Source organism: Bos indicus x Bos taurus, chromosome 19 (assembly GCF_003369695.1).
Source record: "Bos indicus x Bos taurus breed Angus x Brahman F1 hybrid chromosome 19, Bos_hybrid_MaternalHap_v2.0, whole genome shotgun sequence".
NCBI classification, from domain to species: Eukaryota; Metazoa; Chordata; class Mammalia; order Artiodactyla; family Bovidae; genus Bos; species Bos indicus x Bos taurus.
Window position 1 is genome coordinate 7429567 of NC_040094.1, and position 72089 is coordinate 7501655.

The 72089-nt window shown below is 39.8% G+C and overlaps 1 protein-coding gene across 1 annotated transcript; it reads left to right on the top strand.

The window, feature by feature from the left end:
• The first annotated feature begins 7070 nt into the window (after nucleotides 1-7070).
• Nucleotides 7071-50055, top strand: LOC113878493 (phosphatidylcholine transfer protein-like). Its single transcript, XM_027519638.1, has 6 exons — nucleotides 7071-7226; nucleotides 42152-42266; nucleotides 45835-45914; nucleotides 47331-47502; nucleotides 48483-48550; nucleotides 49674-50055. Exons 1-6 carry the CDS (start codon nucleotides 7095-7097, stop codon nucleotides 49737-49739), a joined length of 633 nt encoding a protein of 210 aa, XP_027375439.1. The 5' UTR covers nucleotides 7071-7094; the 3' UTR covers nucleotides 49740-50055.
• Nucleotides 50056-72089: the final 22034 nt, after the last annotated feature.

Here is a 72089-nt window from a genome sequence, read left to right on the forward strand (position 1 = left end):
AAAGAGTTGGACATGACTTAGCGATTGAATAACAATATATATGTATGTGTGTGTGAATGTGTGTATATATATATATATATATATATATATATATATGTTTATGAGTCCTTATTAAAGATTTTTCTATCAATTCCTAAAAGTAGGATTTCTTCTGTCACAGGTTATATGCCTTTTAAACTGTGAACAAAACGGACAAAAATACAGAGAATGTGAAAAGTTTTAATGGAAGGGCAAAAAGCATTCCCGGTTGAGGAAAGCCACATAAATAAGAGTACCAAGAAACATAATTTGTACTCTTTTATTTCTTCCAAGAAGTCAGCATCTTGACCCTTTGAGTGAGCTTGAACAACAAATTCTAGCTCCTGCCAAGTGACCTCAAGCTGTTTGTCAGTCTCTCTTTATCTTCCTCCTGTTCTGTGATTAAGTCCCCAGAAGTTAAACAACCCTCTAGGAATCTCACCCCTAGAGCCCTGAAAACCAGAGTTTGCTGCCCTTTGGTTTTTAATCTCAATAATTCCTCACCATACACAGATTCCTCATTGTGCTATTCACACTTTCCAGATGAAACCCAAGGTGTGATTCAACTGTAGTCAAAGAAAAGGAATTCTGCACAATTTCACACACAGACATACACTAACAATCCACTTCCCATCAGCAACTGAAACTTAAAATTGAGTGATCATGACATGAGATCTTTAAAGAGCTGTCCTTTGCCTTCAGTTTTATTAAAGACACAGATGTGTAGTCACACTTAATGGTGTTTACTTGGAAGCATGTGATGTTTACCCTTGCAAATGTATTATTCATCCCTCAAGTTAGAGTGAACAAAAGGGCATTGTAACTTCATGTAGTCCGACTGCTTGCTTAATTTAGGTTTGCACTCAAATGAGAAAAATCTCTGAGTGTCAGTCATCTTGGACTTCACAGATGTTGGGCTCTATTCACAAATGATTTATGTCTTTGCATAAAAGGGAGTGGGGACTTTGTATGTGATTCTCAGAGAACCATCAACTGCCTCTTCTGAGGAATTTATATAAGATCGATATTTATCAATGTGAGCCAAGAATTGTGCCATACTCCTCGAGAGCCAAATACTTCATTTTCTGTCCATCCATCCCAGGAAGGAGCATGGCAGACTGAAATGTTGGCACGAAGGCCACTTAAAGTGGTTCTCGCTCGGTTTCTGCTGCTTTAGATACAGTGTGAGGTTTTGGCTGAAACTGCAGATTTCTGTCATGGATGCTGCTCATGACTAACACATTATATATATATATATATATTTATATATATATATATACACACACACACACACACACACACACACATATAATGTATTTGTAAAGTAAATGAGTAAAGAGAAATAAGCAAATATCTTTGTCACTCTTCACAAAGAAAAAAGAGGATAGCCTACTGAATGTATTATTTTAAGATATATTAACTGGACACCTGCCAGACATTCTTACATTGAATGAGGACACAGTTGTTACTTGGAATGATTTTCTAGCCATGTATATAAATAATTAAAAACATAATAATGAAAAGCCCCATATTCTATATTAAAAATTTTAAAAAATTTTCTTGGAGATTTAGAGCAAGAATCAACATTCTGTTTAGAGAAATTTCATAAAGATTTAGAATCTATAGAAGTTCAACAAGCTTGTGATGAATGAGGAAGGGAATTTTAGAAAAAGTAAGGACATAAACAAAATAAAAATAAAAGATCTTCAGATTGTAGAAATAGGATGTGTTGCTATGAACAATTAGAGGACTTGTGTCAGTAAGAACAAGTTAGTCTGAACTTTTCCATTAGAATTGGATTGTATAAGGCCTTATATACTCAACTAGTGAGCTGTCACCTTTTTTTGTAAGCAAGAGATCCTCATAGACTTCAAACATGGAAGGATAGGATCAGATTTCCTGTAGTGATGCATCTTTGGGGCAAAGGGGCAAGCACATTCTTGTGAGTAGGGTATAGATGAAGCATGGACTCTCAAGCAGGGCATGTACAAAGAGCAAGAGAACAGCCATCTTGAGTGAACTGGGCATGCACATTACCACTACATACCCTGCAGGAATTTTATAATCAATGTCCAACCCTCTTTCTTGACATCTCTGGAGTCAGCTGTGTTGAGGTGCACTGTAAGAAAACATCACAAATGCAATACAGACTCCTGCAGCTAAGACTATCAAGAATAAGCCAGGTATTCACTTATGTCAATTTTTCATGAAAGTCCAGAGGAGAACAACAACAGCATCTTGCTGTAGACTCAGCAATCGGACTCATGTCACAGTGAGGCCACCACTGTGACCTAAACTGCAAAGAGGTTTCCCTCCACTCAGACAGGGAGTGAAATGCAAGATGCTTAACAGGTACAATACAGGGGGAGACCATGAGCTTTAAGCAAATACAAGCAGTAACAGCATTCTGAGGAAACAGCACCCCTGCCTCTGGTTTCTCTCTTGGCCTGCTGAACCATACTGCCATCTACCCTCAGTCCCCGCAGCCAGGGCCAGATGCTGGGACAGTCTATACTGTCTACACACCATCTGGTGGAGAAGGAAAAAGAGGAGAGGACAAATGGGATTCCACTTGTTTATCAATTCTAGTACTGTCTCTATGGAATGCTGCTTTGAGAAGGACTTCAGAATTGCATCTGGACTCATCAGGAAAGTCTCCAGTAATAAGGAAACAAACTTGTCTTTAGTGTAAGAAGGGAAAGTAGGGAAAGTGACAGAAGGCATAAGCTGAGCATTTGCTATCCTTGAGCTAGTAAGATTTTGGCAAGGTCTAGGTGAGAAATCATAAAAACTAAATAACAGCAATCTTAGTTTGTAAGTGAGAGGTGAAAGGAGCATATTTAAATATTTTATATTATACATAAAATCTTTAATAGTAATTTAATGTATTTAGTATATATAATATAAAATATTTAAATATATGTATATATACTCATGAATTTAGAGAACTTCATAAATAATATGAGTTTTAAAATAAAGGAATAAAGGATGACTGGGAAAGACTGAGGGCAGGAGGAAAAGGGGACGACAGAGGATGAGATGGTTAGATGGCATCATTGACTCAATGGACATGGGTTTGGGTGGACTCCGGGAGTTGGCGATGGACAGGGAGGCCTGGTGTGCTGCAGGGCATGGGGTTGCAAAGAGTCGGACATGACTGAGCAACTGAACTGAACTGAATAAAGTTTAAGATAGGAACCTGGGGAAAGCAATGGCCATTAATTAACACATTTTTGACTGGATATTTTTTTTTTTTCAGAAATGAACACCTGTGGCATTAATAAGTCTTTTGTCAATAATGTGTTAAGAAATGGTATACAATCAGTTGAGACTGGTAAGGAGGTGAAATGGAAGATGATATCAGTATTGGGCATAAGTTCTAGAAGCAAAGAGGGTATTCAGAGAGGGTTGCCATTTCCTTCTCCAGAGGATCTTCCTGACCCAGAGACCAAACTCAAGTCTCCTGTATCTCCTGCATTGTAGTCGGATTCTTTACCAGCTGAATTATCAGCAGTAAATAAAATATGAAATTCCTTGCACTCCTGGAGTTCACATTCCAGTGAATAAAGAAAACAGAAAAACATAGTCATTTGGGAAATATAATATTAAATTATTTGTAAAAGTCTGTTGCTGAGTTGGTCTCCTATATGCAGCTTAATTCCCCATCAGACTTTTAACTCTAGTACTACAAATATTTATTCTATTTTGCTGATAAATTTTAACATCGACCTCCACTGTTACCTTGGATAGAATACATTATCTTTCAGTTCAGTTCAGTCGCTCAGTCATGTCTGAGTCTTTGAGACCCCATGAATCACAGCACACCAGGCCTCCATGTCCATCACCAACTCCCGGAGTTCATTCAGACTCACGTCCATTGAGTCAGTGATGCCATCCAGCCATCTCATCCTCTGTCGTCCCCTTCTCCTCCTGCCCCCAGTCCCTCCCAGCATCAAGGTCTTTTCCAATGAGTCAACTCTTCGCATGAGGTGGCCAAAGTATTGGAGTTTCAGCTTTAGCATCATTCCTTCCAATGAACACCCAAGACTGATCTCCTTTAGGATGGACTGGTTGGATCTCCTTGCAGTCCAAAGGACTCTCAAGAGTCTTCTCCAACACAACAGTTCAAAAGCATCAAGTCTTCGGCGCTCAGCTTTCTTCACAGTCAACTCTCACATCCATACATGACCACAGGAAAAACCATAGCCTTGATTAGACGAACTTAGTTGGCAAAGTAATGTCTCTGCTTTTGAATATGCTGTCTAAGGTGGTCATAACTTTCCTTCCAAGGAGTAAGCGTCTTTTAATTTCATGGCTGGAGTCACCATCTGCAGTGATTTTGGAGCCCCCCAAAATAAAGTCTGAAACTGTTTCCACTGTTTCTCCATCTATTTCCCATGAAGTGATGGGACCAGATGCCATGATCTTCGTTTTCTGAATGTTGAGCTTTAAGCCAACTTTTTCACTCTCCTCTTTCACTTTCATCAGGAGGCTTTCTAGTTCCTCTTCACTTTCTGCCATAAGGGTGGTGTCATCTGCATATCTGAGGTTATTGATATTTCTCCCAGAAATCTTGATTCCAGCTTGTGTTTCTTCCAGCCCAGCATTTCTCATGATGTACTCTGCATAGAAGTTAAATAAGCAGGGTGACAATATACAGCCTTGACATACTCCTTTTCCAATTTGGAACCAGTCTGTTGTTCCATGTCCAGTTCTAACTGTTGCTTCCTGACCTGCATACAGGTTTCTCAGGAGGCAGGTCAGGTGGTCTGGTATTCCCATCTTTTTCAGAATTTTCCACAGTTTATTGTGATCCACACAGTCAAAGGCTTTGGCGTAGTCAATAAAGCAGAAATAGATGTTTTTCTGGAACTCTCTTGCTTTTTTGATGATCCAGCGGATGCTTGCAATTTGATCTCTGGTTCCTCTGCCTTTTCTAAAACCAGCTTGAACATCTGGAAATTTATGGTTCACATACTGCTGAACATTGTCTTTACCATTAAAATAATATGTTGTGCTCAAAGTTGAATCTTCTGAGAAGTAAAAGCAAGTAGATGCATCTTTTAAAATTTTTTTCCCCCAAATAACTGAAAAATAGAGCTTGGGAAATGCTTACATTAATATGGAGCTAAAATTTTCTCCATGATCATTTCTTTCCTTATTATTATATTCTCATTATCAGATTTTTTTTTTATGCATGAGAAAGCAAAATTTGAAAATTAAGATATAAAATAGAATCTCATGAAAGAAATAACCCAGAACCTTGCATTTTTGCTTCAAGGCAAAAAGCTATTTCCCAGTCTCCTCTTCCTTCTATTTATGCATATCAATGTAATATACAAATTCATTATGGTAGGAAGAATCATTTTTAGTGGGTTCTAGTCTAGGCAGTTATTGATAGAGCACCTTATGGTACTCACTGTGGACATGTTAACAGGTATTATAACTTTTTCAGTGCTACCTTAGCTCCAGCCTTGCTTTCACTTCTTCTGAGTTCCCAGCTGGTCACAGCTGCTTCTGCTGATGCTCCCCAGGTACAGGCTCAGATCCCTTATCTTTTCCTGATGAAGATGAATAATGCATCATGACTCCCATTCCAGGTTGGTATTATGTTACCCTTGACCCCAAATTCATGACCCTAGGTGACTGAGGGACTCCCACACTGCTTGCTGCTAATTAGTTCTGAGGTATACTAGCAAGATTGGTTACTAGGAGGACTTGTGTACATTTGTGCTGCAGTTCACTTCTTCTACATTTTTCCCCTACATGCACCCAGTCTGCAATCTAGAACTGCAGTCCTGATACCTTCTCCTTTTCCAAACGAGATTATACCTCTAGCTTACTAGTCAAGATTCTGCTGCTGCTGCTAAGTCACTTCAGTCGTGTCCGACTCTGTGTGACCCCAGAGACGTTAGCCCATGAGGCTCCCCCGTCCCTGGGATTCTCCAGGCAAGAACACTGGAGTGGGTTGCCATTTCCTTCTCCAATGCAGGAAAGTGAAAAGTGAGAGTGAAGTTACTCAGTCGTGTCCGACTTTTAGCGACCCCATGGACTGCAACCCACCAGGCTCCTTCGTCCATGGGATTTTCCAGGCAAGAGTACTGGAGTGGGTTGCCATTGCCTAGCTGTAGTTATCTAGTTACTACTCTGGATATTCTTGCTGTGGACAAGACCTTGGAGATTGTGTCCACCTGGCTTGTTAGATTGGTCAGTTTCCACCAGTCTAATTCTTGTTCAACTCACCAGATGCAATGCACTGGGAAAGCCATTTTGAAATTAAAGATGGAGACAGGTACAGCCCCAGCAACACTGGGCATGACCTGACTTCTAACGCCTCTGGGTTGTCTCTTGTCTCAAGTCGGTGTTCATTTCAAGCTAACAACTGCTCCATCCCCAGCTGATAATACTGTACATATCAGTAAAAAGTGTCCAAGGTCCGAATCTCAAGTGGGGATAATCTATAATAGGAGTTGCCTCATGGTAGTGACAGATGCTTTTGGTGTCAACATTTATTAGCTGTTAAACATTCGGTAGATCACTTTGTCCCTGATAGAAATAGACAGATCTGGGTTTTATATTTATCCCAGTTTCCTGCAGAAGGTCAAGGCTTTGAAAGCAGGAGTGGCCTTCTCTGGGGCTAATTCAAGACCCATTAGTCTTCCTTTGGGAACTTCCTGGGAATCACAACTCTAGATTCTTTGGTGCACCCATAATATGGGATAGTTTTCATATAATCACCAGTTCTTTTAATGTTTCCAGTTTTTTCTTTCATCCCTGTTTTAATGGTTTCTTGAAAAAAAAAAAAAAACTTTGGGTGCACAAATTTGTGAGTGGGAAGAAGGAATCTGGGAGAAAAGTGAAAGTGAAGTTAAGAAGCTTGTTTATAGAACCAGATGGCTCTTAACTTAGGAAAGTGGGCTACATTGCCAGCAAGTGCATAGATAAGTTCCGTCTTCTACCCTATCTCTTCTTTGGTTCCTGCCAATCACGCTTGGCCATGCTCTTGTCCTGATCCTTAACACATACTAAGGCTGTGTGTGGCCTCCCTTGCAGGCAGAAGACTTGTGGCTGGAAGAATGGCCTCTGCTAGGAGTTTTTCTGAGGAGCAATTTCAGGAGGCTTGTGCAGAACTTCAGAGTCCCTGGCTATTAGGCTGGAATTGGCAGGTGGAATCCAGGGGCCTTACCATCTACCGGAAGCTACACAGGGTAGGAGTTGGCCTGCTGCAGGCTGCCAGGGTGGCAGCACACAGGGGACACTGGGAAGCTGCAGCCTGTCTGGACCCCAGACATCTTCTGGAGCCAGGAGGGGCAAGCACTTGGGTGGTGCCTCCAGCTGACTTTGTCACTTTTGGGTTGTAGTGGGTGGAGAGGACAATTGAATTTATTCTCATATCTGAGGCCTGCCTGGCAGGGCAAGTGGTATGTAAGAGAGGTTAATGGTAGACTTAACATGTGGGTGTGCCTGATTCTCAGCCCCATGCAATTGCCTGCAAAAGATATGGAACCCCTCTCTTTGGCTGATGCCCATGGTGTTTGTGTGGCATGGAGTATCTTAGGTTTGAATACAAGTAGAGAAGAGAGTGGACTTTTCAGAAAATGGGTGTGCAGGGCAATCTGTGTGAAGAAATCCAATGACTTTCTAACTAGCTGTTTGGCCTTCCACCACTCTATCCCTTCCATCCTACATAGTAGAGCTCAGTCAAGCACCTGAGAGAGAGGCTATGATCTATCAATCCCCTTCCTGTGGCACTGTTGTTTATAGAATTATTCATACTAATAGTGACTATAATAGCTAATGCTTTCTTAGGCTCCAGGCATTGTTCAAATGCTTTGCAGACATTGACTTATTCAATCCTCAAATCAATCCTAATATAAGGTACTAGGATTGTCACCTTTATAGTTATATGGAAATGAATATGTGAAACAGTTAAATTGATTTCTCATGATTGATTTGGCTGTCTAACTCCAGACTTGTGCCATAAAAGTTCTCTTTCACTGATTCTGAAAGAGGGCAATTGCTGTCAGGTGGGCTATGCATGTGGAACTAGGTACTATATCTCCCATGACTAATCCACCTCCCTCTGCCCTCTAGTCAACACTGACCATTCCTCCCACCTCTCCCAAAAGCCTTTTTGCTCCTTTTTCTTTGTGTGTGTGTGTGTGTGTGTGTGTGTGTGTGTGTGTGTGTGTGTGTGTGGCTTTCATCCCCTGAACTGAGACAGAGTGTCTGGCTTTGTATTGTGTATTGTTTCCATTGTATATTGATATGTAGCAAGGCCCACCTCTCTCTTGGGGGGAGGATAGGTATTCAGAATGGTTCCTATCCCCATCGACTATAATATGTCGTATTTCCACCTGTTCTGGGCATGAGAGCAGTCACGGTACATTGTCATAAGCTACAAGTCTTTCCAGAGAACTTCCAGATGTCAGAGGCCATATGGTCCTATAGGTGTGCCCTTGAGCTTCAGCAGCTAGGTTGGAGGGCCACTCTCCCATGCCACCTTGATTTCCCTTTGTGTTAAATAGCAAGAGGCCCTGTTGTATCAGGTGCAAGCCCTTTCCTACAACCTTAGTCCACATCCAGTATTATATGCTGCCTGACCCATTTTGCTAGAACCTCATTTTCTTTCCAAGTTGATTTCTATCCTTTACTTTCCTCCTGGAAGAGAATTCCCTCTAATCTCCAGTTAGTAAATCTTGTCTTCCAAATACCACTCACTCCAAACCAAAAGTGAATTCAGCTTGTCCCATACTCTCTCTAGGCCTGCACTTACCTCGTCTAAAGGCCTTTGCCCTTTTCTGTCTTATAGGTCTGTGTGGTTTCACCTACCATGCATGTTGTTAACATTATGTCATTTTTCCACAGCCATGCACTTCCCTGCTTGCAGCCATTTTACCTATGCATATAGGTATGTCTTTTGGTCTCCAAGTCCTTGATTGGAGGTCAAACAGAAGAGCCTGGCCTCTCTGGCAATCTTTACCTTGATTAACATACCAGACTATTATCTATAAAATTCCAAATCAGGTTTTTGCAATCTTTGCCTTCTTTATAAATTCCTCAGAGTAGCATACACAGAGTAGACTTGTTTAAGGTTTACTAATATTGGGGGACAAGCAGAGGGTCACAATGATCCACCCAACTTTTTTAAAAAATTATTTTTTTTTTACTGATGGATAATTGCTTTGCAGAATTTTATTGTTTTCTGTCAAACCTCAACCTGAATCAGCCATAGGTATACATATATATTCACTCCCTTATGAAACTCTCTCCCATCTCCCTCACCATCCCACCCCTCTGGGTTGATATAGAGCCCCTGTTTGTTTCCTGAGCCTTATAGCAAATTCCCATTGGCTATCTACTTTGTATATGGCAATGTAAGTTTCCATGTTATTCTTTGCATACATCTTACCCTCTCCTCCCCTCTCCCCAGGTCCATAAGTCTATTCTCTATGTATGTTTCTCCACTGTTGCCCTGTAAATAAATTATTCGGTACTGTTATTCTAGATTCCGTATATATGCATTAGAATATGGTATTTATCTTTCTCTTTCTGACTCACTTCACTCTGTATAAGAGGTTCTAGGCTCACCCATCTCATTAGAACTGATTCAAATGTGTTCCTTTTTATGGCTGAGTAGTATTCCATTGTGTGTATGTACCACATCTTCTTTGTCCATTCATCTGTCGATGGACATCTAGATTGCTACCATGTTCTAGCTACTGTAAATAGCACTGCAATGAACAATGGGATACATGTGTCTCTTTCAATTTTGGTTTCCTTGGGGTATATGCCTAGGAGTCGGATTGCTGGGTCATATGGTACTTTCATTCCTAGTTTCTTAAGGAATCTCCATACTGTCTGCCATAGTGGCTGTATCACTTTGCATTCCCACAGTGCAAGAGTGTTCCCTTTTCTCCACAACCTCTCCAGTATTTGTTGTTTGTACTTTTTGATGATGGCCATTCTAACTTTTCATGTGTTTGTTATCCATCTGTATGTCTTCTTTGGAGAAATGTCTGTTTAGGTCTTTTTCTCACTTTTTGATTGGGTTGTTTGTTTTTCTGGTATTGAGTTGTATGAGCTGCTTGTATATTTTGGAAATTAATCCTTTGTCAGTTGTTTCATTTGCTATTATTTACTTTCATCCTGGGGGTTGTCTTTTCACCTTGCTTATAATTTCCTTTGCTGTGCAAAAGCTTTTAAGCTTAATCAGGTTCCACTTGTTTTCTTTTGTTCTTATTTCCATTATTCTAGGAGGTGTGTCATAGAGGATCTTGCTTTGATTGAGTGTCCTGCCTATATTTTCCTCTAAGAGTTTTATAGTTTCTGGCCTTACATTTAGATCTTTAATCCATTTTGAGTTTATGTATGGTATTAAGAAGTGCTCTAATTTCATTCTTTTACATGTAGCTGTCCAGTTTTCCCAGCACCATTTATTGAAGAGGTTATCTTTGCCCCATTGTATATTCTTGCCTCCTTTGTCAAAAATAAGGTACCCATAGGCACATGGGTTTATTTCTGGGCTTTCTATTTTGTTCCATTGGTCTATATTTCTGTTTTTGTGTCAGTACCATACTGTCTTGATGACCATAGCTTTGTAGAATAATCTGAAGTCAGGAAGGTTGATTCCTCCAGTTCCATTCTTCTTTCTCCAGACTGCCTTGGCTATTCGGGGTATTTTGTGTTTCCATATGAATTGTGAAATTTTTTGTTCTAGTTCTGTGAAAAATGCTATTGGTAATTTGATAGGGATCATATTGAAAACACAGCAACCTAAATCCTATGGGATGCAGCAAAAGCAGTCCTAAGAAGGAAGTTTATAGCAATATAATCCTACTTCAAGAAATAAGAAAAACATCAAATAGACAACCTAAATTTACACCTAAAACAACTGGAAGAAAAACAAACAAACAAAAAAACCCAAAATAAGTAGAAGGAAAGAAATCATAAGGATCCAAGCAGAAAAAAAATGAAAAAGAAATGAGAGAAACAATAGTAAAGATTAATAAAAGTAAAAGCTGGTTCTTTGAGAAGATAAACAAAATTGACAAAACTTTAGCCAGACTCATCAAGAAAAAGAGAGACGAATCAAATCAACAAAATTAGAAATGAAAAGGAGAGATGACAAGAGACAATGCAAAAATACAAAGGATTATAAGAGACTATTATGAACAACTACATGGCAATAAAATAGATAATCTGAAAGAAATGGACAGATTCTTAGAAAAGTTCAGTCTTCCAAGACTGAACCAGGAAGAAATAGAAATTATGAACACCCCAATTACAAGCACTGAAATTGAAGTGGTGATCAAAAATCTCCCCAAAAACAAAAGCCCAGGATGGCTTCACAGGAGAATTCTATCAAACATTTAGAGAAGAGCTAGTGCCTATCCTTCTAAAACTCTTTCAAAAAATTGCAGAGGAAGGAACACTTCCAAACTCATTCTACAAGATCGCCATCACCCTGATACCAAAACCAAAGGCAACACAGAAAAAGATAACTACAGGCCAATATCACTGATGAACATAGATGCAAAAATCCTCTACAAAATTTTAGCAAACAGAATTCAGCAACACATCAAAAAGTTCATATACCATGATCAAATTTGGTTTATTCCAGCAAGGCAAAGATTCTTCAATATATGCAAATCAATGTGATACACCATATTAATAAGTTGAAAGATTAAAAGCCATATGATCATCTCAATAGATGCAGAAAAAGCCTTTGACAAAATTCAGCACCCATTTATGATTAAAACTTCAAAAACTGGGCATGGAAGGAACCTACCTCAACATAGTAAAGGCCATGTATGTTAAGCCTATGGCAAACATTATTCTCAATGGTGAAAAACGGAAAGCATTCCCCCTAAGATCAGGAACAAGACAAGCGTGTTCACTTTTGCCACTATTATTCAGCATACTTCTGGAAGTCCTAGCTAAAACAAGCAGAGAAGAAAAAGAAATAAAAGGAATCTAGACTGGAAAAGAAGAAATAAAGCTCGCAATGTTTGCAGATGACATGATGCTGCATGTAGAAAACCCTAAAGATAGTATCAGAAAATTGCTAGAGCTAATCAGTGAATTTAGCAAAATTTCAAGATACCAAATAAATACACAGAAATCACTTGCATTTCTATATACTAACAATGAAAAATCAGAAAGAAAAATAAAGGAATCAGTTCCATTCACCATTGCAACAAAAAGAATTAAATATCTAGGAATAAGCTTACCTAAGGAGACAAAAGAAATATACACAGAAAATGATAAGACACTGATGAAATAAATCAAAGATGATGTAAAAAGATGGAGAGATAGTCCACGTTCCTGGGTAGGAAGAATCAATATTGTGAAAACGACTATACCACCTGACTTTTGAAAGTCTATATTAAGACGTTTACTTCAAACCATCAATAGCCATATCAATCATCTTATTTCTTAATAATCATCAAAAGATTTCCACCCTGCTGTAATGAGTCCCTTGATTTTACTGTCTCTCCCCATTTTTGTTTATGTAAGACCTATAAGGGGAAGCTGAGACAGGTAATCAAATAAGCATTGTTGGATTGCTGGAGTTTGCTGCAGTAGGTTACCCTTGTCGTCAAAGTTCTTGCCAAATGTTTGCTGAGTAAGGCGATGTTCAATGGATGAATGTCCTGATCATGATAAAGGCAGTTCATCATGGCTTACATACAAATCATATCAGCCGCTTCATCAGGGGTTTATTATTTGGAATTTGTAGATTGAGAAGAATCAGAGAGTCCCCCTTCTCAGACTTTTCAGTGGCCTTTATCCAGTAGAACCAAGCTGGGTATTATTCCCTAGGGAATAATCTGCTATGAGTTTGGATCATGTATTGCTATGTACAATTGGCTAAGAAGCCACAGTGAGATGTGATCATGATCTAAATGATGCTGTAAGAAAGCTACTTTTACATGAATTAAAAAGACTAAAATAAGTGTAGAGGCATTTGAAAGAGTTTGCAATGTAACAAAAAATATATATTTTTTAAAGTAAAACAGATTGTGGTTTTAGTAGATACAAATACTACTGAATCTTATTATTGGACAAATTGCTACTTTGATAGACAATATTTTGATATTTTTATTTTCTTTTTCTATTGAATCAGAGAATTTTAGGCTTAGAAAATCTTAGAAACCATTCTGTCGAACACCATCACATTTTCTTTTTACTTTTCTTTTACTTTCTTTTCTTTTTTCAGCTTCCCTGTTCTCACCTTTCCTTTTTTTCTCTCCATGTTGTAATGGTAATAATTTATCTTTACATGGTGTTTTAATATACAAAATGCTATTGCATATAAGTTTTCATGTATCCCTCTTAAGAATTCTAGAAGATATACAGATATAGGCTTCTTTTCCTACTTTACAAATGGTATTAGACCCAGGGTTGTTAAGTGAGCCATATAAGACCTCATAACTAGTAACCAGATATGAACCAGCCTACTTTGATAAACTCAGTGCCAAAATATAAAGTTTGCTTCAATTCAGACGTATCTTCTTTTCCCCAAATGAAGCAAAACTAATGTAAAACTGGTATGTGCTATTCCGAGTGGTATTGTGGGAAGAATATGGGTTAGACTCAGATAGTCATTTCTGCTACACCACGCTTTCATGCTCTCATTAATTTACTCAGGATGTGGTGGTGTTTTAGCTGTTGTGTCCGACTCTTGAGACCCCATGGACTGTAGCCTGCCAGGATTCTCTGTGCATGGGATTTTCCAGGCAAGAATACTGGAGTGGGTTGCCATTTACTCAGGAGATACTCATCAAATGCTTCCTATGTAGTCTGCCCTGGCAGGCACTGCCTCAGAGCAGGAGGTCAGAGCTGCTGCTTCAATGAATGAACAATAAACCATATTTGATAATGAGAATAAACTCATAGTAATGACAGACTCAATTTCTAGATAGGTTGATAAGAAGTCTTGGGTCCCCAAGGAGGAGAGAAGGGTATGGGGCTCTCGAAGAGGAGACAGGGGTCTGGAATTCTCAAGGAGGACAAAAGGGCAAACTTTTTCTTCTTCTTCTTCTTCTTCTTCTTCTTCTTCTGCATTCCTTAGTCTTAGTCACATAAAACATTTTTCTTTAAGCCCAGAGGTGATGATACACAACAAAACAACTCAGCTTAACTCTGTACTAAGGATTATATAACAACAAAGTATCCTGTTTGAGGACAATTTCTCCTTCTTGAAAACCTTATGACTAATCCTGTTAAAATTTATATTATGGGAGTGAGTCTGGTAGTTCAGTTCTGTTCAGTTCAGTCACTTAGTCGTGTCTGACTCTTTGTGACCCTGTGGACTGCTGCACACCAGGCCTCCCTGTCTGTCATCAACTCCCGGAGTTTGCACAAACTCATGTCCATTGAGTCGGTGATGCAATCCAACCATCTCATCCTCTGTCGTCCCCTTCTCCTCCTGCCTTCAATCTCTCCCAGCATCAGGGTCTTTTCAAATGAGTCAGTTCGTCGCATCAGGTGGCCAAAGTATTGTAGTTTCAACTTCAACATCAGTTTGCTTAAGGATGGACTGGTTGGATCTCTTGCAGTCCAAGAGATTCTCAAGAGTCTTCTTCAACACCACAGTTCAAAAGTATCAGTTCTTCGGCATTCAACTCTAACATCCATACATGAATACTGGAAAAACCGTAGCGTTGACTAGACGGACCTTTGTTGGCAAAGTAATGTCTCTGCTTTTCAATATGCTGTCTAGATTGGTCCTAACTTTTCTTTCAAGGAGTAAGCATCTTTCAATTTGATGGCTGCAGTCACCATCTGCAATGATTTTGGAACAGAAAAAAATAAAAGACTGCAACAGTTCCACTATTTCCCCAAATACATGACATGAAGTGATGGAACTGGATGCCATGATATTAGTTTTCTGAATGTTGAGGTGTTTTTTTTTAATTTTTTTAAATTTTATTTTATTTTAGTTTTAAACTTTACATAATTGGATTAGTTTTGCCGAATGTTGAGTTTTAAGCCAACTTTTTCATTCTCCTCTTTCACTTTCATCAAGAGGCTTTTTAGTTCTTCATTTTCTGCCATAAGAGTGATGTCATCTGCATATCTGAGGTTATTGATATTTCTTCCGGCAATCTTGATACCAGCTTGTGCTTCATCCAGCCCAGCGTTTCTCATGATGTACTCTGCATAAAAGTTAAATAAGCAGGGTGACAATATACAGCCTTGACATACTCCTTTTCCTATTTGGAACCAGTATGTTTTTCCATGTCCAGTTCTAACTGTTGCTTCCTGACCTGCATACAGATTTCTCAAGAGGCAGGTCAGGTGGTCTGGTATTCCCATCTCTTTCAGAATTTTCCAGTTTGTTGTGATCCACATGGTCGAAGGCTTTGCCATAGTCAATAAAGCAGAAATAGATGTTTTCCTGGAAATCTCTTGCTTTTTCAATGATCCAACAGATTTTGGCAATTTGATCTCTGGTTCCTCTGCCTTTTCTAAATCCAGCTTGAACATCTGGCAGTCCATGGTTCATGTATTGCTGAAGCCTGGCTTGGAGAATTTTGAGCATTACTTTACTAGTGTGTGAGATTTAGTGCAATTGTGCGGTAGTTTGAGCATTCTCTGGGCTTGCCTTTCTTTGGGATTGGAATGAAAACTGATTTTTTCCAGTCCTGTGGCCACTGCTGAGTTTTCCAAATTTGCTGGCATATTGAGTGCAGCACTTTCACAGCATCATCTTTTAGGATTTGAAATAGCTCACCGGAATTCCATCACCTCCACTAGCTTTGTAGTAATGCTTCCTAAGGCCCACTTGGTGTCACATTTCAGGATATCTGGCTCTAGGTGAGTGATCACACCATCGTGATTATCTGGGTCATGTAAATCTTTTTTGAATAGTTCTTTTGTGTATTCTTGCCACCTCTTCTTAATATCTTCTGCTTCTGTTAGGTCCATACCATTTCTGTCTTTATTGAGACCATCTTTGCATGAAATGTTCCCTTGGTATCTCTAATTTTCTTGGAGAGATCTTTAGTCTTTTCCATTCCATTGTTTTCCTCTATGTATTTGTACTGATCACTGAGGAAGGCTTTCTTATCTCTCCTTGCTATTCTTAGGAACTCTGCATTCAAATGGGTATATCTTTCCATTTCTCCTTTGCTTTTCACTTTTATTCTTTTCACAGCTCTTTGTAAGGCCTCCTCAGACAGCCATTTTGTTTTTTTGCATTTGTTTTTCTTGGGGGTGGTCTCAATCCCTATCTCCTGTACAGTGTTATGGAACTCCTTCCATAGTTCATCAGGCATTCTGTCTATCAGATCTAGTCTCTTGGATCTATTTCTCACTTCTGCTGTATAATCGTAAGGGATTTGATTTAGGTCATACCTGAATGGTCTAGTGGTTTTCCCTACTTTCTTCAATTTCAGTCTGAATTTGGCAATAAGGAGTTCATGATCTGAGCCACAGTCAGCTCCTGGTCTTGTTTTTATTGACTGTATAGAGCTTCTCCATCTTTGGCTGCAAAGAATATAATCAATCTGATTTTGGTGTTGACCATCTGGTGATGTCCATGTGCAGAGTTGTCTCTTGTGTTGTTGGAAGAGGGTGTTTGCTATGACCAGTGCATTCTCTTGGCAAAGCTCTATTGGCCTTTGCCATGCTTCATTCTGTACTCCAAGGCCAAATTTGCCTGTTACTCCAGGTGTTTCTTGACTTCCTACTTTTGCACTCCAGTCCCCTGTAATGAAAAGGGCATCTTTTTTGGTTATTAGTTCTAGAAACTCCTGTAGGTCTTCATGGAACCTTCAACTTCAGCTTCCTCAGCATTACTGGTTGGGGGCATAAACTTGGATTACTGTGATATTGAATGGTTTGCCTTGGAAACAAACAGAGATCATTCTGTCGTTTTTGAGATTGCATCCAAGTACTGCATTTTGGACTCTTTTCTTGACTGTGATGGCCACTCCATGTCTTCTAAGGGATTCTTGCCCGCAGTAGTAGATATAATGGTCATCTGAGGTACATTCACCCATTACAGTCCTTTTTAGTTCACTGATTCCTAAAATGTTAATGCTCACTCTTACCATCTCCTGTTTGACCACTTTCAATTTGCCTTGTTTCATTGATCTAACATTCCAGGTTCCTATGTAATATTGCTCTTTATAGAATCGGACCTTGATTCCATCACCAGTCACATCTGTAATTGGGTTTTGTTTTTGCTTTGGCTCCATCCTTTCATTCTTTCTGGAGTTATTTCTCCACTGATCTCCATTAGCATATTGGGCACCTACCGACCTGGGGAGTTCATCTTTCAGTTTCCTATCTTTTTGCCTTTTCATACTTTCATGGAGTGAGTCTGGTAAGATCTTTCTATTTTTAGTTCTAATCCTATCATCTTAAAATGTAAATTGTGGGAGTGGGTCTAGAAAGATATTTGCAAACTTGAGAAATTCTTTTAATTCATTATAATAACCAATTTAAAAAGTTTATAGCTCCCTTGCTAAGACTAGTGAGGGGGCACTCTTTGCCCTCTTCTGATGTCTACGTCAGAAACTTCCTCTGTTACTTTTCACTGTAATAAATCTTCTTCCTCACAAGATTCCAGAGTGGCCAAGCCTGGTTTCTCATTCCAAAGCTAAATCTTCTTTGGAGATCACAAATCCTACATCGTTCACTGTAAGCTATCAGTATATAATGAAATGGCAGTTGAAAAATGCTACAAAGAAAGAAAAGTGGGATGAAGAGATACAGAGATATTATGGTGGGGGATGGGGGTATCCAGGTGTGATGTGATGTGCTCTAGATGAAGGGAATCTGGAAAGCTCCTTTTCCAAAGGTAACAACTGAGTGGAAATAGAAGTAAAATGAGATATTGTGTCATGCAAATATGTGGAGGAGAAATGGACTAGAGACAGTTTCTCAAAGCTCAAGCACATTAGAATTGTCTAAGGAGATCTAAGGACATCACCAAACTTTACTTAGAATCCAGATTTAATTGAGATGCAGCTGAGTTTAGGTGGGGATGGTCCATTTGAAAAGCTTCCCTTTCACATAGAGGTTGATTATTCTGTCCTCCCTGCTTTTGTGTACATTGAAATGCGAGTGCACCAGAATCACCTGCAGGCCCTGTTAAAATTCACAGTAGAGCTAAACTCCCAATTTTAATTCAGTAAGTATGGATAAGGAGTTCACATTTTGCTTTTTTTCTCCTCTCCTTCTCCTCCTTCATGTTTTCCATTTTGCATTCTATTTTTAGCCAGTTGTCAACTTATATTAAAAATAGAATGGAAAAGCCCAGATCATCAGTTTCTCATAGAAAAATTCAGGTTTAAGCTAAAGGATGTGGGGTAAAACCACTAGGCCAGCTGGGCACAACTTAAATCAAGTCCCCTATGAATATGCAGTGGAGGTAACAAATAGATTCAAGGGGTTAGAACTTATAAACTGTGTGCTTGAAGAACTATGGGCAGAAGTCCATAATATTATACAGGAGGCAATGAACAAAACCATCCCAAAGAAAAAGTAAGAAGGCAAAATGATTATCTGAGGAAGCCTTACAAATAACTAAAAAAAAAAAAAAAAAAAAGAAGAAGAAGAGATGTGCAAAGCAAGGGAGAAAGGGAAAGGCATATTAAACTAAACACAGAAGGTATGTTAAACTAAACACATGCCAACAGCATGGAGAGAAAAGAAGTTCTTCTTCAATGAACAGTGTATAAAACTGGAAGAAAACGGCAGAAGGGGAAAGATTAGAGATCTGTTAAGTAAAATTGAAGATATCAGGGGAATGTTTTGTCCAAAGATGGGCACGATAAAGGACAAAAAAAGTAGAGACCTAGTAGACGCTGAAGAGATCAAGAAGAGATGGAAAGAATACATGGAAGAACTGTATAATAAAGATCCAGATGAAGTACACCCTAATCCTGATGACTACCAGGGTGTGGTCAGCTACCCAGAGCCAGACATTCTGGAGAGTGTAGTAAAGTGGGCCTTAGAAAGCACCTCTGTTAATAAAGTTAGTGGATGTGACAGAATTCAAGTAGAACTATTCAAAACCCTAAAGGATGATTCTATCAAGGTGTTGCATTCAATGTGTCAGCAAATCTGGAAGACCTAGCAGTGGCCACAGGACTGGAAAACGTCAATCCTTATCCCAGTTCCCAAGAAGGGTAGTACTAAAGAATGCACTAACAATCAGACGATTGCACTCATTTCCCATGCTGTGTGGATCACAACAAACTGGAAAGTTCTTAAAGAGATGGGAATGCCGGACCACCTTACTTGCCTCCTGTGAAACCTGTATGCAGGTCAAGAAGCAAAAGTTAGAACCAGACACGAAATAATGGACTGGTTCCAAATTGGGAAAGGAGAATGTCAGGGCTGTATATTGTCATCCTGTTTATTTAATTTCAATGCAAAATGTTGGGTTGTATGAAGCACAAGCTGGAATCAAGATTGCCAGAAGTATCAGTAGCCTCAGATATGCAGATGACTCCACCCTTATGGCAGAAAGTGAAGAGGAACTAAAGAGCCTCTTGATGAAGGTGAAAGAGGAGAGTGAAAAAGCTGGCTTAAAACTCAACATTCTAAAAATGAAGATCATGGTATCCAGTCCCATCACTTCATGGTAAATAGATGAAGAAGCAATGGAAACAGTGATAGATTTTATTTTCCTGGGCTCCAAAATCACTGCACATTGTGACTGCAGCCATGAAATTAAAAGACGCTTGCTCCTTAGAAAGCAAACCTAGACAGAATATTAAAAAGCAAAGACGTTACTTTGCCAACAAAGGTCCATACAGTTAAAGCTATGGTTTTTCCAGTAGTCATGTACAGATGTGAGAGTTGGACCATAAAGAAGGCTGAGTGCCAAAGAATTGATGTTTTTGAACCGTGATGTTGGAGAAGACTCTTGAGAGTCCTTTGGACTGCAAGGAGATCAAACCAGTCAATTGTAAAGGAAATATGCCCTGACTATTTATTGGGAAGACTGATACTGACTCTGAAGCTCCAATACTTTGGCTACCTGATGCAAAGAGCCGACTCATTAGAAAATACCCTGATACTGGGGAAAATTGAAGGCAGGAGGAGAAGGGGAAGGCAGAGGATGAGATGATTGGTTGGCATCACCAACTCAATGGACATGAGTTTGAGTGTGCTCCAGGAGATGGTGAAGGACAGGGAAACCTGCTGTGCTATAGTTCATAGGGTCACAAATAGCTGGACATGACCGAGCAACTGAACAACAACAACTTATGCTGAAACTCCTGGTCCAGGGACCAGATTTGAGGACAACTGATGTATGAGGAGCATCTTGCATGGTACTCAAGAGGGTTCTGAGTTTGGAGGCAGGAGTTGATAAACAGTGGGAACTGAAAGATAAGAGCGAAAGTAAAAGAGTGTCTTAAGACAAAGGCAACATCCACTTTAAGACTCACTCTCTCTGATATTTAAAATAGTCGTCAATTAGTGCAAGAGGTTCCCTGAACAATGTTGAGAAGTTCTCCTGGCAGAATAGGACCATGTGTCACTTACAAAAGTTTTCCCAGGGATCTGCAGCCAGTTCTCCCTGGAGCTTTAGGCTGGTTCCCATGCCAGTAAAAATGGTGACATGACAGCAGATCATGTGAAATCAGCATGCAGATCATGTGCAGCATGCACATCATTGATTTAGGCCAGGGAAATGTTGGTATAAAAAGATCTGGGGAATTTCCTGGTGATCCAGGGGATAGGACTCGGTGCTTTCACTGCTGAGGTTGCAGGTTTGATCTCTGATAACAGAACTAACATCCCAAAAGACCTTCAGTGCAGCAGAACACAAAGATCTGGCTGATGGTTTGACTTCTTAAGTTTTTTAGATGTCTTTTACTGTGAGATGCTGGGAGGGATTGGGGGCAAGAGGAGAAGGGGACGACAGAGGATGAGATGGCTGGATGGCATCACTGACTCGATGAACGTGAGTCTCAGTGAACTTCAGGAGTTGGTGATGGACAGGGAGGCCTGGCGTGCTGCGATTCATGGGGTCGCAAACAGTCAGACACGACTGAGTAACTGATCTGATCTGATCTGACTGTGAGATAAAGCTGCTTTTATCCTTTCATAGATCTTCTAATCAGTAAGTTTGGTGAGTAGAAGATCACACTTTCCCAGGGACTGTTCTTTCCTATGCTGTTAACCTACTAAACTATTAGGAGCCTGGCCTCTCTGGGAAAACTCTGTGGTTCGCTAGACTGGGCTGAGAGGAAGTTTGGCCTTTCAGAGGGAAGCAGATATTTAATTGCCATTTACCTCCATGAAAGAGAAGCTTCCACTCTCATTCTCCAGGTAGAATCATAATCTGATAGAATCATTGTCTTCTTTAGTTCTGGATAACGGGACTATTCTTCTCCCTTCTCCCATCCTTCTATGTACTGGCATGATTCATGGAACAATTTTTTTTTTGCATGCAGGACACTATGGACCCTATTTACTCATAAGTAGGGTCACCAAGGCTTAAAACTGAAAATCATATGCAGCCTCCTCCTACTTCGTGCTACTGATTGAGGCCACCTCCCTCTGCGTGTCTCTTTCTGTCCTATTGCACCATCCCTGAGCATACAACTGGATAGACATGTCAGAGCTTCGGTTCTCTCTCAGGAGGAGGGTGTGGTATGAGGCAGTATGAAGATGCTGGTCCCAAGATGTAGCTTTGAGGGAATGAAGTGAGAGAGTTGAGAGGATTCCCCACATTTGTCTGCAGGTATAACTTTGTGCTGCCACTCTGTTCACTACATCCTTGCATGAAGATCACACCAGGTAGCTATTAATCAACCAGAACTTTTATTATCACTGGGCCTTGGGAAACCTGGACAGGTATGGTGACTTATAGGAAGGAATTAGACATTCTGGATCTTTAGATCTATATTACACCAATACCTGGGCTAATCAGGGCTGAAACCAGGGCAATATCACATAGAAAATGATTCTTGTTTGATCTTCCAACCTGCCTTTAGCATCAAAATCATCACCTGTGAGCAGAAGGAAAATTCTAGCAGGCTCGCCAGTGGGGGTACTTTGTTACTTCACAAGCTCACCACTCCCAGCACTATTTTGGCAAACTATTTTGCTCTCCATGGAAACCATGCAGACAAATATATTTTTGTAAGAAAGGGAGAATCCTGTGAATATAAAACTTTGAATTTTAGCCTTGGACTTTTAATGTGTTGTTAAGACATAAAAAGGCTAAGAAATAAAATACAGCTTCCTTATCTTGGCATTTTGTGTAGGAAATACCTCTTTCCATGTCTGCCTTTGGGTTGTCTGAATATGACAAAAAGTCCAGAATATTGGTTCATGATCTATCCAACCAGTCTTTCAGGTTGTATTGTACATGGTATGCCAGTATTTTGCTAAGCTCCAGTAATGCCTGATGAACAGAACAAAGTCCATGCCATCTGGAAACTGTAAGGCTAAAACAGGCACTTTTTATGCTATGTAGATCTGAGTTCCTGACCTAAACCATTTTTTTCTCCCTGACAAACTTCTTTTAGCATTACTTTCAGAGCAGGTGATCTTCTGCTTGCTCAGTTTTTATTTGTCCAAAAGTTTTTTATTTTGTCTTCAGTTTTGAAGAACAGTTTTAGTGGATATAATACACTAGGTTGGTGGCTTATTTCTTTCAAAATGCTATATATTTCACTCCACTCTCTTTTTGTCAGGTTTCTGATGGGATGCATGCTATAATTTCCACCTGTATTCCTCAATTGATAAAGTGCTCCCCATCCTCCCTTCCATGGCTTCTTTTAAGATTTTATTTTTCTCTTTGTATATGATATATTTAAGAATTTTGGTATTTATCTTGTGTAGTTTGCTGAAGATTGACAGATTTACTTGAAGGGCAGCCTGAACTTAAATAATAAGCTTCCATGTGATTCAAAATATAATATATTGGGGACTTATGACACAAAGATTCCTCTCCTATATGTGGAATTGCAACATGACTCTAGTAATTCAGAGCTTTCCTGGGTTGTGGCTTTAGAATGGATGGTACCAATTGTCTAAAGCCAAGATTGTCATTTTATTCCCCCTGTAAGAGCCAAATAGGAAATATTTTAGGCTTTACAGGCTAAAAGGCAAAATGATGGTTATTTTGTACAGACTTTTATAACTACTTAAAATGTAAAAGCTATTCTTAGATTGTAGACTGTTCAATAACAGCTAACATGGCAGATTCAGCAACCTCCAGTTTAAAATGTAGTTTTAATGCCAAGTTGCTCTGTAAGTTAAGGATTTATAAACCTAAAACCCTAGCTGAGTCTATAAAGTGGAGAGAAATCCTTCTCTGCCAAATTTGTACAGGGATCCAGTTGGAAGATACGTTTTGAAGCACCTAATAAATTAAATGGTGTTTGGCTGTGAGCTATAGCTAGAGTGATCTGTGTCCCAACATATCTACCATAAGCTTAACTTACCCTTTTCCTGTTGAAAAATATAATAACACCCCTGTCATTTGAAAGAGTTATGGTTGAAATGAAAAATTATAAGGTACCCTGGCTGTGGCTGTATGCACTCCAACTGCTTATTGTTTATCTAATAATATGTTGGGAGAGGTCAGTGACTCTTTGAAGGCAGGATAATACACTTTGAGTTCTGTCATCACATCGCTGGCTTCAAGTTCAAGTTCTGTTGCGACTAATTTCAAGTCAGGTTCCTTAGTTGTATGACACTGGGTGAGTTTCACACTATAATTAAAAGCCTTACAGACTTATTAAGTCCTATAAATTCTTTTTCGTTTAAAATTTACAATTCAGTGATTTTTAGTAAATTTATGGGGTTATGAAACATTCACCAGAGTTTAAGTTGGAACATTTGTGTAACCTCCAAAGAAATGTCTTGTTCATTTGCAGTCCCTTGCTGTTCCCTTTTCCAATTCCAGACAAACACCAAGATACTTCTTATCTCTAACTTTTCTATAAGATACTTCTTATCTCTAACTTTTCTATAAGATACTTCTTATCTCTAACTTTTCTATAAGATACTTCTTATCTCTAACTTTTCCAGGAATTTCTCAGAACTTCTTTAAACCTCTTTTTTTGTTGTCTGTAAATGAGTTTACTAATGGTCTATACCTCATGTTTTTATTGTGTACATTAAGTGGGGTGACCCCTGTAAAGCACTCAGCCCAGGGCCAGGAATTCAATAAGGATGCAGTAAACATTAGCTATCAGTGTTATTTTACCTAGTTCTCTTTAGGATGGACTGGTTGGATCTCCTTTCAGTCCAAGGGACTCTCAAGAGTCTTCTCCAACACCACAGTTCAAAAGCATAAATTCTTTCGTGCTCAGCTTTTCTTTTCTTTCTTTCTTTTTGTTTTTTTGACTGTTTAAGAAATTTAAGTTTATTTTTGTTGAATAAAAAACTTTGCTTTGTTTTGTTCAACAGTATCAGTTGAGCCTCTGATGATAGCAATCTCAAGAATTCAAGCTTAATCAGCAAGAGCATCTTTTTCATGGAAGTAAAGCTTTTGTCACTGGAATTCCGAGTGAAATTTACAGATACAGAATGCCCATTTCTCAAGACTTATTTAATAGGATAACTGTAGAAGAGCTTGAGGATTTCCTTTGATTTCCTATATTCTAAAGCAGCCAAAGCAACATAGTGTAATATTTTAAATTTCTGTTCTGATACTTCTTCTTTTTTTAAATGTAATTTTATTTTTTAACTTTACAATATTGTATTGGTTTTGCCATATATCAAAATGAATCCGCCACAGGTATACATGTGCTCCCCATCCTGAACCCTCCTCCCTCCTTCCTCCCCATACCATCCCTCTGGGTTGTCCCAGTGCACCAGCCCCAAGCATCCAGTATTGTGCATCAAACCTGGACAGGTGACTCGTTTCATATATGGTATTATACATGTTTGAATACCATTCTCCCAAATCATCCCACCCTCTCCCTCTCCCACAGAGTCCAAAAAAAAAAAAACACAAAACTGTTCTATACGTCAGTGTCTCTTTTGCTGTCTCATATTCAGGATTATTGTTACCATCTTTCTAAATTCCATATATATGTGTTAGTATACTGTATTGGTGTTTTTCTTTCTGGCTTACTTCACTCTGTATAATAGGCTCCAGTTTCATCCAACTCATTAGAACTGATTCAAATGTATTCTTTTTAATGGCTGAGTAATACTCTATTGTGTATATGTACCACAGCTTTCTTATCCATTCATCTGCTGATGGGCATCTAGGTTGCTTCCATGTCCTGGCTATTATAAACAGTGCTGTGTTGAACATTGGGGTATACGTGTCTCTTTCCCTTCTGGTTTCCTCAGTGTGTATGCCCAGCAGTGGGATTGCTTGGTCATAAGGCAGTTCTATTTCCAGTTTTTTTAAGGAATCTCCACACTGTTCTCCATAGTGGCTGTACTAGTTTGCATTCCCACCAACAGTGTAAAAGGGTTCCTTTTTCTCCACACCCTTTCCAGCATTTATTGCTTGTAGACTTTTGGATCACAGCCATTCTGACTGGCTTGAAATGGTACCTCATTGTGGTTTTGATTTGCATTTCTCTGATAATGAGTGATGTTGAGCATCTTTTCATGTGTTTGTTAGCCATTTGTATGTCTTCTTTGGAGAAATGTCTATTTAGTTCTTTGGCCCATTTTTTGATTGGGTCATTTATTTTTCTGGAATTGAGCTGTAGGAGTTGCTTGTATATTTTTGAGATTAGTTATTTGTCAGTTGCTTCATTTGCTATTATTTTCTCCCATTCTGAAGGCTGTCTTTTCACCTTGCTTATAGTTTCCTTTGTTGTGCAGAAGCTTTTAAGTTTAATTAGGTCCCATTTGTTTATTTTTGCCTTTATTTCCAATATTCTGGAAGGTGGGTCATAGAGGATCCTGCTGTGATGTGTGTCGGAGAGTGTTTTGCCTATGTTCTCCTCTAGGACTTTGATAGTTTCTCGTCTTACGTTTAGATTTTTAATCCATTTTGAGTTTATTTTTGTGTATGGTGTTAGAAAGTGTTCTGGTTTCATTCTTTTACAAGTGGTTGACCAGTTTTCCCAGCACTATTTGTTAAAGAGATTGTCTTTAATCCATTGTATATTCTTGCCTTCTTTGTCAAAGATAAGGTGTCCATATGTGCATGGATTTATCTCTGGGCTTTCTATTTTGTTCCATTGATCTATATTTCTGTCTTTCTGCCAGTACCATACTCTCTTGATGACTGTGGCTTTGTAGTAGAGCCTGAAGTCAGGCAGGTTGATTCCTCCAGTTCCATTCTTCTTTCTCAAGATTGCTTTGGCTATTCGAGGTTTTTTGCATTTCCATACAAATTGTGAAATTATTTGTTCTAGCTCTGTGAAGAATACCATTGGTAGCTTGATAGAGATTGCATTGAATCTATAAAATTGCTTTGGGTAGTATACTCATTTTCACTATATTGATTCTTCTGATCCATGAACATGGTATATTTCTCCATCTATTAGTGTCCTCTTTGATTTCTTTCACCAGTGTTTTATAGTTTTCTATATATAGGTCTTTAGTTTCTTTAGGTAGATATATTCCTAAGTATTTTATTCTTTCTGTTGCAATGGTGAATGGAATTGTTTCCTTAATTTCTCTTTCTATTTTCTCATTATTAGTGTATAGGAATGCAAGGAATTTCTGTGCATTGATTTTATATCCTGCAACTTTACTATATTCATTGATTAGTTCTAGTAATTTTCTGGTGTAGTTTTTAGGGTTTTCTATGTAGAGGATCATGTCATCTGCAAACAGTGAGAGTTTTACTTCTTCTTTTCCAATTTGGATTCCTTTTATTTCTTTTTCTGCTCTAATCGCTGTGGCCAAAACTTCCAAAACTATGTTGAATAGTAATGGTGAAAGTGGGCACCCTTGTCTTGTTCCTGACTTTAGGGGAAGTGCTTTCAATTTTTCACCATTGAGGATAATGTTTGCTGTGGGTTTGTCATATATAGCTTTTATTATGTTGAAGTATGTTCCTTCTATTCCTGCTTTCTGGAGAGTTTTTATCATAAATGGATGCTGAATTTTGTCAAAGGCTTTCTATTCATCTATTGAGATGATCCTATGGTTTTTATTTTTCAGTTTGTTAATGTGGTGTATTACATTGATTGATTTGTGGATATTGAAGAATCCTTGCATCCCTGGGATAAAGCCCACTTGGTCATGGTGTATGATCTTTTAATGTGTTGTTGGATTCTGATTGCTAGAATTTTGTTAAGGATTTTTGCATCTATATTCATCAGTGATATTGGCCTATAGTTTTCTTTTTTTGTGGGATCTTTGTCAGGTTTTGGTATTAGGGTGATGGTGGCCTCATAGAATGAGTTTGGAAGCTTACCTTCCTCTGCAATTTTCTGGAAGAGTTTGAGTAGGATAGGTGTTAGCTCTTCTCTAAATTTTTGGTAGAATTCAGCTGTGAAGCTGTCTGGACCTGAGCATTTTGTTTGCTGGAAGATTTCTGATTTCAGTTTCAATTTCTGTGCTTGTGATGGGTCTGTGAAGATTTTCTATTTCTTCCTGGTCCAGTTTTGGAAAGTTGTACTTTTCTAAGAATTTGTCCATTTCTTCCATGTTGTCCATTTTATTGGCATTTAATTGCTGATAGTAGTCTCTTATGATCCTTTGTATTTCTGTGTTGTCTGTTGTGATCTCTCCATTTTCATTTCTAATTTTATTGATTTGATTTTTCTCCCTTTGTTTCTTGATGAGTCTGGCTAATGGTTTGTCAATTTTATTTGTCCTTTCAAAGAACCAGCTTTTGGCTTTGTTGATTTTTGCTATGGTCTCTTTTGTTTCTTTTGCATTTATTTCTGCCCTAATTTTTAAGATTTCTTTCCTTGTACTAACCCTGGGGTTCTTCATTTCTTCCTTTTCTAGTTGCTTTAGGTGTAGAGTTAGGTTATTTATTTGACTTTTTTCTTGTTTCTTGAGGTATGCCTGTATTGCTATGAACTTTCCCCTTAGGACTGCTTCTACAGTGTCCCACAGGTTTGGGGTTGTTGTGTTTTCATTTTCATTAGTTTCTATGCAAATTTTGATTTCTTTTTTTAATTTCTTCTGTGATTTGTTAGTTACTCAGCAGAGTGTTGTTCAGCCTCCATATGTCGGAATTTTTAATAGTTTTTCTTCTGTAATTGAGATCTAATCTTACTGCATTGTGGTCAGAAAAGATGCTTGGAGTGATTTCAGTTTTTTTGAATTTACCAAGGCTAGAATTATGGCCCAGGATGTGATCTATCCTGGAGAAGGTTCCGTGTGCACTTGAGAAAAAGGTGAAATTCATTGTTTTGGGATGAAATGTTCTATAGACATCAACTACGTCTAACTGGTCTATTGTATAGTTTACAGTTTGTGTTTCCTTGTTAATTTTCTTTTTAGTTGATCTATCTATAGGTGTGAGTGGGGTATTAAAGTCTCCCACTATTATTGTGTTATTGTTAATTTCTCCTTTCATACTTGTTAGCATTTTTCTTACATATTTCAGTGCTCCTGTGTTGGGTGCATATATATTTATAATTGTTATATCTTCTTTTTGGATTGATCCTTTGATCATTATGTAGTGACCTTCTTTGTCTCTTTTCACAGCCTTTGCTTTAAAGTCTATTTTATCTGATATGAGTATTGCTACTCCTGCTTTCTTTTAGTCCCTATCTGCATGGAAAATCTTTTTCCAGCCCTTCACTTTCAGTCTGTATGTGTCTCCTGTTTTGAGGTGGGTTTCTGGTAGACAACATATGTAGGGGTCTTATTTTTGTATCCATTCAGCAAGTCTTTGTCTTTTGGTTGGGGCATTGAACCCATTTACGTTTTAGGTAATTATTGATAAGTATGATCCTGTTGCAATTTACTTTATTGTTTTGGGTTCGAGTTTATACACCATTTTTGTGTTTCCTGTTTAGAGAATATCCTTTAGTATTTGTTGGAGAGCTGGTTTGGTGGTGCTGAATTCTCTCAGCTTTTGCTTGTCTGTAAAGCTTTTGGTTTCTCCTTCATATTTGAATGAGATCCTTGCTGGGTACAATAATCTGGGCTGTAGGTTATTTTCTTTCATCACTTTAAGTATGTCCTGCCATTCCCTCCTGGCCTGAAGAGTTTCTATTGAAAGATCAGCTGTTATCCTTATGGGAATCCCTTGTGTGTTATTTGTTGTTTTTCCCTTGCTGCTTTTAATATTTGTTCTTTGTGTTTGATCTTTGTTAATTTGATTAATATGTGTCTTAGGGTGTTTCGCCTTGGGTTTATCCTGTTTGGGACTCTCTGGGTTTCTTGGACTTGAGTGATTATTTCCTTCCCCATTTTAGGGAAGTTTTCAACTATTAGCTCCTCAAGTATTTTCTCATGGTCTTTCTTTTGTCTTCTTCTTCTGGGACTCCTATGATTCAAATGTTGTAGTGTTTAATATTGTCCTGGAGGTCTCTGAGATTGTCCTCATTTCTTTTAATTCGTTTTTCTTTTTTCCTCTCTGATTCATTTATTTCTACCATTCTATCTTCTAATTCACTAATCCTATCTTCTGCCTCTGTTATTCTACTATTTGTTGCCTCCAGAGTATTTTTGATCTCATTTATTGCATTATTCATTATATATTGACTCTTTTTTATTTCTTCTAGGTCCTTGTTAAACCTTTCTTGCATCTTCTCAATCCTTGTCTCCAGGCTATTTATCTGTGATTCCATTTTGATTTCAAGATTTTGGATCAATTTCACTATCATTATCTGGAATTCTTTATCAGGTAGATTCCCTATCTCTTCCTCTTTTGTTTGGTTTGGTGGGCATTTATCCTGTTCCTTTACCTGCTGGATATTCCTCTATCTCTTCATCTTGTTTAAATTTCTGGGTTTGGGGTGTCCTTTCTGTATTCTGGCAATTTGTGGAGTTCTCTTTATTGTGGCTTTTCCTCACTGTGTGTGGGTTTTTACAGGTGGCTTGTCAAGGTTTCTTGTTTAGGGAAGCTTGTGTTGGTGTTCTGGTGGGTAGAGTTGGATTTCTTCTCTCTGGAGTGCAATGAAGTGTCCAGTAATGAGTTATGAGATGTCTATGGATTTGGAGTAACTTTGGGCAGCCTGTATATTAGAGCTCAGGGCTGTGTTCCTGTGTTGCTGGAGAATTTGCTTGGTATGTCTTGCCCTGGAACTTGTTGGTCCTTGTGTGGTGCTTGGTTTTAGTGTACGTATGGAGGCATTGGATGAGCTCCTGTCAATTAATGTTCCCTGGAGTCAGGGTTTAGACTTAAGCCTCCTGCTTCCAGTTATCGGTCTTATTTTTACAGTAGTCTCAAAGCTTCTCCTTCTATACAGCTTTAACTTCTCCTAACAGCTAAAACTTCTCCTTTTATCTATACCGTTGATAAAACATCTAGGTTAAAGATGAAAAGTTTCTCCACCATGAGGGTCACCCAGAGAGGTTCATAGCGTTATATGGAGAAGAGAAGAGGGAGGAGGGAGTTAGAGGTGACCCAAATGAGATGAGGTGGAATCAATAGAGGAGACAGTGGGCTAGCCAGTAATCACTTCCTTATGTGCACTCCACAACTGGACTGCTCAGAGATGTTCATGGAGTTATACAGAGAAGAGAAGAGGGAGGAAGGAGACAGAGGTGGCCAGGAGGATAAAAGGGGGGAATGAAAAGGAGAGAGACAGATCCAGCCAGTAATCAGTTCCCTAAGTGTTCTCCACTGTCTGGAACACACAGAAAATCAGAGTTGGGCAGAGTAGAGAGGGGTTAGGGAGGAGACACAGGCTACCTGGTGGAGAAAAAGAAGAGTCCAAAGGGTGAGAGAGCAGTCAAGCCAGTAATCTCACTCCCAAGTAAAAAATGGGTACTGAAGATTGGGTTCTTAAAGGTATAAAATTGGTAACAAATACCTAAAAGCAAAAGATAAAAATCTAGAGTTTGTAATTTCAAAAATACTATGTTAAAGAAAAGAAGAAGAAAAAGAAAGAGAAAAAACAAAAACAAAGTCACAAAAATTATAAAGAAAATATAAGTACAAAATTGATAACAAATACCAAAAAGCATAAATTAAAAATCTAGAGTAGAGTTTGGAATTTCAGAAATATAATGTTAAAGAAAAGAAGAAGAGAAAGAAAGAGAGAAAAAAAAAGTCACAAAAATTATTTTAAAAATATAGGTACAAAATTGATAACAAATACCAAAAAGCTAAAATTAAAAATCTAGAGTAGAGTTTGAAATTTCAAAAATACAATGTTAAAGAAAAGAAGAAAAAAAATAAAGAAAGAGAGAAAAAAAAAAAGGTCACAAAAATTATTAAAAAAAAATATGAAGTTTGCTTTTAAAAAAATAGGGTTTTTTTTTTTTTTTTGCAAAGTAATAGTAGGTTATAAAAGTGAAAATTAAAAGAGTAATAGAGGACTTAAAAATCAAAAAAAATTAAAAAAAAAAAGAAAGAAAGAATGATCATAAAAATAGTTAAAATATATCTAGGACTTTCTCTGGTGTTGTTGTGGGTATTGTGGGTTCAGTTCATTTTTGGCTAGTTCCTTGGTCCGGCTTATATTTCTCAAGATCTATAGGCCCCTTCCTATGTAGTCGGTACTAACGACAGGGTTTTAATCTATTGCCTGTAGCCTCCAAGGCGGTTCCCTCTGTTAGAACTTCTTCTGTTGGCTGGACTCTTTAGTGTCTGATTTCCGCCCTGATACAAAGGGGGCGGTGGTGGACACTTTTTTTTTTTTTTTTAGGCTCACTTGTTCAGTTGTGCTGTGGGGAGGGAAGGACACTGCAAACAAATAACACTGGCGTGTGCTCGCAGTGCCTCAGCCACACTGGGCCTGCCCCCGCTCATGGCATGTGTAGCCTCCCTGCCCACACTGCTCAAGCTCTAGGTTGCTCTGCCAGGAACCATCCAAAGTTGGCCCTGGGCTGCCTGCACCTCCCAGGTCTAAGCCACTCAGGTTCCGGCACTCGGGTAGTCCTCAGAGGCGCAGACTCGGTTGGGCCTGCGTTTTGTGCCCTTCCCAGGTCCGAGCAGCTCAGGTGATGAGGTGTTTGGCGAGCGCAGTTGCTGCGACTTATTGCCTCCCCACTGTTCGGTTTTCTGGGTGTACAACTGGCGCACCTTCTCAGGTGGATGTTGACCGTCCAGAACCCCAAGAAGTCTTAGTAAGCAAAGAAGCCTGCTTATAGTTTTGTAGATAATGTCTCTCTGGGGCTGCGATTGTCCCCTTCCAGCTCTGGCTGCTTGTCACCGGAGGGGGATGGTCTGCAGCCAGCTATCTCTGTTCAGTCCTTTGTTCCGTGCGCGGGCCTGGCGGTGTCTTAGGTTAGGGCTGGCTTTTCGCATGGTAGATATCCGACAGTCTGGTTTGCTAGCCCAAATTAGTTCACTCAGATAGTGCTCAGGGCATTCAGGCCAGATCCTTACTCTAAGCGATGCAGCCAGCTCCGCGCCTCCCTGCCCAGCCCCCGCTGGCTAGTGGCGGGTGCAGACGTCTGTGCTGCTTCTCCGCTGGGGGAGTTACCTTTGGGCTCGTAATCTGTGGGTTTTAATTGTTTATTTATTTTTCCTCCCTGTTATGTTGCCCTCTGTGCTTCCAAGGCTCGGCACAAACTCAGCAGTGAGAGTGTTTCCTGGTGTTTGGAAACTTCTCTCCTTTTAAGACTCTGTTCCGGGACAGAGCTCTGTCCCCCCCTCTTTTGTCTCTTTTTTTGTCTTTTATATTTTTTCCTACCTCCTTTCGAAGACAATAGGTTGCTTTTCTGGGTGCCTGATGTCCTCTGCCGGCATTCAGAAGTTGTTTTGTGGAATTTACTCGGTGTTTAAATGCTTTTTGATGAATTTGTGGGGGAGAAAGTGGTCTCCCCATCCTATTCCTCCGCCATCTTCCCCTAGAGTTCTCAGCTTTTCTTATAGTCCAACTCTCACATCCATACATGACCACTGGAAAAACCGTAGCCTTGACTAGATGGACCTTTGTTGACAGAGTAATGTCTCTGCTTTTCAATATGCTGTCTAGGCTGGTCATAACCTTCCTTCCAAAGAGTAAGCGTCTTTTAATTTCATGGCTGCAATCACTATCTGCAGTGACTTTGGAGCCCCCCAAAATAACGTCTGATACTGTTTCCACTGTTTTCCCATCTATTTCCCATGAAGTGATGGGGCCGGATGCCATGATCTTCGTTTTCTGAATGTTGAGCTTTAAGCCAACTTTTTTACTCTCCTCTTTCACCTTCATCAAGAGGCTCTTTAGTTCTTCTTCACTTTCTGCCATAAGGGTGGTGTCATCTGCATATCTGAGGTTATTGAGATTTCTCCCGGCAACCTTGATTCCACCTTGTGCTTCTTCCAGCCCAGCGTTTCTCATGATGTACTCTGCATATAAGTTAAATAAGCAGGGTGACAATATACAGCTTTGATGTACTCCTTTTGCTATTTGGAACCAGTCTGTTGTTACATGTCCAGTTCTAACTGTTGCTTCCTGACCTGCATACAGGTTTCTCAAGAGGCAGGTCAGGTGGTCTGGTATTCCCATCTCTTTCAGACTTTTCCACAGTTTCTTGTGATCCACACAGTCAAAGCCTTTGGCATAGTCAATAAAGCAGAAATAGATGTGGTTTTTTTTTTTTTTCCTGGAACTCTGTTGCTTTTTCGATGATCCAGTGGATGTTGGCAATTTGATCTCTGGTTCCTCTGCCTTTTCTAAAACCATCCTGAACATTTGGAAGTTCATGGTACACGTATTGCTGAAGCCTGGCTGGGAGAATTTTAAGCATTACTTTACTAGCCTGTGAGCTAAGTGCAATTGTGCAGTACTTTGAACATTCTTTGGCACTGCCTTTCTTTGGGATTGGAATGAAAACTGACCTTTTCCAGTCCTGTGTTGGAGACCAGAAAATTTATTAACTATGCATATGACCATAGGGTTTCTCTCTGCAAGAAAGATAGTATGTGCTCTAACAAATATTTTATTTCTTCTAGTAATTGTATTATACACTTTATAGTCACTGATTCTCTACCATTGAAAAATTCTCTAGATATACTAAGTGTAGCAAATGAAATATCCTATAAATGGAGTATAGAAAACCATGCAATGTGTTTTACTTTAAATTAAGAAAAAATGAGCCATTCTTAGAACTGGTTTTCTGGAGGAGCTTTAGGAAAACCAAGAACATCTTGAATAAACTTGTTTGAAGTTGTTGAAGTGTTAATATGGTTGACAAATATAGCAACAAGTTTGAAAAAGTTTATATAATTTGCAAGAGACTTACACATCAATACTAAAAACATTGCCCAAATAAACTGATTTATTCTCTTTTCTTTTGTAAAAACAATGGTACCCAATCTTGATGAGATGCTCTTTTGATACCAGTGATTGTATAGAGAAAACAACTATCTGAAAAATTTATGAAATGTATAGACACTTCAAATATTAATGTCCTTTACTCTAAAATTTATCTCTAATAAAACTTACTGCTTTTAAAATGCAAAAAATTATAATTATGGACCAGGCTTATATGGAGTATTTACTTCACAATATTCAGATTTGTAAAATTGTTTGGAAACAGAAATAGCTCATGAAAATAAACTAGGAATGATCTTTCCATAGCTTTAAAATTATATTCTTTAAAATAAGAACAGTCAGTCAGTTCAGTCACTCAGTCATGTCTGACTCTTTGTGACCCCATGGATAGCAGCATGCCAGGCCTCTCTGTCCATCACCAATTTTTAGAGCTTGCTCAAATTCTTCTCCATTGAGTTGTTGATACCATCCAACCATCTCCTCCTCTGTTGTCCCCTTCTCCTCCCGCCTTCAATCTTTCCTAGCATCAAGGTCTATTCTAATCAGTCAGTTCTTCATATCAGGTGGCCAAAGTATTTGAGTTTCAGTTTTAGCATCAGTCCCTCCAATGAATATGCAGGGCTGATTTCCTTTAGGATTAACTGGTTGGATCTCGTTGCAGCCCAAGGGACTCTCAAGAGTCTTCTCCAACATCAGAGTTCAAAAGCATCAATTCTTTGGCACTCAGCCTTCTCTGTAGTCCAGTTCTCACACCTGTACATGACTACTGGAAAAACCATAGCTTTGTCTATATGAACCTTTGTCAGCAAAGTAATGTCTCTGCCTTTTAATATGCTGTCCAGGTTGGTCATAGCTTTTCTTCAATGGAGCAAGCATCTTTTAATTTCATGGCTGCAGTGATTTTGGAGGCTAAGAAAATGAAGTCTGTCACTGTTTCCATTGTTTCCCCATCTATTTGCCATGAAGTGATGGGAGCAGATGCCATGATATTTGTTGATGACTGAGTGACTTTCACTTTCAAAATAAGAACACCACCAATTTATACCATGTTACTTTCATTTTGTAACATATGTTACAAAGAATTATTTATTTACTTAAAAGAAATATGTATCATTCCAAAAAAGCAGAATAGACATTCTTTTCAAGTGCACAGGCAACATTCTCTACAACTGACCACATACTAGAGCACAAAATAACCCTCAACAAATTTAAGAGTTATAGAAATTATTTCAAGCATCTTTTCTGACCACAATGGCATGAAACTAGAAATGAATCCCAGAAAAACAAAAAAAAGGAAGAAACAATTACATAGAGACTAAATAGCATGCTACTAAAAAGTGTTTAAATGATAAAATCAAAGAAGAAAATAAAAAATACTTCAAGAAAAATGACAATGAAAGCAGAACTATAGAAACACTATGGAATGTGGCAAAAATAGTTTTCAGAGAAAAGTTTATGTTGATACAGGTCTTCTTTAAGAAATAAGAAATCTCAAGTGAATAATCAAACTCACCACCTAAAATAATTAGAAAAAGAAGAACAAACAAAACTTCAAGGAAGCTTAAGGAAGGAGTTAAGAACTTAATAAATCAATAGAGATAAAAATAATGGAAATAGAAAAATCAATAAAACCAAGACCAGGTTCTTTGAAAGGGTAAACAAATTTGATAAACCTCTGGCTGGGCTCACCAAGAAAAAAAGAGAGAAGACCAAATAAAATAAAAAGTGAAAGAGGAAAAACAACTGATACTGGAAAAAAAAAAAATATATATATATATATATAAGACTATGCACAATTATATGCCAACAAATTTGACAAATTAGAAGAAATGAACAACTTTTTAGAATCATACAGCTCACCAAAACTGAATCAAGTAGAAATAGGTTGCTTGAACAGACCAGTCACTAAAAGTGAAATAGAATCTTTAATTAAAAAAAAAAAAAAATCTGTACGAATAAAAGTACAAGACCAGATGGCTTCACAGGCAAATTCTACAAAACACACAAAGAAGAATTTAGACTGATCATTCTATTACTCATCCTAAAGTTCGAAGAGAAAGGAACATACCCAAAGACATTCTATGGGGCCACCATCACTCTGCTACTAAAATAAGACAAAGGCACTACCAAAAAAGAAAATTACAGACCAATATCTTTTGATGAATATACATGCAATAATGTTCAATAAAATGTTTGTAGACTGAATTGAACAACACATAAAAAATCATGCACCACAACCAAGTGGGATTTATCCTAGGGCCACATGGCTGGCACAGCATATACAAATAAATCTGTGATACACCACACCAACAAAAGAAAAGACAAAGCCATATAATAATTTTAATGGATGCAAAACAAGTATTTGATAAAATTTCACACCAATTCATGATAAAACCCTTATGAAAGCAAATATGGAGGGAACATGTCTCAATATAATAAAAGCTATTTATGACAAACCCACAGCCAACATAAAAATCAATGGTGAAAAGTTGAAAGCCTTCCCAATAAAGTAGGGAACAAAACAAGGATGCCTACTCTCACCACTTCTCTTCAACATAGTTTTGAAGACATGTGTCTTAGCCATAGCAATCAGACAAGAAAAATGAATAAAATATATTCAGAATGGTAGGGAAAAGGTAAAATTGTCATTATATGCATGTGACATAATACTCCATATACAAAACACTAAGGACTTCACACCAAAATATTAGAACTTACGCATGAATTCAGCAAAGTAGCAGGATACAAGATTAACATACAGAAATCAGTTGCATTTCTTTATGCTAACAGTCATATATCAGAAAGGGTATGTAAAAAAAAAAAAGCTAATAATGAACCAGAAAAGTAGATTATCTAGGAATAAACATGACCAAGGAGTTGAAAGACTTGCATGCTGATAAATATAAAACATTAATAAGGAAATTAAGTAAGATTCAAAAAATAAAAATAAAAAGACATCCTATGCTCTTGGATTGGAAGAATTTTGTTAAAATGGCCTACTACCCAAAACAATATACAGATTCAATGAAATGCCTATCAACATATTCATGATGGTTTTCCCAGAATTCTAACAAATAATTCTAAAATTCATATGGAAACATAAAAGACAACAAATTGCCAAAACGATCCTGAGGACAAAGAACAAAGCGGGAGGCATAACTTTCAGTCAATACTACATACCTACAGTAATTAAATCAGCACGGTACTAGCACAGAGACAGACATTCAGGTCAATGGAACAGAATAGACAGCTCAGCAATAAACCCACATACCTATGGACAATTAATCTTTGATAAAGGAAACAAGAATAATATACAATGGGAAAAATGCAGTCTTTTTAGCAAGCAGTGTTAGGAATGTTGGACAGCCACATGTAAATCAATGAAGTTAGAACTTATCCTCACTCTATACATAGAAGTGGAGAAGGCAATGGCAACCTACTCCAGTACTCTTGCCTGGAAAATCCCATGGATGGAGGAGCCTGGTAGGCTGAAGTCCATGGAGTCGCTAGGAGTCAGACACGACTGAGCGACTTCACTTTCACTTTTCACTTTCATGCATTGGAGAAGGCAATGGCAGCCCACTCCAATGTTCTTGCCTGGAGAATCCCAGGGACCGCAGAGCCTGATGGGCTGCCGTCTCTGGGGTCGCACAGAGTCATTCACGACTGAAGCGACTTAGCAGCAGCAGCAGCAGCAGCATACACAAAAGTAAACTCAAAATACTTTAAAATTTAAATATAAGACAAGACACCATAAAATTCCTAGAAGAAGCAAAACATTCTCTGATTTAAATCATACAATGTTTTCTTAGTTCAGCTTTCCAAGGCGATGGAAATAAAAGCAAAAATAAACAAATGGGACTTAATGAAACTTACAGGATTTTTCACAGCAAAGGAAACCATAAACAAAACAGAAAGGCAAACTATGGACTTGGAGAAAATATTTGCAAATGATGCCACTGACATGGCTTAATTTCCAAAAGATACAAACGTGCCCTATAATTCAATAGCAAAAACCAAACAACCCAACCAAAAAATGAGCAGAAGACCTAAATAGACATTTCTCCAGAGAAGATATATACAGATGGCCAATAGGAACATGAAAAGATGCTCATCATCACTAATTATTAGAGAAATGAAAATCCAAACAACACTGGTACCACCTCACAGCAGTCATAATGGACATCATTAAAAATCTACAAATAATAAATCCTAGAGAGAGTGTGGAGAAGAAGGAAACTCTTAACAGGGTTGGTGGCAATGTAATCTGATGCAGTCGTGGAAAAAATTATGGAGGTTGTCAAAAAACTAAAAATAGATTTGCCACATGATCCAGCAATCCCATTCCTGGGCATATTATCAGAAAAACTATAATTCAAAAAGATAAATGCATCCATATGTTCAAAGCAGCACTATTTACAATAGTCAAGACATGGAAACAACCTAAATGTCCACCGACAGATGAATGGATAAAGAAGATGTGGTATTTATATATATACATATATAAATATATATATAATCATCACTGGGCCATTATAAAGAATGAAATAATGCCCTTTGCAGCAACAAGAATGGACCTAGAGATGATCATACTAAGTGAAGTTCAGGTCACAAAGAGAAAGACAAATACCATATGCTATCACTTATATATGGAATCTAAAGTATGACACAAATGAGCATGTTTATGAAAAAAAACAGACTAACAGATATAGAGAACAGACTTGTGGTTGCCTGGGGGAGATAGAGCGCAGGTGGGAAGGATTGGGAGTTTGGGGCTGGCAGTTGCAAACTTTTACATATAAGATGGGTGAACAACAAAATCCTACTGTATAGCTCAGGACTACATTCAATATCCTGTGATAAATTAAAACATAATGGGAAAGACTATGGAAAAGAAGGTATGTATATCTCTAACTGAGTCACTTTACTAAACAGCAGAATTTAATACAACATTGTAAATCAATTGTACTTCAATAAAAAGTTTTAAAAAGAGAAGCAATATATCATGTATTGCAATTAGGTATTTGTGGATTTTAGCATTACATGCCATCTAAATTTTCTTCACATGTTATAATTTTTCTTAATGAATATTAATTATTTTTATAGTTATAAAAATTCACTTCATTGTTTCAAAGGAAAAATGAAATTGTGAATATGTTTGTTGAGATCCTCTTTCAAAGGAAATGATTCTTTGATGCAAGAATTTGGATGGGGCTGCTAAACACCTGTAAAGAACATTTTATTGATGGAGAAGGAAAGATGTCATCCCACAATTTGTCCTCTAGTGTTCTGGCATTTCTCAGTGCTGCCATGAAGACAGTGTTTAAAGAAAGTTGTCATGATAGTTCATTCTTGGGTATTCACATAAATCACACTGTTCTATTTTTCTCTTCCTTGAGGGCTTTCTTTTTTCTTTTCTATAATATTACAGGACTGAAGTCACTAAGGGCTAAATTTATCAATACATTCAGGAGGGATGGGGACTAGTTCCAGGAAGCAGTTTGTCTTCATTTATCCAGATAACCAAAGCTGATTCATGTAAGTTGGGGAGATCATAATCTCTATACATAGCTATCCTTTTTGCTCACTGGGTATAGAAAATGGGGTCACACTATTCTTGAACAGAAGCTAATTCTTTGTCTTCCCAAGCTAACTAAAACGTGTGTGGGTGTAGATGTGTGCTGGTATAAAGCCTCATCCTCTGTGAAGTTGATGGGAGGAGACAGGAGGAGGAGGGCTTTTCTCTTGACTCCCTCCCTCCTGTGGGGCTTCCACAGCACAGCACGCATGGAGGTCAGACCTACCAGTCTCTCATTTGCTCATTGGAAACTCTTGGTATAATACCACATGCTCTCAGAGCTAAAACACCCGTATGAATTCAGTTTCAACTTTACTTTCCATTTTCCACCAGGTACTTTCACAGACATCTGAGATTCCTAAACTGAGAATTATGGTTATGCCACCTAAGTCAGGAGACCCTTGAAGCCTCAGGATCTCTAGAAAGATTTTCACGTTTACACCTTGACTTCACATAAGTTCTTGGAACAGTGTTTAAGGATGTAGGTTCACTCCTCTGGGGTTAGCCATTAGGACTGTGTTAGCACCTGGAAGTAGAGGTGCATTTAAAAGGTTCATTTTTGTTTCTTTTGTTTGTTTGTTTCTGTACTGGAATTAAGTCATTAGTTTAATCTTAACAAAGAACCCTTTGCCAAGAGGGTCAGGAATTGTACAATAAACTTTTTGGCAGGGGTGTCAGGAATTAGTTGTCATTGTACAGAGAGTGAAGTGTATCCCCTCCAGCCTACATCCTCACAGAATATGGCTTGAAAACAAGGAAAATCTCTTGTACTTAGAAATGATCTTTTTTTCTGAATAAAAAGGACTATGGTTTGAAGCTGGTGTTTCTTCCCCCATTTAGTTCTTTTTTTAAGCTTTTTAAAAAATTTTAATTGGAGGATAATTGCTTTACAATGTTGTGTTGGTTTCTGCAATACAATACAACAGCATGAATCAGCCATAAGTATCCATATATCCCCTCCCTCTTGTACATCTCCTCCATCCCTCCCGCTTCATCCCACCCCTCTAGGTTGTCACAGAGCACTAGGCTGAGCTCCCTGTGTTATACAACAGCTTCCACCAGCTTTCTATTTCACATATGTAGAGTAGTATATGTTTCAATGCTACTCTCAATTTGTCCCACCCTCTCCTTCTCCTGTTGTATCCACAAATCTGTTCTCTATCTACATATATCTCTTTTTCATTCTTTTATACACAAGTTTTTTATAGAAAAAAAAAAAAAGCAGTTGCTGAAAAATTCCATCTTGAAATTGGTAAAACAATAATGTTTTGGGTTTCATTATGGCCCATGGTTATCTAAAATAGTCTGAACTCTGCCTATGTGACATTTCCACATGAGTGTTTAATAAGCACTTCAAACTCAACATGCTCAAAGTAGAACTCTCGGTCAGCCCACAGGTCACCACCTCTGCAAGCTTTCTCTCTCTCAAAAATGGATCTCCCATCTACCTGGTTGTTTAAGCAAATGTTAGAAGATTTGTTCCAGCTATCTCTGTCTCTACAGCCAACCTGTCAGCAATTTCTGTTGACATTACTTGCAAAATGTTACCCTAAATTACTGACTTCTCCCCATCACTATTGTTACTGCTCTGGCCAATCGTCAACCTCTCTTCTCTGGATCATTGTACTGGTCTTCTAACCCATCTCCTTACTCATTTATGTTCTATTTTCTACCAAGAAGCAAGAACTATTAAAAAAAAATTTCCCTATTTTAAGTTATTGACTGGCTTTCCATAGCTACTAGAATAAATTTTTTTGCCCACTGCCTTGGTTCACAAAGCCCTCTGGACCCAGCCCCCACTACTTCTCTGACAGCAGCTCCTATCACTTTTCCCCATCACAGTTCTCTGGTCTCCCTGACTTTCTGTTCTTTGAGGAAGACAACCAATACATCAGCCTGTGGGCCTTCTCCCTACCAGGTATGGACATTTCTCATCTTCCCATGGCCAGCTCTTTCTAATACTCAGAACAAATTCTTCTGATAAATCCCTCATAGAGACATTCCCTGAACACCTGGTGATATACAACAAACCACCAGCCCCCCAAAACTAGACACCATTTATCACATCACCTCCTTTTATCCTACTTAAATTACCTGGGTAGCTGTCACCAGCACCTGTGGCAAAGAACAAATAGAACTATGAGAGCAAGATCAGCAAGATCTTCACCTGTTTTTTCACCATTGCATTTCCAAGACCGCAGAGGAGATGCCCAGTAGTGAGATGGCACAAGCAACTATTTTTCATATGCTGTGTAATAGCAACTGGGGAATCAATAGGCTGTTTCTATCTGTTTTCATTTTACAGCCAACTGGACTTTATGAGTATAAGTTCATTGGTACTCTGAGAGCTCCACCAGATCTACTTGTAGATATCGGTATGGATTTAGGCTATATAAGACGGCAGATCCCACAAGTTACAGGTGAGTGACGTGTATTCCTTAAAAAAAATCAGTTAGAAGGTAGAATCTATTGCTATTTTCTCTAACCAGCAGAGATAAATAGGTTTACTTTCTATTATACTATGTTTTATTTTAAATTTTGGCTTAAATATCTGAGGTGCTGCACTGAAATATGCCTTCAATATTTCTAGGACTTCCTTTTTATACTTTAATAGATTCACTCTCCTGTTTGCTTCTGTTTGAACTTACTACAAGTTTGTTGTCATCATACACACACACACACACACACACACACACACACATACATACACACATATACACCTGGAAAAGCATGGAAGACTTCTTGGAGAAAGGGGTGTCTGAGCTTTATTTGACAAATTGAACCAAAGTTTTATAAACAGCAAGAATATATATACATGGTGAGGTAAAAAGTGAAGGGTGAGTGGGTTGAGGATGTTTGGCCCAGGGAACAGTATGAGTAAAATGAAGAAGGTGTGAAACAATATGATTTTTTTTTAATCTGTGAGCAGTTGGGTGCTTTTGGGTTGTTGTGGTAACAGAATCTGGAATTAGCCTGGGAGGAGAGTCCAGGGACCCAAGGGCCTGGGCTGGTCACCTGACTACACTTCTTAGATTTTTCCCAGAAATGATGGAGAATTATGAGTGGCATTAAATAGGGGATATTTCTGGCACTTAGAGTGGGGAGTGATCTCTGCTGTCCCAGGCACAACGGAACAGACACAGCTAGCCCAGGGGCCAGAAACCCTGACACGCACTTGCTGTGGTTAGGAATGCTGGTTGCAAGGAAGAAAAGCTAACAAATTGCAGTGTAATGAAAGGAAAAAGTGTTTATTGGTTCATGACATTGAAAATCCACAGTTGTCTGGCTTCCAGGATAGCTGCACATAATAGTTCATTTCTCCAGCTTGATTCTGTCTTCTTCTGTATTGACCAGATTCTCAGGCAGATTCTGTGTCATGCAGAGAGGCCACCAGAAGATGCAGGCTAACATTCTAACCGAGTACACAACCCCAGAGGAACAGGAACTTTTCTACTGATGGCATCCAGAGTCTCAGGATTGGCTCTTATCGCCTCAGCCTGGATCATATATTATTTCCTTCAGCATGCTTGTCATGGTTTAGGGCCGCATACTATTTTCAGCTACTCTTACTTTATGGGGAATGGTGGTGCCGTATATTCGAGGGAGAAGCCAGGTGTTCTCTGGCCATCTCCCTGCCAGTTGTGATTCAGTCATGTGCTGTAGCCATTTACAGAGCCTCTGATGTGATGTGTGGTACTTGCTATCAACAGTCCACACTATGGAGTATGGTCCAGAGGCTGCAGTAGTTTGACTTTTCTGGAATCATCCTGAGGTTCTTAACCTAACTCTGGTCCTCCCAGATCTTCTATAAGCCACCTGAGAACTTTACCAAGACACTTTTGGGCCTAAACTTGCTAGAGTGGCAAGCCAGGATTCTGTCCACATATGCCTTCCCTGAACTAATCACTGTGACCATGTTCTGCTCATTTTCTCAGCCCTGAAATTAACACTGAGTCAGTCTGGGAATACCAGATCACCTGACCTGCCTCTTGAGAAATCTGTATACAGGTCAGGAAGCAACAGTTAGAACTGGACATGTAACAACAGACTGGTTCCAAATAGGAAAAGGAGTATGTCAAGGCTGTATACTGTCATCCTGCTTATTTAACTTATATGCAGAGTATATCATGAGAAATGCTGGGCTGGATGAACCACAAGCTGGAATCAAGATTGCTGGGAGAAATATCAATAACCTCAGATATGGAGATGACACCAGCCTTATGGCAGAAAGTGAAGAGGAACTAAAAAGCCTCTTGATGAAGGTGAAAGAGGAGAGTAAAAAAGTTGGCTTAAAGCTCAACATTCAGAAAATGAAGATCATGGCATCTGGCCCCATCACTTCATGGCAAATAGATTGGGAAACAGTGGAAACAGTGGCTGACTTTATTTTGGGGGGCTCCAAAAATCACTGCAGATGGTGACTGCAGCCATGAAATTAAAAGACGCTTACTCCTTGGAAGGAAAGTGATGACCAACCTAGACATTATATTAAAAAGCAGACATTTATACTTTGCCAACAAAAGTCCGCAGAGTCAAAGCTATGGTTTTTCCAGTAGTCATGTATGGATGTGAGAGTTGGACTATAAAGAAAGCTGAGTGCTGAAGAATTGATGCTTTTGAACTGTGGTGTTGGAGAAGACTCTTGAGAGTCCCTTGGACTGCAAAGAGATCCAACCAGTCCATCCTAAAGGAGATCAGCCCTGGGTGTTCATTGGAAGGACTAATGTTGAAACTGAAACTCAAATACTTTGGCCACCTGATGCGAAGAGCTGACTCATTTGAAAAGATCCTGATGCTGGGAAAGATTGAAGGCAGGAGAAGAAGGGGATGACAGAGGATGAGATGATTGGATGGCATCACCAACTCAATGGACATGAGTTTGAGTAAACCCTGGGAGTTGATGATGGACAGGGAGGCCTGGCATACTGTGGTCCATAAGGTCTCAGAGTCAGACATGACTGAGTGACTGAACTGAACTTAACAGTCCTGCTTAAACCACATAGTGAAGAAGGAGGTAAAAGGTGATGCCCTGAAGGAGCATGAGATTCTGGTGCAAGAAGGGGAAAGTCATAGCAGAGCAGGCAAAAGCAGATGTCCACTCATTCCCTTCCTTTAAGGTCATCTTCAACCTCTTGTAGTAATGGACTGATAAATTTTTTACTCCATGTTCTGCTTCTAATAGGTTTTCTTTCTTTCAAAAGCTGAATTAAATAACACCTTTCTGTGCTGTCAGCACCTTCTCTAGGGATTCTCTTGGTTCCTTCAGAAGCTTAGGCTTGGCTCCTCTTCTAAATGGTTAGTTAGAAGCTTCCCACACAGCTTGAGGGCAGAGGCTGTGCACTTCATAGCATCGCTTTGCTCTCTCTCTCCAAGAGCCGATGCTATTTGCACACAGTAGCATGGTGGGTTTAAGGAGATTTGGTTCCTGTAACTATGATATAAAGCAACACGGGAGAGAGGCAAGAAACTTACAGTTAACATAGTTAAGCCACTTTCTAGCTTTTTCAGAAGGACACTAACCTCTCTTGAAACTTCATTTCTAAGCTGCTCATTTCCAGGACACCTGTAATATGTCACAAAATTTAAGATGAGGAGAAAGGTCACAACAGAAAAATTATTGGCACTGTAGTGTCATCTGATGATTACCAAGATTTTAGAACTTGAAAATTTATTTTTGGATGCCTAATTTTGTTTCACTGCATTCTGTCTTAGAATGTTGTTTGTGGTATACAATGAACAAGTTATGTTGGGTTCTTTTATTTCTACTGTGTTTTTCTATCTACCAGGCACTGTACCTGGACAACAAGATTTCAGTGGTTCTAAATATCTGACTTTCTCTAAAATTCAATGCCTTGTGAGTTAGTGGTTTATTACCCTACAAGGTTGTCATATCAAAGGTTCTTGTTAATTGAAGCCAAAGGAACTTCCAGATGTAATAACGTCTTTTGTGTTGTTTTTTTTGTTTGTTTGTTTTGCTTTGTCTAATAGAAGCCTATGAAACAGAATGCGATGGAGAAACAGTGACCTACATGAAAATGGAGTTCCCTTTTTTTGTGTCCAGCAGAGATGTATCCTTTTCGAATGCATACTATTATTCAGCTTTCTAAGTGTCTTTGTTCTTCATGGCCATGACTCAATGGCGGTATATCCAGAAGGTGGACAACATTGTCTTTGACTCTTGCATAAGCATCTGCTAAAGCTGTTACTTCTTGTGTAGCTTTCAGAGATCTCAGTGTGATTTCTGGGTCTGACGACATGGAGCATCTATAATTGTGGGAAGGCAGCTCATACTTTCCTGAGATTTTTCCTAGAAAATCCTTGTACCACAGATTTGGGGGCGTGAAAACAACTTTTCCTTCAGAGTATTCACTACACTCCCTCAGTCTGTAGAGGAGGAAGCCGGGCCCCAGAGAGTTAAGGTGACCGAGGCGCACAGTCAGGCGGTGAGCAGCCGACTCGGGGATGGAACTCAGGCCCCGCGTTTCCAGCTCTCTCCACCGCCCCTCCTCCCCCAGCATTGGCTCTGGACCCTGTGTGTGTGTGTTTCCTGCTCAGTTTCTTAACATTGAATTACCTTCCCTGTAATAGTGCCTTACACATGGTGGCTGGTCTGTGAATCTTTATTGCGATGAAATGATTATATTACTCTTGGTGAACCAGAACCAGTGAGGACATTTGCCTACTACTATTTGGATATCCACATAGCTTCCTGTGGTCACCAGGTGTAAGTAACCTTGCCTGACCATCCTCTGTGCCCAGAGGTCAATGATTAGGGCTTAAGGGGACGACAGAGAACAATGACCCCGTTGTTTCCTGCGTGAGATTCTGCTCCAGTCTTTCTCCAATGCCCCCACCAAGCCTGTCTACAGGCAGTGTTCCTCTCTGTTCTTGCACAGTGAAGCCGAATCTCAGAAAAATTAAGTTACCCAGGATCACAGCTGGTAAATGACCAATCCTCTGAGATCTCATTGCTTTATTGGAGAAAGGAGGAGTGGGTTCCCCTCATAATTAGAGCAGCAAGGAATCATTGACAGCTGGGTAATGCATGCTCTTGAGCTTCCCAGGTGGCTCAGTGGTGAAGAATCTGCCTGCCAGTACAAGATATGTAGGAGCTGTGGGTTTGAGCCCTGGGTCAGGAAGATTCCCTTGAGAAGGACATGGCAACCCACTCCAGTATTCTTGCCTGGGAAATCCTATGGACAGAAGAACCTGTCAGGCTACAGTCCATGGGGTTGCAAAGAGTCAGACACCAGCTGGAAACTGAGTATGTACACCATGCCTGCTATGAAAAGAGAACCCCAGGTGGGAGGTGACAGGGCTCTGCAGGGAAGTTAGGCAGATCAAGCAGGCAGTGAACTGGCAGATTAAGGGAGCAAACACCAAGTGGAGGCAACAAAACAATTGCCTTTTGCTTCTGACTTGTGGGCTTTCCTTTCATCCATCTGAGAGGTTTGACTCTGGCCTTGCCTTGACTGGCAGTGTAGTGCGTCTATGTGAAGCAGCGGCGAGACCTGGACTTCAGAGGGCGGAAGATTCAGGTGGTCCTGGCCAAGGGCACCTCGCTGCCACAGTTTCCAGAGAGGCCAGGCTTCATCCGGGTGAGGCAGTGCCAGGTGAAGCTGGCTGTGGAGAGCGATGGCCATAACCGGAGCAAAGGTAAAATGAAGGCAGCTGTTGGTGTGTGGTGCACCCTGTGAAGGCTGCGGTGACTGTGAGGCTCAGAAAATGCAGGATGCATTTCCCCTGAGGTCAGAGAACTGGGCATGGCTTCAAAGGAAACAGAGGAGACTCAATTCACCCCTGACGTTTGGCTGCAATGCAAGGTGGATGTTTAAATCTGATCAATCTATTTTTTACTTACTCTTGCATTGTCCAAATGAAATCAGAACATCGAAGTGAACCAAAAGGTTAGGAATTCACTTCAGGCTGCTCTTGTTCTGCACATTCTGGCTGGAGGTGAGCAGGAAACCTAGTGGGACCATCTCTGAGGAGGTACCTCTCACTCAGCAAAAACTAAGGGACTCAGGACCTGTCTGCCTTGAGTTCCATACTCAGGAGAGAATCTGGGAGGGGTTTATGTGGCTACCTGCTGGACTGGAATGGGTGTGGCCTGGAGACTGCAGGGAAATCTGAACATTGTTCTGGTGTGTGTTAGATCTGCCGCCTTGGATGCATCACCCCACTCTTCTAAGTCTCAATTTTATCATTTATAAACTGGAGTTTAATTTTATCAATGTTTATAATGAAGATAATTGAGAGCAATAACTGAGATACATATCCAAATATCTAGTACTTATGCTATGCTATGCAATGCTATGCTAAGTCACTTCAGTCATGTCAAACTCTATGGACTGTAGCCCCCCAGGCTCCTCTGTCCATGGGGATTCTCCAGGCAAGAATACTGGACTGGATTGCCATGCCCTCCCCATCTAACACTTGCCATGGGTTTAAGACATAGCAGCAGAATGTGCTTTGACTGTTTGCCAAAGTGTGTATTTAAGTGTCCCATAAAGGAGATGGGAGAGTCCACTTGAATTGTGTCTACCTCCCTCCTTAATTTTTGGCCTGAATGTAAACCTGGATGTTTGCTGCTGTATTTTTCCTCCTTTTTAATTGCCCTTTCTTTCCCTCTCTAGTATTAATTTATTGGTTCATAAACCCTGGTGGCTGGATTCCATCCTGGCTCATCAACTTGCTTGTCAAGGTGAGACCCCCAGAGGCAGGGGGGAAGCGTGCTTGACAAATGTTGACTTACCCTGTGGGGCTGTTAGGCTGAAGAGATGTGCAATCTCAGGACTCATGATGCTCTTTTACGAAGCAGCACGGTTGACTGACTCTGGTTAGGACTGGGGTTGCCAACACCCAGGACTGAGGCTGGGACAAAAGACCAAACTCTTCACCTGGAACATCAGCTCCCCACTACTTTCCCACCAAGATCCCGCCAGCATCACTCTCTGGAACCTTTGGACAATAACCTGCTCCTTGTAGGAACAAGGGTGCCTGTGGGCCCTGTATCTGCTTATGGAGGAGTTAGGCCAACATGGCTTGGGAGACAATGAGATATGCTCAAGCCTGGGGAAGCCTCCAGTTTCATTTCTGTGTTTTCTTTCTATAAGGAGAAGGGACTTCAGTGGTATGCAGATCACTCATGGAGACCATTCAGTCTGCTTTGTGAGGTCCTACTTACGGGCTGGTGGGCTCACCAATTCACAGGGAGAGTAAGAAAGTACACAAACTTGAGTAAAACACATCATAGTTTGAATTCTGGTCCCTACTTCCAACTATGTAATCTAGGGAAGCTATCAGTTTCTCCCCTCAAAAAAAAAAAAAAAAAAAAAAAACACGGGGATGGATATTTCCACAATGTAGAGAAGGAGTAACCAAAACAACATTTGGGGAAAGTCTGGGCAATGTTCAACACTAACTAAGAGAAGACATATCCTGCCTCTTGCTCCCAATTCTTACCAATTTCTAATTTTGTAAAGCAAGTCCTTTCTTTCATCTTTTTGGAAGAATCACACAGCCCAGCCCAGTCCCATTTCCTGAGTTTTCTTTTTCTTTTCAAAAATAGTCTCTTAGAATTGTCTTAGCTTTCTACTAGCAAAAGCTAAAATATGCAAGGTCTGAAAACTGTGGCCCCTACTTTACCTGTGCCCTGAGTCTTACCTTTTTCATCATCAGTGCCAACATTCTGTTGAAATCTTACCAGGAGCCCTATTGTCATATTTATTATTCCCCAAGGCATCTTCCTTCACCTTTGCCACATCCTGAGAGTCAAGAGTAGTTGCTGTGAGGACAGAGTAATGACAATCTCCTTTTCTTTGCAGAATGGAATTCCTGGCTTCCTGGCTGACCTGGAGGATGCCTGCCTGAGGTACCAGGGGAGAACCTAAGAGATTTGGGAGCTTTTTGTTCATGAATGATGTCCCTGGAAGTGCCACAACTACTGCTGCTCAGGATGTCTGTCATTTTTCCATCTCAGAAGCCTGCACATACTCCAGCACCTTGTGCCCAAGGGTGCCAGCCTGATGCCTGGCTTCCTTTCCCATTCTCCCCACTCTGGGACACACTGCCTTGTTTCACTGTAGAATGTGGGTCAGATTCGGAAAACCCTTGAAGAAAAACTCAGAAGTCTTTGTGGATGGACTTACCAAAATGCTCCAAAGACATACAATTCTAAATCAAAAACATAGGAATATTTTTTATATATAATTTATTTTTTTATTGAAAGATAATTGCTTTACAGAATTTTGTCATTTTCTGTCAAACCTTAACACGAATGGTGTATGTGTATATATATATATATCTCCTCCCTTTTGAACTTCCCTCTGGTCTCCCTCCCCATCCCACCCCTCTAGATTGAGAACATAGGAATCTTTTGATTTCCATCTCAGTTGAAGATCTTCTCCCTGATTTAAAGAAGCAAACTGAGGATAATAAAGATGGACGGGTGGGTTGTCCTCCATATTGTTCAAGTTGCCACTCAATTCTTTGAGGAATTAAAGAAACCTATATTATCTTACAAACCAGGCCTTTATTATAACTGAAAAGGGGGCTCTAGGAAGAATCCAAAGCCCACTTGTCCTTTTTACCAATGCCCAAATGTACCCTTTTCATCTTAAAATGTTTGCAGATATTCTAAAAGTTATGAACTTAAGGAACAAAAGTCCTGGGTGCAACTTCCATCCTTTCTTTGTGTCTTTGACATATAAATATTCTACATAGTCTTCTCTAGGATACAAAGGAATCTCATAAGAAGGAGAGAAAAAAGTCCATTTTGATAATTAGGAGCAGGAAACATCTTAAAAGTCTCACTTGTAAATATTAGTAAAAAACTATCTGAGCAGATAACCTTAATTTATTCCATCTTCCAGAATCACAATGGACCCAAATCTTCTTTTATAAACCCCTGAGTTTCATATTATCATATCTGTTTATTTCTTTCTCTATCTATATGCTATAGTGAATTTTTTGTATTTCTGAATGATATTTCCAAAGTTATTTTTAAAGGCTCCAGTAATTGACTTGAAGTTCAACAAAAAATATACAAATCAAGTGTACTATCAGAAATATAGAAACTAACCCAAATGTTTTCCAGATTCATGTGATCTAGGATAATATTTGGCAAATAAACCTATTTTACAAGGACAATTGAGTGGTGCTACAAAAACACTGAAAATACCCTCATTTTAATCTGGTAATATACCCAAACTTTTATACTATTCATGGGGTTCTCAAGGCAAGAATACTGAAGTAGTTTGCCATTCCCTTCTCCAGTGGACCACATTCTGTCAGACCTCTCCACCATGACCCGCCCATCTTGGGTGGACCCACAGGCATGGCTTAGTTTCACTGAGTTAGACAAGGCTGTGGTCCTAGTGTGATTAGATTGACTAGTTTTCTGTGATTATGGTTTCAATGTATCTGCCCTCTTGCAACACCTACTGTCTTATTTGGGTTTCTCTTACCTTGGACGTGGGTATCTCTTCACGGCTGCTTGAGCAAAGCGCAGAGTAGAGCACGGATGGCTGAGATGGGGCACAGAGCACGGCCGAGAGGAACTAACCCATGTCTGAGGTCAGGGGACAGAATGGGAAAGACGAGAGATCTCTTCAAGAAAATTAGAGATAGCAAGGGAACATTTCATGCAAAGATGAGCTAGATAAAGGACAGAAATGGTATGGACCTAATAGAAGCAGAAGATATTAAGAAGAGGTGGCAGGAATACACAGAAGAACTGTACAAAAAAGATCTTCACAACCAAGATAATCACTATGGTGTGATCACTGACCTAGAGCCAGACATCATGGAATGTGAAGTTAAGTGGGCCTTAGAAAGCATCACTACGAACAAAGCTAGTGGAGGTGATGGAATTCCAGTTGAGCTATTTCAAATCCTGAAAGATGATGGTGTGAAAGTGCTGCACTCAATATGCCAGCATATTTGGAAAACTCAGCAATGGCCACCTGGAAAAGCAGTCCTTTTCCAGGACTGGAAAAGGTCAGTTTTCATTCCAATCCCAAAGAAAAGCAATGCAAAAATATGCTCAAACTACCGCACAATTGCACTCATCTCACATGCTAGTAAAGTAATGCTCAAAATTCTCCAAGCCAGGCTTCAGCAATATGTGAACCATGAACTTCCAGATGTTCAAGCTGGTTTTAGAAAAGGCAGAGGAACCAGAGATCAAATTGCCAACATCCACTGGATCATTGAAAAAGCAACAGAGTTCCAGAAAAAACATCTATTTCTGCTTTATTGACTATGCCAAAACCTTTGACTGTGTGAATATCAAGAAACTGTGGAAAAGTCTGAAAGAGATGGGAATAGCAGACCACCTGACCCGCCTCTTGAGAAATCTGTATGCAGGTCAGGAAGCAACAGTTAGAACTGGACATGGAACAACAGACTGGTTCCAAATAGGAAAAGGAGTACGTCAAGGCTGTATATTGTCACCCTGCTTATTTAACTTATATGCAGAGTACATCATGAGAAACGCTGGACTGGAAGAAACACAAGTTGGAATCAAGATTGCCGGGAGAAATCTCAATAACCTCAGATATGCAGATGACACCACCCTTATGGCAGAAAGTGAAGAGGAACTCAAAAGCCTCTTGATGAAAGTGAAAGAGGAGAGTGAAAAAGTTGGCTTAAAGCTCAACATTCAGAAAACGAAGATCATGGCATCTGGTCCCATCACTTCATGGGAAATAGATGGGAAAAGAGTGGAAACAGTGTCAGACTTTATTTTTGGGGGCTCCAAAATCACTGCAGATGGTGACTCCAGCCATGAAATTAAAAGACGCTTACTTCTTGGAAGGAAAGTTATGTCCAACATGGATATCATATTTAAAAGCAGAGACATTACTTTTCCATCAAAGGTCCGTCTAGTCAAGGCTATGGTTTTTCCAGTGGTCATGTATGGATGTGAGAGTTGGACTGTGAAGAAGGCTGAGCGCCAAAGAATTGATGCTTTTAAACTGTGGTGTTGGAGAAGACTCTTGAGAGTCCCTTGGACTGCAAGGAGATCCAACCAGTCCATTCTGAAGGAGATCAGCCCTGGGATTTCTTTGGAAGGAATGATGCTAAAGCTGAAACTCCAGTACTTTGGCCACCTCATGGGAAGAGTTGACTCATTGGAAAAGACTCTGATGCTGGGAGGGATTGGGGGCAAGAGGAGAAGGGGACGACAGAGGATGAGATGGCTGGATGGCATCACTGACTTGACGGACGTGAGTCTGAGTGAACTCCGGGAGTTGGTGATGGACAGGGAGGCCTGGCATGCTACGATTCATGGGGTCGCAAAGAGTCGGATACTACTGAGCGACTGATCTGATCTGATCTGAATAATAAGCAATGTTGAGCATTTTTTCATCTATTTATTAGCCATCTGTATGTCTTCTTTGTGAAATATCTAAATCTTTTGCCCACTTTTTGATTTGGTTGTTTGTTTTTCTGATATTGAACTGTATAACTTCATGAACTTCTTGTATGTTTTTGAAATTCATTTACAATTTTCTCCCATTCTGAGGTTCATCTTTTCATCTTATTTATGGTTTCATTTGCTGTGCAAAAGTTTTTAACTTTAATTAAGTACCATTTAAAAAAAAATTCTGTTACTCTAAGAGATGTGTCATAGAGGATCTTGCTATGATTTATGTCATAGAATGTTTTGCCTGTGTTTTCCTCTAAGAGTTTTATACTTTCTGGACTTACATTTAGGTCTTTAATCCATTTTGAGTTTATTCTTTTGTATGGTGTTAGGAAGTGTCCCAATTGCATTCTTTTACATGTAACTGTCTAGTCTAGCTAATTTTAAAATGCTTCAAAGGACCCTGAAATTTCTGTGTGTTGATTTTATATCCTGCAACTTTACTGTAGTCATTGATTATTTCTAGTAATTTTCTGGTGGATTCTTTAGGGTTTTCTATGTAGAGGATCATGTCATCTGCAAATAGTGAGAGTTTTACTTCTTCTTTTCCAATTTGGATTCCTTTTATTTCTTTTTCTGCTCTGATTGCTGTGGCCAAAACTTCCAAAACTATGTTGAATAGTAATGGTGAAAGTGGGCACCCTTGTCTTGTTCCTGACTTTAGAGGAAATGCTTTCAATTTTTCACCATTGAGGATAATGTTTGCTGTGGGTTTGTCATATATAGCTTTTATTATGTTGAGGTATGTTCCTTCTATTCCTGCTTTCTGGAGAGTTTTTATCATAAATGGATGTTGAATTTTGTCAAAGGCTTTCTCTGCATCTATTGAGATAATCATATGGTTTTTATTTTTCAATTTGTTAATGTGGTGTATTACATTGATTGATTTGTGGATATTGAAGAATCCTTGCATCCCTGGGATAAAGCCCACTTGATCATGGTGTATGATCTTTTTAATGTGTTGTTGGATTCTGATTGCTAGAATTTTGTTTAGGATTTTTGCATCTATGTTCATCAGTGATATTGGCCTGTAGTTTTCTTTTTTTGTGGGATCTTTGTCAGGTTTTGGTATTAGGGTGATGGTGGCCTCATAGAATGAGTTTGGAAGTTTACCTTCCTCTGCAATTTTCTGGAAGAGTTTGAGCAGGATTAAAGACCTATATATAGAAAACTATAAAACACTGGTGAAAGAAATCAAAGAGGACACTAATAGATGGAGAAATATACCATGTTCATGGATTGGAAGAATCAATATAGTGAAAATGAGTATACTACCCAAAGCAATTTATAGATTCAACGCAATCCCTATCAAGCTACCAACAGTATTCTTCACAGAGCTAGAACAAATAATTTCACAATTTGTATGGAAATACAAAAAACCTCGAATAGCCAAAGCGATCTTGAGAAAGAAGAATGGAACTGGAGGAATCAACCTACCTGACTTCAGGCTCTACTACAAAGCCACAGTTATCAAGACAGTATGGTACTGGCACAAAGACAGAAATATTGATCAATGGAATAAAATAGAAAGCCCAGAGATAAATCCACGCACATATGGACACCTTATCTTCGACAAAGGAGGCAAGAATATACAATGGATTAAAGACAATCTCTTTAACAAGTGGTGCTGGGAAATATGGTCAACCACTTGTAAAAGAATGAAACTGGACCACTTTCTAACACCATACACAAAAATAAACTCAAAATGGATTAAAGATCTAAACGTAAGACCAGAAACTATAAAACTCCTAGAGGAGAACATAGGCAAAACACTCTCCGACATACATCACAGCAGGATCCTCTATGACCCACCTCCCAGAATATTGGAAATAAAAGCAAAAATAAACAAATGGGACCTAATTAACCTTAAAAGCTTCTGCACATCAAAGGAAACTATTAGCAAGGTGAAAAGACAGCCTTCAGAATGGGAGAAAATAATAGCAAATGAAGCAACGGACAAACAACTAATCTCAAAAATATACAAGCAACTCCTACAGCTCAACTCCAGAAAAATAAACGACCCAATCAAAAAATGGGCCAAAGAACTAAATAGACATTTCTCCAAAAAAGACATACAGATGGCTAACAAACACATGAAAAGATGCTCAACATCACTCATTATCAGAGAAATGCAAATCAAAACCACTAAGAGGTACCATTTCACACCAGTCAGAATGGCTGCAATCCAAAAGTCTACAAATAATAAATGCTGGAGAGGGTGTGGAGAAAAGGGAACCCTCTTACACTATTGGTGGGAATGCAAACTAGTACAGTCACTATGGAGAACAGTGTGGAGATTCCTTAAAAAACTGGAAATAGAACTGCCTTATGATCCAGCAACCCCACTGCTGGGCATACACACTGAGGAAACCAGAAGGGAAAGAGACACGTGTACCCCAATGTTCATCGCAGCACTGTTTATAATAGCCAAGACATGGAAGCAACCTAGATGTCCATCAGCAGATGAATGGATAAGAAAGCTGTGGTACATATACACAATGGAGTATTACTCAGCCATTAAAAAGAATACATTTGAATCAGTTCTAATTAGGTGGATGAAACTGGAGCCTATTATACAGAGTGAAGTAAGCCAGAAGGAAAAACATAAATACAGTATACTAACGCATATATATGGAATTTAGAAAGATGGTAACAATAACCCGGTGTACGAGACAGCAAAAGAGACACTGATGTATAGAACAGTCTTTGGACTCTGTGGGAGAGGGAGAGGGTGGGAAGATTTGGGAGAATGGCAATGAAACATGTAAAATATCATGTAGGAAACGAGTTGCCAGTCCAGGTTCGATGCATGATGCTGGATGCTTGGGGCTGGTGCACTGGGACGGCCCAGAGGGATGGTATGGGGAGGGAGGAGGGAGGAGGGTTCGGGATGGGGAGCACATGTATACCTGTGGCGGATTCATTTTGATATTTGGCAAAACTAATACAATTATGTAAAGTTTAAAAATAAAATAAAATTAGAGAAAAAAAAAAAAAAAAACAAAGGACCCTGAAACATCCCAAAGAGAGATATTAAACTAATTAGGTATATTTGCTATGTTAAATTACATGGGAAGCATTGTCAAATGAGTAATAAATCTCCTTAGGTTATATCATATGAGTAAATATTATTAATCTAGATATTCCAGAAATTAAATGGAACTCCTAAAACTCTCATATTTCCTAGTAAAATATTATTTGTCATAATTCTAGTCATTATCTGAAAATGTTGTATGTCACAGCAGTAAGCAAGTTTCTTCGTCGATTGCATTGTGAACAGGTCTTCAACCACATCTTCTTAAATAGTCATTCATACAGTTATTGTTTTATTTTGATGCTTTTGCAAAAGTGCTTCCTTTTCAAGAAGACTCTTAGCAAGGACTTTTTGACAAGTACAAGATTCTGACAACTTTCTGATCATACCACTGAACTGAGTAAGAAATTAAATAATTCTAATGGAAAATCTGATGACTTTATAAAGTTGTTAACTAAAAGGATCACTTATATAGGACTGTGGGAACTGATGAATGTCATTATAAAATTTATGGTTTCTGTGTGAAATATTACTGACTTTTAATCTGTGTTTTCTAGATATAAAGAGAGATTTCCTCTCAAGCTAATTATGACTTACAACAATTTGGTAAATTATACTTTTGTAAGCAGAATCAAAAGTTGTCTTTTTTATGTAACTGATTCTTCCTTTGATTGGAAACTCTTTGGTTCCAAACAACTTTAAAAATCAGGTAAATTAGGAGGTTCATTTCCCAACATGCACAAGAATCCTAAAGCATTTGAGGTACCTTGAAAATGGAGGAATTTGCCCAAATTTGTAGTTATCTCAGGTGAAATCTGTGACAAGCCTTTAGTGTGGCTTTTCTGGCCTTGATAAACATTTTAAAAATTCACTCTGAGCTTCCTTGTAAAAGATTTCCACAAAACCAGTTTTAAAACAGCCTTTATGATCAATTATACTTCTGAAATTCTCATCAGGCCAAGTACTGAAACCAGAGTTATTTTGCAAAAAAATTCATCTAAATTTGGCTATATTTGGTAGAAATTAGGATTATTTTAGAGAGAAAAAGATTGTGTTTCAGTGGATATTAGATTCAAGGTTTTTGATTTTTGGATTTTTGGTGGTTGTGGGGGAGGGGTATGGACACTTTACTTTGTGTTCTAGAATCCTCTGTACTTTTCAAAACTTCCACAAAGAATTGCTTTCATAGGAATTTTTCAAACAAAATCATGAGAAATGTCAAAGCCTTGGAGAGACCCCATGGATGCATGCACCCCACTGCCCCTTCTCCCACTAATCTCTCTGTGGTACCTTTGAGAGATGTAGGGTGAAGGAGACTTTGTAGGGTGTCCAGGCGTCTCTGCCTTACCCACTCACATTTGCCAGCCTGAGGGGAAGCCTGCCAGTCACCTTCCCTGCGCTTGGCTGCAGCAAGCAAATCTTAGATGCTAGAAAGGCTGGGCTCCTCCCTGCCTCCTGTGTCTGATCTATCCATTGAGCTTACTGACCTGAAAGAAAAAGCAGTCCAAGCATTTGTCAAGCAGCCACCTGGCTGTTTCTTTCCTTTCACATCTTGCTTCAAAGAGCCAACAGCTAAACTTTGATCACCTTCCAGCAGCTGGTACCATGCTGAACATTCAGCACCAACTGATGCTTTTAAACTTACACTGATCTGGTGACATCAGACTGTCAGGACCACTAATTTGCAAATGCCGCACAGAGAAGGCACGGAGCCTGAGTGCATGGAAACCAGAATTTGAACCCAAACCACAACTCCATCCAAACACCAGCCATTCCATGCCCTTGTTTTATTTGCTTCAAGCATGTGTTCTCTGAATGATATTTCTTCCAGTGGTCTCTTGTTTATTCTGAAGGTCTTTACCTGTCTTGTTCACTGATGTGTCCCCAGTGCCTGGAAGAGTCTGGCAAATAGCAAGTACTCAACACATGTTTGGAGGATGAGAAGATATTGAAGTGAATTAGCACATGCCTGTTCTGCCCAAGGCTATATACTGTGACCCTGCTTATTTAACTTATATGCAGAGTACATCATGAGAAATGCTGTGCTGGAAGAAGCACGAGCTGGAATCAAGATTCCCGGGAGAGACATCAATAACCTCAGATATGCAGATGACACCATTCTTATGGCAGAAAGTGAAGAAGAACTAAAGAGCCTCTTGATGAAAGTGAAAGATGAGAGTGAAAAAGTTGGCTAAACCACTACAATATTGCAAAGTAATTAGCCTCCAATTAAAATAAATAAATTAATTTAAAAAAAAAAACAATGTTCAGAACACTATCATGGCATCTGGTTCCATCCCTTCATGGCAAATAGATGGGGAAACAGTGACAGACTTCATTTTGGGGGGCTCCAAAATCACTGCAGATGCTGACTGCAGCCATGAAATGAAAAGACACTTGCTCCTTGGAAGAAAAGTTATGACCAACCTAGATAGCATATTAAGAAGCAGAGGCATTCGTTTGTCAACAAAGGTCCGTCTAGTCAAGGCTATGGTTTTTCCAGTAGTCATGTATGGATGTGAGAGTTGGACTGTGAAGAAAGCTGAGCACCAAAGAATTGATGCTTTTGAACTGTGGTGTTGGAGAAGACTCTTCAGAGTCCCGTGGACTGCAAGGTGATCCAGCCAGTCCATCCTAAAGGATATCACTCCTGAATATTCATTGGAAGGACTGATGCTGAAGTTGAAACTCCAATATTTTGGCCACCTAATATGAAGAACTGACTCACTTGAAAAGACCCTGATGCTGGGAAGGATTGAAGGCAGGAGAAGAAAGGGATGACAGAGGATGAGATGGTTGGACGGCATCACTGACTCAACAGACATGAGTTTGAGTAGGCTCCAGGAGTTGGTGATGGACAGGGAGGCCTGGCGTGCTGCAGTCCATGGGATCACAAAGAGTCAGACACGACTGAGCAACTGAAGTGAACTGAACTGAACTGGTCTGCCCAAGAAAGGCATAGACTGGGCCTGGTTACAGCAACAGGGAGTTAAGTGGGACCAAAGATTGAATTTTTGGAGGCACCAGCTTGCACAGGGTGGTGGTATAGCTATGTCTGTGTACCGTGCAGGCAGGAGGCCCCATGGCTGCCATGGGAGACAAGTCTGGTACGGAAGTTGACTCTCAAGGATCCTGAAGCTGGGCTGGGTGGGGCCCCTGGCTGGGGGCCAGAGTCTTAGGGCTGGGTGTTTTTTGTTTAGTATAAACGCAGAACAGAGAAGTGGAGTCAGGAGCTGGCCAGGAATAACAGGGGAATCAAGAAAACAGAACTGGTTCCCTGCCCTCCAGCCTGTGCCCTCTGGTCCCTCCATGAGGCTCTGGCCTGACATTCAAGTCTGGGGTAAGGATCTAGGCCCCACCTTTGAATCCTTCTGTGGGGTCTGGCTGGCCTGGGCTTGAATCCTGACTGTGTGATACAGGGCAAGTAAAGCTTCTCCTCTAGTCTGTTTTCCCAGCTATAAATAGAAGTGACCTTAAAATGATCAGTAGACTGGATGGAGAGGGCCGGGGAGGCGGGGGGCGGGGGGGCGGGGGGTTAGAGGGGAGCGGGGGGGAGACAAAATGTATAAAAAGAGAAAGCCAAGACAGATTGAGGCCTCTCTCCTTTGAGGTCCACCCAACCCCATGCCTGGAGGGTGTACTTTCCTTTGCTTGGTGAATAAAACTCTGAGCTGTAACCTGAAAAAAAAAAAAAGAAAAATGATCAATGGAAATAGCAACAAGCACTAACTAAGTGCTTACTGTATTCACTAATATATCACTTAACAAATAGGGCAGCTGAGGCCTGGGGGATGAAGTGCTCATTCAGAGTTACACAGTAAGAAATGGAATTTGAACCCAGGTTGCCTGACCGCACAGCTCCTCCATGGGTGGAACACTTATCAGAGCCCTTAGCACCAGGCTGGTGTTTAATAAAGAGCAGCTGTCATTATTAGGAGTCATTCTGGCAGCTTCTCCCAGGGGCCTCAGGATGGCAGTGGTGGGGCAGCTGCCATTCTGCACATTCCACATGCCCTTTCCTGGCACAAGGACTCAGCATTTCCTCCAGGGAGCACTACCTTCCTCCCTCAGGACTTGGGTGGGGCTCTTCTATCCCAGGACCTTAGCCTGGTCAGTGATTAGCTCAGTAATGGGCATATGACCCAAGCCAGTTAAGAAGGACCGCCTCTGGGAATTTTATTTGTGCTATCTGGAAAAGGTCAGTTTTCATTCCAATCCCAAAGAAAGGCAATGCCAAAGAATGCTCTAACTACTGCACAGTTGCACTCATCTCACACGCTAGTAAAGTAATGCTCAAAATTCTCCAAGCCAGGCTTCAGCAATATGTGAACTCTGAACTTCCTGATGTTCAAGCTGGTTTTAGAAAAGGCAGAGGAACCAGATATCAAATTGCCAACATCCGCTGGATCATGGAAAAAGCAAGAGAGTTCAAGAAAAACATCTATTTCTGCTTTATTGACTATGCCAAATCCTTTGACTGTGTGGATCACAATAAACTGTGGAAAATTCTTCAAGAGATAGGAATACCAGATCACCTGATCTGCCTCTTGAGAAATCTGTATGCAGGTCAGGAAGCAACAGTTAGAACTGGACGTGGAACAACAGACTGGTTCCAAATAGGAAAAGGAGTTCGTCAAGGCTGTATACTGTCACCCTATTTATTTAACTTATATGCAGAATACATCATGAGAAACGCTGGACTGTAAGAAACACAAACTGGAATTTAGATTGCTGGGAGAAATATCAATAACCTCAGATATGCAGATGACACCACCCTTATGGCAGAAAGTGAAGAGGAACTCAAAAGCCTCTTGATGAAAGTGAAAGTGGAGAGTGAAAAAGTTGGCTTAAAGCTCAACATTCAGAAAACGAAGATCATGGCATCCGGTCCCACCACTTCGTGGGAAATAGATGGGGAAACAGTGGAAACAGTGTCAGACTTTATTTTTCTGGGCTCCAAAATCACAGCAGATGGTGACTGCAGCTATGAAATTAAAAGACGCTTACTCCTTGGAATGAACTTTGCCAACAAAGGTTCATCTAGTCAAGGCTATGGTTTTTCCTGTGGTCATGTATGGATGTGAGAGTTGGACTGTGAAGAAGCCTGAGCACCAAAGAATTGATGCTTTTGAACTGTGGTGTTGGAGAAGACTTTTGAGAGTCCCTTGGACTGCAAGGAGATCCAACCAGTCCATTCTGAAGGAGATCAGCCCTGGGATTTCTTTGGAAGGAATGATGCTAAAGCTGAAACTCCAGTACTTTGGCCACCTCATGGGAAGAGTTGACTCATTGGAAAAGACTCTGATGCTGGGAGGGATTGGGGGCAGGAGGAGAAGGGGACGATAGAGGATGAGATGGCTGGATGGCATCACTGACTCGATGGACATGAGTCTGAGTGAACTCTGGGAGTTGGTGATGGACAGGGAGGCCTGGCGTGCTACGATTCATGGGGTCGCAAAGAGTCAGACACGACTGAATGACTGATCTGATCTGGATTGAGGGGCTCCCTTTCTACTGAGCTGCAAGGACAGATGTCCAGAGTGGTGGAGACATTTTTGCCTGTCTGAGAACCTCCAGGGTGCACAGAGGAAGAAAGAGAGGGAGTTAGAGAATCCTGATTATATTTGTACACCTGGATCCAACTCTGCCTGAGGCTGTAACTAAGTTACATGAACAACACACTTCCTTTTCATGATCTAAGATTGGTTCCTGCCACTTACTGAACAAACAGAGATGATTCTTTGCCCAGCAACCAACAGCCTTGGGGACCTCCCCAAATATCTTCCGTTTTCTAAAGAGTTACAATGTGCTAGACATAAGCACATTCACTTAACAGACACCCAGTTTCTTCACACGGTCACTAGAGGCACTGAGTCAATTGCACAACTGTCCTTTTATTCTCAGATGAAGAGACCAAGGCTCTGAGAGCTGGTTGAAGAACTTAGGGCTGGGGCTAGAACCCAGCACTCAGAGGAATAAGAAAGGACCCTCCACTATCTGACCCAGCCAACTGTGACTCACCTGCCACCACATTGCAGCTGGGCTCTGTAATGCTGATCTTCACCAGGTGGATGTTGCTGGTGTGTGCAGTGGGCGATGCATACCTACTGTCTCCACCACCTTATGACTACCCAGCGGGACTCTCAGCCCTGCTAACATTGCCAGGCCCTCCCCCGTAGGGCTGCAGACTCTGGGGCCGCTCTCCAGGGGACCCAGGAGTTATGCTGGTCACCATCTCCACCTTCCTCAGTCCCTCCGCCACCCCAGTGGTGTCCACAGAAACTGGGCTGTTCGGTGGTGGCCAGGTCTAAGGCTGGAGGTCAGCCTGCCATGCATGAGCTGCTAGTGGTTCCCGGAGCATTTTCTTGAGCTGAGTCTCTTAGTACAGCAACCTTAGCAGCAAGTTGCCTCAGTTTCCGGCATGCCCAAGCCCTGCTCTTGGACCCAGGTGCCCACACTCCAGGTCTAGGGGGCCACTGGGTTCCTGGGGGGCTCAGGGAAGTCCTCGCAGAGCTCACTTCTTCCCAGGGCTCCGCGGGGTCCCTATGAATTTCTGGCTCTTGAGCTGCACCATGGGCTGCCACTTCTCCTCCTGCAGCATCAACTGCTTCACTCAGAACACAGAGATCAGCTTCACCTGCTCCTCTAGCTGCTACAACTTCTCTGGCCATCTGTTCCCACACATGGCTCAGCTGAGGAGCGCTGGGTGGCAGAGGTGTGGACAATCCCTATCCCCATGGTGTCATTGGCGGCAGCCCCTCACTTACCAGCGAGCACATGAAGCCTGCTACGCTGGTAGTCAGGCAGTCCAGGCCAGTGGGCGCGGTCTTCTGGTCCTCAAGGTGGTGACAGGTGTCTAGCTGCTTGTGCTGCACAAGTAGGTTGAAGCTGGCACAAGAAGCCAGGGTGCCTTACTGTGGGCAAAAGCGGCAGCTGCAGTAGGAATCCACCAGGAGCCCGGGCTATAACGGGGCAGGAAGCTGAGGCCAGGCCCCATGCTGCACAACCACCTGCCTCGGCATGTGGCCCTTTTTCAAGTACTTGTACTTTTTCAATGTACTTCAAGTACTTGTTCTTGAGAAAGTCCAGATCAAGGTGGTAGCCTTAAGGCATCTCCACAGAGTAGGGCAGGTCTGGGCACTTTGGAGGGGAAGGCCCAAAGAGAGGGTTGGGCTGGGAGTCCCTGGGAAGGGGATTGAAGCATGCAAGACTTGGGCCATCCTCTTGCCAGCAGACCCTCCTCAAGAGTCACTTGGGGACAGTGAGTTAGACCACCTGCAACAGGAGTTGAGGCTTACCTTGCCCTCTTTGGCTGTCTCGGATTTCCACCACCCCACCCACCCTGTTTTGTGCAATCTGCTGAATCATTGAATTTTGTTAGTTAAGGTCTGCAGTTTACTAAGAGTTACTTCCCAGTTAGCTCCTTGCTGTTATATTATTGTAAAATTCAACTGAATTATTTAAAGGACAATCAAGTTTGTTTCTGAAGTTTATCTTATTAATCTATATTTGTATGAAGATCAGAAACCCTATGATTTGCAAGCAGCAGATTATGCATACTGAAAGACAACATTTAAAGGACTATCTCCAACCTAGAGAAGGAAATGGCAACCCACTCCAGTATTCTTGCTTCGAGAATCCCATGGGCAGAGGAGACTGGCGGGCTGCAGTCCATGGGGTCACAAGAGTTGGACATCACCACCAACCTCACTGGAAGGACTGTTATCAGGTATGCTTAACTTGCTCCTGCACAGCAACACTGAAGGAACTGACTCTTGGATGAATATTTCCACTCAAAAAGGGTCCCTGCACTAAACTGGTCTATAGAGAGGATTGCTGACTTCAAAATCTCCTGAAAGGAATGCTCAAACAGAGAAGATTCTAGCAGACCAAGATGAGAAAAAAAAAAAATCTATCTATATATATATATACACACACATATATATCTGAAGTAGACAGCTGACCCAAGTTGCCAGACCAAGTGTGTATACTAACTATTTTGATATTAGCACACTGAGTGGCCTATCAATGAAATCTTTGCCTGACCTAGGAATAAGCATTCCTAGCACCATGGGACAGAATGATTATGACATGTCTCCAAAACCATGATCCAATTTATAATCGTGAGGGACTATTGCAAACTATTAACTGGCACCATCTGTTATTACAAGAATGAAGTACTGGCTTCAGTTGTTGATCTTCAACAAATGCTATAAGGAATTCAGAGTGGAGGTCAGGAATGAGGCACTCTGCTCAGAAAGATGTGACAGAATAGGCTATCAGATGTATATATTTTTTTAATTAATTTATTTTTTATTGAAGGATAATTGCTTTACAGAATTTTGCTGTTTTTATTTTTTCAAAAGACTTTATGAGCCCAATGTCTTCCATCTTCTCATATATTCAAAAAAATCACTCAAGTCATTAAACTACTTAAAAACAGTTTCCAAAATATTTTTGGACTTCTCAGTCGACATAATCATGTGAGCCAATGCCTTGTGATAAATGTTGAATTTGGACAGAAATTTGAAAAAACATGCAGAGGATTTCCTTTGAAACCTGAGGAGGTAAAAGGGATATCTTGAGTTAAAGCACAGAGATAGGTAATACCTAATAACAGTGAATGTATATTAACCAACTTCTAAATCACAGGGTGAACACTTCACACACATTAGATCATTTCATGCTCACCCTTGTATATGCATAAAGACTCCAAGACAGAAGGGAACTTTGTCTTGTTCCCAGCTACACACTCAATATAGAGAACACAGAGCATTTAAACTCTCTGCTGAATGAATGAATGAATCAATGGTGGCACAATAATCCTAAGCCCTAGGATCTCAATTTGAACCTACAGCAGAAAGATGATATAAAAATTTACACTTTATTTTTAAATTTACACTAAATTTTCATTTACACTAAATTTACTTGTGTTCCACCCATTTCTTAACAAAAGAGTGAGCTTTTAGAACAAATGAATTTTTAGAATTTTTCTTTAAAATGTTTAATTGGAGGATAATTGTTCTATAATATTGTGTTAACTTCTACTATACATCAACATGAATCAGCCATAGGTATACATATTTCCCCTCCCTCTTGAACCTCCCTCCCACCTCCAGTCCCATTCCACCCCTCTACATTGTCACAGAACACTGGGTTTGAGCTCCTTGCATCATACAGCCAATTCCCGCTGCTATCTATTTTATATACGGTAATGTATATATTTCAATTCGTCCCTCCCTCTCCTTCCTCCGCTGTGTCCACAAGTCTGTTCTCTCACAAGTCTGTATCTCCATTGCTGCCCTGCAAATAAGTTCATCAGCACCATCTTTCTAGATTCCTTATATATGCATTAATATATTTGTTTTTCTCTTTCTGACTTACTTCAGTCTGTGTAATAGACTGTAGGTTCATCCACCTCACTGGAACTGACTCAAATGCATTTCTTCTTATGGATGAATAATATTTCACTGTATACATTGATATGTACCACCACTTCTTTATCCATTAGTCTGTCGATGAACATCTAGGTTGTGTCCATGTCCTATCTATTGTAAACAGTGCTGCAGTGAACACTGGGATACATGCATCTTTTTCAATTATGTTTTCTTCAGGGTATATTCCCAATGTGGGATTGTCCGGTCATATGGTAATTTTGTTTCTTGTTTTTTAAGGACTCTCCACACTCTTCTCCATCTATTTACATTCCCACCAACAGTGCAAGAGGGTTTCTTTTCCTCCACACCCTCTCCAGCATTTATTGTTTGTAGAATTTTTTTTTAATTTTATTTTATTTTTAAACTTTACATAATTGTATTAGTTTTGCCAAACAACAAAATGAATCCATCACAGGTATACATGTGCTCCCCATCCTGAACCCTCCTCCCTCCTCCCTCCCCATACCATCCCTCTGGGTCGTCCCAGTGCACTAGCCCCAAGCATCCAGTATCGTGCATTGAACCTGGACTGGCATCTCGTTTCATACATGATATTTTACATGTTTCAATGCCATTCTCCCAAATCTTCCCACCCTCTCCCTCTCCCACAGAGTCCAAAGACTGTTCCATACATCAGTGTCTCTTTTGCTGTCTCGTACACAGGGTTATTGTTATCATCTTTCTAAATTCCATATATATGCGTTAGTATACTGTATTGGTGTTTTTCCTTCTGGCTTACTTCACTCTGTATAATAGGCTCCAGTTTCATCCACCTCATTAGAACTGATTCAAATGTATTCTTTTTAATGGCTGAGTAATACCCCATTGTGTATATGTACCACTGCTTTCTTATCCATTCATCTGCTGATGGACATCTAGGTTGCTTCCATGTCCTGGCTATTATAAACAGTGCTGCGATGAACATTGGGGTACACGTGTCTCTTTCCCTTCTGGTTTCCTTAGTGTGTATGCCCAGCAGTGGGATTGCTGGATCATAAGGCAGTTCTATTTCCAGTTTTTTAAGGAATCTCCACACTGTTCTCCATAGTGGCTGTACTAGTTTGCATTCCCACCAACAGTGTAAGAGGGTTCCCTTTCCTCCACACCCTCTCCAACATTTATTATTTGTAGACTTTTGGATCTCAGCCATTCTGACTGGTGTGAAATGGTACCTCATAGTGGTCTTGATTTGCATTTCTCTGATAATGAGTGATGTTGAGCATCTTTTCATGTGTTTGTTAGCCATCTGTATGTCTTCTTTGGAGAAATGTCTATTTAGTTCTTTGGCCCATTTTTTGATTGGGTCATTTATTTTTCTGGAGTTGAGCTGGAGGAGTTGCTTGTATATTTTTGAGATTAGTTGTTTGTCAGTTGCTTCATTTGCTATTATTTTCTCCCATTCTGAAGGCTGTCTTTTCACCTTGCTGATAGTTTCCTTTGATGTGCAGAAGCTTTTAAGGTTAATTAGGTCCCATTTGTTTATTTTTGCTTTTATTTCCAATATTCTGGGAGGTGGGTAATAGAGGATCCTGCTGTGATGTATGTCGGAGAGTGTTTTGCCTATGTTCTCCTCTAGGAGTTTTATAGTTTCTGGTCTTACGTTTAGATCTTTAATCCATTTTGAGTTTATTTTTGTATATGGTGTTAGAAAGTGTTCTAGTTTCATTCTTTTACAAGTGGTTGACCAGTTTTCCCAGCACCACTTGTTAAAGAGATTGTCTTTAATCCATTGTATATTCTTGCCTCCTTTGTCAAAGATAAGGTGTCTATATGTGCGTGGATTTATCTCTGGGCTTTCTATTTTGTTCCATTGATCTATATTTCTGTCTTTGTGCCAGTACCATACTGTCTTGATAACTGTGGCTTTGTAGTAGAGCGTGAAGTCAGGTAGGTTGATTCCTCCAGTTCCATTTTTCTTTCTCAAGATCGCTTTGGCTATTCGAGGTTTTTGGTATTTCCATACAAATTGTGAAATTATTTGTTCTAGCTCTGTGAAGAATACTGTTGGTAGCTTGATAGGGATTGCATTGAATCTATAGATTGCTTTGGGTAGTTTACTCATTTTCACTATATTGATTCTTCCAATCCATGAACATGGTATATTTCTCCATCTATTAGTGTCCTCTTTGATTTCTTTCACCAGTGTTTTATAGTTTTCTATATATAGGTCTTTAGTTTCTTTAGGTAGATATATTCCTAAGTATTTTATTCTTTCCGTTGCAATGGTGAGTGGAGTTGTTTCCTTAATTTCTCTTTCTGTTTTCTCATTATTAGTGTATAGGAATGCAAGGGATTTCTGTGTGTTGATTTTATATCCTGCAACTTTACTATAGTCATTGATTAGTTCTAGTAATTTTCTGGTGGAGTCTTTAGGGTTTTCTATGTAGAGGATCATGTCATCTGCAAATAGTGAGAGTTTTACTTCTTCTTTTCCAATTTGGATTCCTTTTATTTCTTTTTCTGCTCTGATTGCTGTGGCCAAAACTTCCAAAACTATGTTGAATAGTAATGGTGAAAGTGGCCACCCTTGTCTTGTTCCTGACTTTAGAGGAAATGCTTTCAATTTTTCACCGTTGAGGATAATGTTTGCTGTGGGTTTGTTATATATAGCTTTTATTATGTTGAGGTATGTTCCTTCTATTCCTGCTTTCTGGAGAGTTTTTATCATAAATGGATGTTGAATTTTGTCAAAGGCTTTCTCTGCATCTATTGAGATAATCATATGGTTTTTATTTTTCAATTTGTTAATGTGGTGTATTACATTGATTGATTTGCGGATATTGAAGAATCCTTGCATCCCTGGGATAAAGCCCACTTGGTCATGGTGTATGATCTTTTTAATGTGTTGTTGGATTCTGGTTGCTAGAATTTTGTTAAGGATTTTTGCATCTATGTTCATCAGTGATATTGGCCTGTAGTTTTCTTTTTTTGTGGGATCTTTGTCAGGTTTTGGTATTAGGGTGATGGTGGCCTCATAGAATGAGTTTGGAAGCTTACCTTCCTCTGCAATTTTCTGGAAGAGTTTGAGCAGGATAGGTGTTAGCTCTTCTCTAAATTTTTGGTAGAATTCAGCTGTGAAGCCATCTGGACCTGGGCTTTTGTTTGCTGGAAGATTTTTGATTACAGTTTCAATTTCCGTGCTTGTGATGGGTCTGTTAAGATTTTCTATTTCTTCCTGGTCGAGTTTTGGAAAGTTGTACTTTTCTAAGAATTTGTCCATTTCTTCCAGGTTGTCCATTTTATTGGCATATAATTGTTGATAGTAGTCTCTTATGATCCTTTGTATTTCTGTGTTGTCTGTTGTGATCTCTCCATTTTCATTTCTAATTTTATTGATTTGATTTTTCTCCCTTTGTTTCTTGATGAGTCTGGCTAATGGTTTGTCCATTTTATTTATCCTTTCAAAGAACCAGCTTTTGGTTTTGTTGATTTTTGATATGGTCTCTTTTGTTTCTTTTGCATTTATTTCTGCTCTGTGTTTGTAGAATTTTTGATGAGGGCCATTCTGACCAGTGTGACATCATACCTCATTGTTTTGATTTGCATTTCTCTAATAATGAATGATGTTAAGCATCTTTTTATGCACTTATTAGCCATCTAATGGCTAATTAGATGTCTTTTTTTTTTTTTTGGAAACGTCTGTTTAGGTCTTCTGCCGCCTTTTTAATTGGGTTCTTTATTTTAATGGTATTGAGCTGAATGAACTACTTGTATATCTTGGAGATTAATCCTTTCTCAGTTGATTAATTTGCTATTAATTTCTCCCATTATGAGGGTTCTCTTTTCGCCTTATTAATAGTTTCCTTTGCTGTGCAGAAGTTTTTAAATTTAATTAAGTCCTACTTGTTTATTTTTGGTTTTATTTCCATGATTTTAGGAGGTGGGTCACAGAGGATCTTGCTGTGATTTTTGTCAAGGAGTGTGCTGCCTATGTTGTCCTCTAGGAGCTTTATAGTTTCTTGCCTTACATTTAAGTCTTTAATCTATTATGAGCTTTGTGTATGGTGTCAGGAAATATTCTAGTTTCATTCTTTTACATGTAGCCATCCAGCTTTCCCAGCACCATTTATTGAAGAAACTGTCTTTTCTCCATTGTGTGTTCTAACCTCCTTTTTCCAAGACAAGGTGAGTATAGGAGCATGGGTTTATCTCTGGGCTTTCTATCTTGTTCCATTGGTCTATATTTCTGATTTTGTACCAGTACTATTCTGTCTTGATGACTGTAGCTTGGTAGTATAGCCTGAAGTCAGGCAGGTTAATTCCTCCAGCTCTCTTTCTCTTTCTCAAGATTGCTTTGGGTATTGCTTCGGGTCTTTTGTGTTTCCATACAAATTGTGAAGTTTTTCGCTCTAGTTCTGTGAAAAATACGATTGATAGTTTGATAGGGATTGCATCAAATCTTAGATTGGTTTGGGTAATAGAGTCATTTTCACAAAATCGATTCTTCCAATCCAAGAACATGGTGAATGTGAAAGTCGGTCAGTGGTGTCCAACTCTTTGAGACTGCATGGACGATACAGCTCCATGGAATTCTCCAGGCCAGAATACCGGAGTGGGTAGTCATTCCCTTCTCCAGGGGATCCTCCCTATCCAGGAATTGAACCATGGTCTCCTGTATTTCAGGCAGATTCTTTACCAGCTGAGCTATTAGAGAACCCCAAGAATACGGTATATCTCTCCATCTATTTGTGTCATCTTTGATTTCCTTGGTCAAGCCTGATAGTTCTCTGCACAAAGGTCTTTCGTCTCTTTCAGTTCAGTTCAGTTCAGTTCAGTCGCTCAGTCGTGTCCGACTCTTTGCGACCCCATGAATCGCAGCACGCCAGACTTCCCTGTCCAACACCAACTCCTGGAGTTCACTCAGACTCATGTCCATCGAGTCAGTGATGCCATCCAGCCATCTCATCCTCTGTCGTCCTCTTCTTATCCTGCCCCCAAACCCTCCCAGCATCAGAGTCTTTTCCAATGAGTCAACACTTTACATGCGGTGGCCAAACTACTGGAGTTTCAGCTTTAGCATCATTCCTTCCAAAGAAATCCCAGGGCTGATCTCCTTCACAATGGACTGGTTGGATCTTCTTGCAGTCCAAGGGACTCTCAAGAGTCTTCTCCAACACCACAGTTCAAAAGCATCAATTCTTCGGCGCTCAGCCTTCTTCACAGTCCAACTCTCACATCCATACATGACTACAGGAAAAACCATAGCCTTGACTAGATGGACCTTTGTTGGCAAAGTGATGTCTCTGCTTTTGAACATGCTATCTAGGTTGGTCATAACTTTCATTCCAAGGAGTAAGCATCTTTTACTTTCATGGCTGCAGTCACCATTTGCAGTGATTTTGGAGCCCAAAAATATAAAGTCTGACACTGTTTCCACTCTTTCCCCATCTATTTCCCATGAAGTGATGGGACCAGATGCCATGATCTTCGTTTTCTGAATGTTGAGCTTTAAGCCAACTTTTTCACTCTCCACTTTCACTTTCATCAAGAGGCTTTTGAGTTCCTCTTCACTTTCTGCCATAAGTGTGGTGTCATCTGCATATCTGAGGTTATTGATATTTCTCCTGGCAATCTTGATTCCAGCTTGTGTTTCTTCCAGTCCAGCGTCTCTCATGATGTATTCTGAGTATAAGTTAAATAAGCAGGGTGACAATATACAGCCTTGACGTACTCCTTTTCCTATTTGGAACCAGTCTGTTGTTCCATGTCCAGTTCTAACTGTTGCTTCCTGACCTGTATACAGATTTCTCAAGAGGTAGGTCTGGTGGTCTGGTATTCCCATCCCTTTCAAAATTTCCCACAGTTTATTGTGATCCACACAGTCAAAGGCTTTGGCATAGTCAATAAAGCAGAAATAGATGTTTTTCTGTAACTCTCTTGCTTTTTCCATGATCCAGCAGATGTTGACAATTTAATCTCTGGTTCCTCTGCCTTTTCTAAAACCAGCTTGAACATCAGGAAGTTCAGAGTTCACATATTGCTGAAGCCTGGCTTGGAGAATTTGAGCATTACTTTACTAGCGTGTGAGATGAGTGCGTTTGTGTGGTAGTTTGAGCATTCTTTGGCATTGCCTTTCTTTGGGATTGGAATGAAGACTGACCTTTTCCAGTCCTGTGGCCACTGCTGAGTTTTCCAAATTTTCTGGCATATTGAGTGCAGCACTTTCACACCATCATCTTTCAGGATTTGAAAGAGCTCAACTGGAATCCCATCACCTTCACTAGCTTTGTTCATAGTGATGCTTTCTAAGGCCCACTCGACTTCACATTCCAGGATGTCTGGCTCTAGGTCAGTGATCACACCATCGTGATTATCTGAGTCGTGAAGATCTTTTTTGTAC

What these genes read in the sequence shown, in the direction of transcription:
- LOC113878493 (XM_027519638.1), top strand. Translation starts at nt 7,095, where the DNA reads ATGGCCTCTGCTAGGAGTTTTTCTGAGGAGCAATTTCAGGAGGCTTGT. An exon ending in GCAGATCCCACAAGTTACAG is followed by an intron (nt 42,267 to 45,834) that starts GTGAGTGACGTG and finishes TTTGTCTAATAG; the next exon opens with AAGCCTATGAAACAGAATGC. An exon ending in TTTTTGTGTCCAGCAGAGAT is followed by an intron (nt 45,915 to 47,330) that starts GTATCCTTTTCG and finishes CTGGCAGTGTAG; the next exon opens with TGCGTCTATGTGAAGCAGCG.